Source organism: Pseudorasbora parva, chromosome 15 (genome assembly GCF_024679245.1).
Source record: "Pseudorasbora parva isolate DD20220531a chromosome 15, ASM2467924v1, whole genome shotgun sequence".
Classification (NCBI taxonomy): Eukaryota; Metazoa; Chordata; class Actinopteri; order Cypriniformes; family Gobionidae; genus Pseudorasbora; species Pseudorasbora parva.
Window position 1 is genome coordinate 16,931,662 of NC_090186.1, and position 72,089 is coordinate 17,003,750.

The following is a 72,089-nucleotide window of genomic DNA, read 5'->3' on the forward strand; positions in this document are numbered from 1 at the left end:
TTGTTTATTAATGATGTCATCAGGGACTAGTCAACGTTGACTCAACCTTCACCACATAAATGTCGACTTAAAAAAAATTGGAAGTCGTTCAACCCCTAGGACATGATTAAAATTCAGCTGGTATCCGCCTACATTGATAAATGTGATTTCAACAGGATGACAATATTAGAGAGAAGTCGGATTATGCTTCATGTCACCCTTGAATGAGCATTTGTCCCACATGGGCCAAAAAAATCAGGACACGCCACTAGTCATAAAGTACTCAACTCACTGCTGTCGTGTGGATTTCCTGCAGTAAAGGATAATTGAATAATAACATTAAAAAGTTTTTGAACACTTTTTAGTTGCATGTTGGTGTAGAGATGTTCTCGAGATGCTCCTCACAAAGTGTGTGAAACTGTTTCTTGTGAGAAAACAGAAAGGATGTTGAGAGGTGTGAAGATGTAGAAATGTGTGCTGTACAAAATGCAATCTTGAGAGGAAAATTCCCAGGTTTATAAAACAGATTAAATGCACTTCAATTAAGTGTTTAATGTGTACTGGAATGTAAAAATATGTGTAAAGATAATGATCATATTTTTATTTAAGAAGCTCATAATTAATTTAAATCATCCATTTGCATACATTTATGGTTTTGGTTAAAGGTCCCGTTCATCGCGTGTTTTCAAAGCTTTGATTATGTTTACAGTGTGCAATATAACATGAGTTCATGTTTCACATGTAAAAAAAACACAGTATTTTTCACACAATTTACTTATCTGTACAGCGCCGGTTAGTACAGTTTCCTCTGTCCTAAAAACGGCCTGATGATTTCCTTGTTCTATGAAGCCCCTCCTTCAGAAACATGTAAAGAGTTCTGATTGGGCCAATGGTTTCCGCGTGGGAGAGCAACAAGACCATGCCCCCTATTTTGCGTGTTCTTGTGGGCGGAGGATATAACGTTTGAACCTCAGCCCTGATAAGATGCACATTAATGGAGCCACACACACACACACAGATTCAAGCAAGATGTTCCCAAAGGAGATTACTTCTACATTTACCTCCATTTACAGCTTCTTCACTATTATTGACTCAGATGTCAAGGTCGGTAAATGTTGAGAAGAGTTGCTTCCCATAGCTCAATAATGTAAGTGGCGGTCTGCAATCAAATTGAAATTTATCTTGCAGTAACAGCACTAAAGGGCTGTGCGAACAATTTAGCCAATCAAATATTTACGTTTTTTTTTTTTTTTTTTTTTTTTTACTGTTATTGAGCATTTAGATCAATGTCTGGAGTTGTTTAGCTAATTTTCATTCAAGGCATACTATAAGAGGCATCTCTTCTAGGTTGCACAATATTTGCTAATGTAGTAGAGAATTATCTTACACCTACAAAGACATTTGAAGGGGAATGCCAGGTCTTTTAAATAGCATGAGTGTTCCTCCATTTGTTGATGTTTTTTTAGTGTGAATTCTTATGTTTCATGTTGACCTTTGAGTGAGGAAACTATATATTTGATAACACTGCCTCAGGATATTTCAGTAGCGAACCATGACCCTTGGACCTTGGCCCCCTCACCCCCTTTTTTCTAGAGGGAAAAGGGTAAATTAAGCCTAAAATCAGCCTTAAAATCAGCTTAAAGTGCTCTCTTTTATAACACAGCATGTTACCTTTGACAAAAAAATGCCACAAGCAAACATTAGAGTGAGCGTGACAGATATAAAAACACATTTTTTGTTTTAAATGTTTAATTTTTAAATGCAATTCATCTTTACAAATAAATGCATCACACAATCAGTGTTATGGATTATTTCAAATGGCCACAAAACCACAAAATTAAACCAAATTTATTTAAGCAGAGGCATCATGACAGCATCTATAACGGGATACCGCAACAATTCGAAGTTGTTCGTTTGCCCGGTCCATTACACCATGGACAGTTTGTCTAACCTGGACAATATCAAGCAGGCTTCACTCAGCATCTGATACCGGAGAAACAATTCAAAATATATCCAGCAAACAGTAAGTAGTGATTTTATCCACTTATTGCTTGTCTAAACAATTTCTAATTAAACTGAAAGTTTCTAAGTGAAGCAACATTAATGATAATATCCCTTGTCATATTGTCATCAAATCTACAAAATACAACCTTAGATATACATTTGGCAATCCCTTTTGTTGGATAGAATTATAATTTAACCTATATTTAATCAACAAACCATTACTCTGGAGTTAACTGTTAGTTTAGTTGCATACAGATCGCTCACTCACTTCTAACATCAACTTCTCCACCACTTAAGTTGAAATGGTAGTCATTTGACAAGGAATCGTCAATTTGTTAAAAAAAAAAAAAACACTACTGTACAAACTAAATATTTAGCCGCTAACATTACCCAGTTCACTGTTTAGAGTTTGTGAGTCAAAGTGAAGAAGCTATCATTGTAAAACCAAACGTTGAAGCATTACAGTGATTAAAATGTTTTTAAAATGCTAAAAACAAAGTTGTGACTGCTGATGATATGAGTTAACGTGTAAAGTTTATATGCTAGTTCACATGTAGGCTGAAGTTATAGCTAGTACTGACGTTAGGTTTTGCAGGTCTTACTGAAAATAAAGACTAAACTTACTACTCAAAAGCGTCCATTTCCAATCTCAAAACAATTGGTTGTTCCTCAAAACCTTTATCTTAATCAGAAACAGGATCAAACATAAGGTTGGATGCATAATTTCCCCTTGATGAACAGTATAAATGTGTTTCTGTCACTGAAATGAGCCGTGAAACGACCAATCAGAGCCGTATTCTACATTAATATTCATGACCCTTTCAAATAAGGCAAAACAGAGCATTACATCCTAGGAACAATTTATGGGTTGTAAAGGGACCTATAAAACCATATCTGGACAATTTTAACCCACATACCATAAGTCACATACCCTATATGTAGATATCAGAGAACAATTTAAAATATTGTTTCAACTCATTCTAGGGCACCTTTAAATAAATGTAACAGACCCTATTAAACTTATGATTGTCAGACACAGACAAGGACACAGATGGTTAGTGCTCAGTGAGATTTATTAAGCAGAGGTAACGGACACAGGATGAACTTAAAGGGGGGGTGAAACACTCAGTTTCAGTCAGTGTCATGTCAATCTTGAGTACCTATAGAGTAGCATTGCATCCTGCATATCTCCGAAAAGTCTTTATTTTTTTAATAATTATATAAGAAAGATACGCTGTTCCGAGTCTTTCCGAAAAAAGCCGAGCGGGTGGGGGCGTGTCGTGTGAGCGGAGCTAAATTATGACGTGTGCTCGCTGCTGCTATTTTGAGTCGAGTGCGTCGTAAAGCTGTCATCCCTAGCAGCGGGAAAAAAACTTTATTCAAAAAAAAAAAATGGCTTTTAATCAGATACAGCCATACATCTATGATCCGGAATCAGACCCAGAGGCTGCAGTTGAACAGGAGCAGCAGCAAAAACGACTAGAGCAGGACGTCTGTATGTGGTACAAGTTATACACTAACTATATAATATGCTTAGCGGCTTGTGTTATTTACATATTTACACTTGAATTATATCGTCGTATTTTTGTCTTTGAAGGTGTACATGTGGGAAGTGCAGTTGTGCACGTGTGTTTACGCGTGGTTTGTGTAGACAGTAAGCGGACTAAAAAAAACACAGATATTTGAAGCAGTCTCACTCACCCTTCTAACGTTGGGACTGCTCCATCCTTCAGCATTAGGCGATTGGGAAAATCCGGCGTCGAGCTGGGCCTTGTTTATGAAACAGTCGGCACCGAAATGCAGCGAACAGATATAAACATTCGCGCAACTCAGTTGCTGATCCGGAAAAGCAAATTACATCCACTGTTGCCTTAACGCAGGGTTTTTGGCGAATCTGTGCAGGACTGTCTTGGTCTGGCAACCAAAAACGCACTTTTTTGGTGACATTGTTATGTGCACATCACCTGTCCAGCATCCTACAAGCCAGCGCTCGATGGGGGTAGCCTGTTACTTTCGCTCTCTCCCTCTCTCTCCCTTTCTCTCTCTCACGCGCTTCCGGTAGAATTGTCCGTAAGGCCCATACAAGGAAATTCCGCCCCCATTAACGTCAAAAGGGACGCATGATCTCAAAAAACTTGCCGAAACTTATGACTAACCGGAAGTAGTATTTTTGACAAAGAAATACTCCCATCAAACGTCCACCTTAACTTTTGAAACTTTGTCTATGTTTAGTATGGGATTCCAAGTCTTTAACAGTGTAAAAAGATCAGTATGCATGAAACAGCATTTCACCCCCCCTTTAAAGGTGCACTATGCAGCTTTTGTCCACTGGAGGGCGCCTATGCAAAACAAATGCGTAGTTTGATGACGCAAAGTGTAAGCGCAGCATCTTGGGAGATGTGGTCTTCTTATCACAGCCGGTGAAAAATAGGACTCGGGCAGAAATCACGTTCATGCATGCGGTTATTAACGTTACTGTAGTCTAAAGCAGAGCAGGACCGAGTGTTATGGACCTGAGCAAAGCTGCTGGAGCGATTGTTAAACAAATACCCGCCTTGCGAATACCGGGACTTTTATTATGACGGGACGGGACTCATTTGCCGGGCGCCTGCACAGATCCCCTCTTCCGGTTATGATTTTGAGGTAATGGAGCTCTGTTTATCATATTAGATACATTTAAGTGTGTTTAAAACGATGTTATGACGTTACTCCGTGGGTTCAGTTGTTCACACTGCTAAGAGTAAAGCGCTCATGCCAAATAAAAGCCGAAACCGAGGGGAACGCAGATATGACGCAATTGACAGGCGACTCTCTCAAATGCAATGCTGCAACGTCCCTGTCCTTAGTTAAAATAGCAATTTTCTCACAATTTACAAATAGTTGGAAACATCTGGGATATTGTAGGTACTCAACTGAACAAAATATATAACACTGGCCTAGTGGTTTTGGATATTTTACTGCAAAAATACTACATAGTTCACCTTTAAAGGTGAATCTTGACACGTAGAATGACAACAGACTTTCCTTGGTTAAGATAAATGACGAAGACGGTGACCCAGAAGGTAGTGGCTGTTTGGTTGTGACAATGATTTAGGAAAACTTTAACTATTATGCAGAATTACAGCAAATTTGCATGGTTACTAGTATATTTACAGACTGACCAGTTATTTTGTTTTCTAAACTAAAGCTTAAAATATAAAACAGTTTCAGCAGTGGCCAGAATAAAATCAGTCATGTAACATATTTGATTTTAAGTGATTTACCTAAACAGCAAACAATTCCAGCAGTAAAACTTTAGCTTCATGATTTAATGCTGCATCTCTTATAATTGCTGTGCTTGACATTATCAGCTTTGGCTTTCTGCTCAAAATTAATCTCTGGTGTAGGTCTTCCTTTTTCAATCTCCAGCTTTTCTTTAAAAGATAATCTTGAAAGCGGCATAAATAATCAATTATCAGCAATGTCCTTCTTATTATTGTTGCTTGCGGTTCCCATAGAGAATAGCGCTAGCTAATTTATCAGCGTTTTTGTTTCCCGATTGTTTCTCGCATTGGGCAGAATGCGTCATAATCTTAGCAATAACAGGTCCCACCCATTATAAGGAACGATGTGATTGGTCAATTTTCCTGTCACTTGAAATTCACTTGGTGCTTCTCAATATCCCTCCTCGTTTCCTCACTCCTCCGTCGTCCTTCCTAGGACCCGGAAACTGATGGAGCTCAGCCATCTTGAAGGACATCTCAGTTCACTCATAGACATAATATATATAGACGCCTCATGACGTTAATAACTGGTAATATTTATTAAAATATGGACAAATGTGATATTTTGTGGAGGTTGAAGCTTACAATATAAATAGTTATCTCTAATGTTCAAGAATCCCGAGTCATCATTATTTGACAAAACTTTAAAGTGATGTTAAAGGGAGCGAGGATATCATTTCACTTGACTCAATTCCTCCGTCCTCGCATCTCAAACCCATTGTGCAACTGGTTTGAGATGCGGTTTCTCTAGTTTGGTGGGTGTGTCACATATGTCAGCCCAATCAGCAGCAACATGTACAGGTCCTTCTCGAAAAATTAGCATATTGTGATTTGCATAAGTTCATTATTTTCCATAATGTAATGATAAAAATTAAACTTTCATATATTTTAGATTCATTGCACACCAACTGAAATATTTCAGGTCTTTTATTGTTTTAATACTGATGATTTTGGCATACAGCTCATGAAAACCCAAAATTCCTATCTCAAAATATTAGCATATTTCATCCGACCAATAAAAGAAAAGTGTTTTTAACACAAAAAAGTCAACCTTCAAATAATTATGTTCAGTTATGCACTCAATACTTGGTCGGGAATCCTTTTGCAGAAATGACTGCTTCAATGTGGCGTGGCATGGAGGCGGTCAGCCTGTGGCACTGCTGAGGTGTTATGGAGGCCCAGGATGCTTCGATAGCGGCCTTAAGCTCACCCAGAGTGTTGGGTCTTGCGTCTCTCAACTTTCTCTTCACAATATCCCACATATTTTCTATGGGGTTCAGATCAGGAGAGTTGGCAGGCAAATTGAGCACAGTAATACCATGGTCAGTAAACCATTTACCAGTGGTTTTGGCACTGTGAGCAGGTGCCAGGTCGTGCTGAAAAACCAAATCCTCCTCTCTATAAAGCTTTTCAGCAGATGGAAGCATGAAGTGCTCCAAAATCTCCTGATAGCTAGCTGCATTGACCCTGCCCTTGATAAAACACAGTGGACCAACACCAGCAGCTGACATGGCACCCCAGACCATCACTGACTGTGGGTACTTGACACTGGACTTCAGGCATTTTGGCATTTCCTTCTCCCCAGTCTTACTCCAGACTCTGGCACCTTGATTTCTGAATGACATGCAAAATTAGCTTTCATCCGAAAAAAGTACTTTGGATCACTGAGCAACAGTCCAGTGCTGCTTCTCTGTAGCCCAAAAGTGTCTTGACCTGGGGAATGCGGCACCTGTAGCCCATTTCCTGCACACGCCTGTGCACGGTGGCTCCTGATGTTTCTATTCCAGACTCAGTCCACTGCTTCCGCAGGTCCCCCAAGATCTGGAATCGGTCCTTCTCCACAATATTCCTCAGGGTCAGGTCACCTCTTCTCGTTGTGCAGCGTTTTTTGCCACGCTTTTTCCTTCCCACAGACTTCCCACTGAGGTGCATTGATACAGCACTCTGGGAACAGCCTATTCGTTCAGAAATATCTTTCTGTGTCTAACCCTCTGGCCTGAGGGTGTCAATGATGGCCTTCTGGACAGCAGTCAGGTTGGCAGTCTTACCCATGATTGCGGTTTTGAGTAATGAACCAGGCTGGGAGTTTTTAAAAGCCTCAGGAATCTTTTGCAGGTGTTTAGAGTTAATTAGTTGATTCAGATGATTAGGTTAATTGCTCGTTTAGAGAACCATTTTATGATATGCTAATTTTTTGAGACAGGAATTTTGGGTTTTCATGAGCTGTATGCCAAAATCATCAGTATTAAAACAAAAAAAGATCTGAAATATTTCAGTTGGAGTGCAATAAATCTAAAATATATGAAAGTTTAATTTTTATCATTACATTATGGAAAATAATGAACTTTATCACAATATGCTAATTTTTTGAGAAGGACCTGTATATAAACCACACAGTGTTAAAGAGATGCTCAATGGGTCCAAGTAAAAAGTTGTTTATAAAGGTGTCCCTTGCAGCTCGGTTTATGCAACAATTGAAGATATTAGAAGACATGATTGTCATTAGAATTTTATAGTTTTAGGCCATGTTTTCACCAAAGAGTTGTTTCACGTACCTGTCTGGCGTTTTTAATTGTTTTCAATGGGAGCACAGCGCTTTTAATGCCTGGAGCGCAACGAGATGCTGAGCAAGTATTTCACGCTCAGGCGCTGAATGCTCTGCATTTTTTACTGGTCGCCGAGAGTTGAAGACTGTTCAACTTTGAGTTAAACGAAGCGCTCATCACTGTCACTTTCACCCAGCCGTCCAATCACAGTGGAGGAGGGGTGGGTCAAATACAACACAGGCCAACCGCCACATTCTGTCAACAGATGACAACAAGCAATAATAACGGAACAAAATTATCTAAACATGAGCCAGAGCAAATACTTTACATTGTATCTGCAATTTTATATAGAACCAATACAAAAACAAATTATTTGTGAAATTAGTAACATTTAGGATTTTCTGTATCATAACAAGAGTCTCAACTGAAGAAAAAAAAACGCTGTCTGCCAAAACGCTCTCAAGCACTCACGGCGAGGCGTTTTCAGCAGAGCGCCTAGGTTTTTCAGCTGGCTAAAAACGCTTTGGTGGACACACAGCCTTATAGTTTAAATATCATTTAGTAATTGCAGTGTCTTCTGGCCCATATCCTTTCCTTAGGAAGGTGTGCTAGACACTGGCTAATGAAACATAAAAATATTATACATATTTATATATTTTGCGATTGTATTGTAGAGTGACACTTTCATAAACGTTTATATACTCCTCTGATTATATAATGGTAAATATTACAATATCAAACAGTGATCAGTAAATAATGATAAGCCTAATTCTCACAATAAAAATAAGGTCATACAGATCATAGCACAATCTCAGAGGTAAAAAGTGGATAATCCTTCACCTAATGTTTGTTTTTTCATCCTGAAATGTGAGGCAAATGTTGGAACACAGTAATTAGGAACCAGTTTCCACAAATCCCTTCACTCGATTGTGATGTTCTCTTTTATTCTGGACGGCAAGAGCAGTGACTGTAACATTGAGCGTGTTTTGTAGAATTAAACACGCATTTATTTCGATTTCATCAGGATCCGAAAATTCTTGGAAAAAGAACACAAAGAATGGCCTAGCTGCCATAGTTGCAACTCCAGCGTCATCAGAACAGGGTGTTCAAGAAAGGGCTTGTCCCTTTGTAATATCACATCTGGACCACCAATCAGAGCTCAAAACGTTTGACAGATAAATTATATTAATACGAGTGAACGGATGTCTAACACAACAAAATCAGAATCAGCTGATTTTAAGGGTTTATTTCCCAAAAAAGATTTTGATGTTTATTGTAAAATTAGAAAACTGTTGACTTTTTATTAAAAAAGTTTTTACTTTTTAAACCATTCAAACGATTGTAAATATAATTCTTACAATAGAGCCTTTTTGTCAAAACAAAGTAGAAACAGACAACAGAAAACTATTTTTGTTCATCTGTGTTTATTTCCAAAAGGCACTCACTACATTGAATGTAATGGTTGCACGCAAGATACTGCAGATACTGCGAACAGCAATTTACTATGTGCAGCCCGAAGTAGAGCTCAAACATGGACATTTCAAAGTCTCAAGAAGCTTGTTTGTGGTACAATCAATACCATAGCATGATAACATATTAGCACAATAGCATGCTTTAGGGATCCATGTCTCTAAGTTGTATTGAATGCTTTAAAATATTTAAAATTTTCATAGCTTTTTTTCTGATCACAAATATTCAGTCCTTTGCTGCATTCGCTCTAGACTATTGCAAACATGAAAAGAGTAATTAACATTAGCTTAACAACAAGCATTTTGCTGCAGCTGTAGATGTTTGTATGTGTGCATTTACGTGTTGGTGGGAATGAGGTACTGATATGTGTCTCTGCCGCAGGGAGTTTACAGTCAGCAAGACAACTATCACATCAGACAAAGCGGCATTTGGTTTAAACGCAAACACACACAGAAATGTCCGACGCTCCCAGGTGATTAGCACAAAATTATTTAGTGCTGCATCAAAAGTCTAGTCCAGAAATATTCTGGAAAAGAAGATACGATAATTGTAAACCAAAGACTTGTAAAAAGTGCAAAATTTTAAAAGACATGTACAGTTAGTATTTTCAACAAAGGGTTTCTGGCAAAAATAAATAAATCAAATAAATGGTACTAAAAATAAAATTGTCCTGTCAATCCGAAATGGAACTGCATCCCAAACTTTTATAAAGCTAAAACACAAGCATCCACATAATGTCTAGTAGAATTCATTTCAAACTAGTTATTTAAAATGCTGGTCATTCACAAGTCTAAAAAACGTGCAATGTTGTGGAACCGACACTGTCAGACATCTAATAAAGTGCCAAGACAACGGCTTGAAGGGATAAGTCACCCAAAAAATAGAACATTTCATCAACATCCAATGTTGTTTTGGATCTTACTGACTTTCTTGTGTGGACAAAAACATTTGAAACATTGAAAATATCTTTCATAAAATCAAGGCATAACCATGTCTTGAACATTGAGGGTGGGGTCTAATTATAGTTCCTGATCTTATATTATTATAGCTTACATATTTGTGAAATAATCCATTTAAACTCCTTGCAAATAATATTTTATTTAAAAATATGCCCACATTTACTCTTGTTTGTATGTCTAATATGTAAAAAAATAAAAAAATAAACCTTGTCTCATTACATTCAGATCTTCCTTTGAATGCCTATAGTGGTTACGACCTGGGTAAAATATTATTTTAAATAAAATCTATTGAATAAATGAACAGTTAATTCGTTTGTGATTAAACTCTACTAGACACTCTGCGTTTTACACAATGTTTTCATATCTACCTTATGGCTTCTCTTACATCCTTGTCCTAAACTTTCAAAATATTAAAACAGTACTGTGTAGAAACAGCCTTAGATATTTCATGAGAGCGCAGGAAATTGTATGTCAGACATACCGTACAATTGAACTACAGTAGGACTACAAGCCCTGAGATTTCATAGATTAACTTCATAAATCTGGATCACATATTGATGCACTTGTTTTACAGGACAGTATAGCTCCGTGCACATACAACATGTCAACAAATTAGCATGGGTGTTTAATCTTCGAAGAGATTTATATCATTTGATTCAAGTCTCAACATTAGTTTCTCCATTTAGAATGGGTGTGAAACCTTGAAAAACATTGTTTGTGAAGCTGTTTTTTTTTTTTTTTTTTAAGCATGCTTCTTGATATATGACATTGAAGTACAGTCTGGCAGAAATAACATTAAAAGTGCAGCACTTTTAGATACACTTCAAAGAAACTGCCATTGTAGCCTGCTACAGATCATTTTAATTTTTGTCCAGGACTTTTGGAGAGATTCTTTCCAACTTATACAAGCATTACTCAGCAGTCTGGAGAAGAGAAGTTTCTTCCAGTGCTACAGTCGCCATATTTCCATTATCAAGTTATCAGGACACAGTGAACAGTTAAATGAACAGCAGAAATTGAGATTCTCACATCTCAGCTCAGGGTAAGGGCTAAACAAGGCACTTTTGGCATGTGTTATTTTATTTACGTGGTCCCTTCTAGGGCTCCATCTGCAAATGGAACTCTTTGTCTTCAAGTTTTGTCTCGTTTTCTTCCTCTTTGGTCTGTGGCGGTAGAGGGATGAATCCGTTTTGTTTATTGGGGCTCTCCACAAAGAGAGGTAAGTTGGTCAGACTGGTGTTGACCTCTTTCTCAAGCTCCTCGTCCTCTGCCTCTTTCTTCTCCTCATCCATTGTGGGAGTATTACAACTGAAGGAATCTAAGGCTTTCCGACCGTCGTCTGGGATGTTCTTCCTCAACTCTTTGTTCTTGCTCCTCTTGGCTAGTTTTGTGACTGAACCAAGGCGGTTGAAAAGGTTATCTTCAGAGTATGCCTGGCTTGGGTCGCTCCGCCGATGCTCGTTCTGCTCAATTCGTAGACGTAGGTTGTTGAGTTTTGTGTCAATGCTCTCCTGGGAGGAGGTTTTGTAATTGGTGGCATCCAGGCTATTGAAGGCAGCTCGACGTTCAGGGGACAGCATGTCTAGGGAATGGGCCCGCTGGTCAAAACCCAGCTGCCTACGCTCCATGCTGCGAATGGTGGCGGCCCTCTGCAGTTTGTCGTGGACTTCCACACTGAGTCGACGTCTGGTCTCACGGAGCTCTGCTCGAACGTTGGCCTTCCACTCAGCGGCATGAGCTTTAAATTCCCCCACCTTGAACAAGATAACAATGGTAAAAGGGTTACTTCAGCGATTAGCATATGGCTTTCTATCAGTAGAAAGGCTGGAGTATATTCGAATGATCATGCTCCCCCACCTCATGTCCACCTGAGACGAGAGATTTATAAATGTTATTTCTGGAAAAATTACTCCGATGACGCAAATATCGTCAATTTGCATCATCTGAGCAATTTTTGGCCAGAGGCTAAAGACTACAGCCAGCAGAGGGAGATATTTCCGCATGTTTTCAACTCGCACATGGGGGATGGGATCGCACTCACAGCTTAGCTCACAGCTGCAGGCATTCATGTAAACGGATCGGCCGGCACAGCAAAGTACGTGTTTTAACTTCTCAAATGAATTCCTATTAACAGTTAAGCTTCCAAAGGCATGAACTGAAAATGCGCCAGACTGAACACGCGCTGTGAATGTATATGCCGCGAGAGCGGACGCGCTTACCTCAGCTCTCACCACGAGAGCTCATTCAGCTCAGTCATCATGATGAATGTAATCTGACTCCTGCAGCGTTTGTGCTGTGACACTCCCTCAGCGGCTAAATCACATTATATTGAACAGACACATTCAGTTTTTAATTGGAGTGTCTGTTCTCTAACTGAACTGACTCTAACAGAAGTAATCCAGTCACAGTGATTCAGTAGCAGTGGCTTTGGGAGTGGCCTCATAGGGCAGCAAAGCATTCTGGGAATTATTGTCTTTCATCCCCATGAGACAAACATACATTTTTTATCTAGTCTAGGAAGCACAAAATTCAAAAATAATTTCACATTTCTACTACATTAATAATCCAGTTTAAATACAGATTCATCTTCCCAGTGCTGAAGTACCCTTTAAATAAACCTGTGAGCCTTTAGTTGTCCATGCAAAAAACTTTTGCATGGACAACGAGTCAATGACATATTTTATTGGCATTTAACACATGCCAAATTCTTAGAAATGTACTCTTTGATATCCATGTTGGTTTCATATAGTTTTGAAAAAAATCTGAGAATTCAAGAAACAAACTCATGTGGTGTAACCATTAAAATGAACAGTAATATCTCCCTTACACCTTGAACACGTGAGTGTACACATCCTAATTATTTTCAAAAATTATTATTTTTTAAAATACATAGTGATGGAAAAATATTTATATATTATTGATTCATAAATATTGTTTTTGATGGGTTACACCACATGACATTTTGCCAGCCTGCATTATGGTTTAAACACGATTATTGAGATACTTGTTGTCCTTGACCTCTGTAGGTCCTCTCCAGGGCTTGACATTAACATATCATAGGGAATATAAGGGAACATCGATACATCACTTCACAGGAAGAGGAGAGCGAAAATCGCTCATTGCGCGTTGCGCAATTTATGAATTTATATTCATAAATATTTATATAATTATACAAACTAGAGTATTGTTTGTATAATTATACACTGCGATTGTTGCCGAACACATAGCTCGCAGGCAGCGGGACTTTTATTATGACGGGACACAGTCACCGGCGCTATTTGAACTTTTACAGTCATGAGTAAAGGTAAGACAGTTCTGTTTATCATATTAAATACATTTAAGTGTTTTTAAAATGACGTTATGACGTGACTCTGTGCGTTCGCTCAGCGGCTGCTGTGACACTTGTTGCACACTGCTAAGAGTAAAGCGTTTCTGCCAAATAAAACCATAAACCGAGGGTAATGCAGATATAACGCAATTTATTTATCTTACATCAAAATATGCACAACCTCGTCGTTGTCTTTCTTTGATGACCTTACAGGGCGTTCCAAATAAGCGTTATTGTCAGCGAAGTCCACTTCAGCTGATTTAAAGTCCTCAGGGAGAAGAGAGTAGTGAACACTGCTTAGGGACCCTGTCAAATGGAACGCAGCTACAGTCACTCCCCCTAGCCACTTTGGAGGGTTGAATTTTATTTGAGTCTTCTCAAATAATTCTTCATCGAAATTCTCAATATAAACAATCACACACGATTCTGTTGAGCTTAGGAATGCTACTTCAGAGTAGTCATTGCTGAAATTGCAGGAGTTTCGTTCAGTGCCCTCTCTTGATGAGTAAGAAAGAGATTAATTTCACAGTGTAGACAGGTTCACTGGTTACCGTATATCGGAAGCTTTTTGTTTTTGAGGGTACTTAGATTTCACACTTAGATTAAAATCAGTGATAATATTCTTTGATAATTTAAAAAAACCTTTGTGCGTTTTTTGTATCGCCTCTATATTCGCTGTTTGAATAACTGTGGAAATGAAAGCATTATAATTAGTAACTTACAATTATTATTTTTTTTAAATATTAAAATTGTGATCTGGAGTTGGTTCACACTTTGCCTATAGGGAAAAAAACTAAAAGAAAATACAAAAAGTGGAAGTCAGTTCATAAATGGCTGGTATATGATCCAGTCAAGAAAATGATCTGTGCCAAGTTCACTGCTGCACTGTTCACTGCTCTCCTAATATTGTGTATATAGTTTATATTGTAAATTTACTGCAAAGCTAGTACTAACTGAACACATTCAAATATTACTGTCACTTGATGATGGATCTGGTCAAGAAGCTGTCAGCGATCAAAATATTGATTTGAAAGAAAATGAATTTTGAGAATATGTGAAGATCGCAAATATGAGCCAGATGCTGAATGCACTGGGAAATGAGCTCTGACGAGGACAGTGATGATGGGATAAAATATCTGCTCAAACTGAACCTTTCCAAGCTCTAAAAGTTTACAGAATATGCTTTATTTTATTCTTCGGTAGTTTTACATATTATCGCGACAGGTACAGATCCATCCATATTAGATATAGATTCGGGTCGCTAAAGACCCAAATATGTAATAATGATTGGTGAAACAGTCATGCATTTAAGGGTTAAAAAGTTGTTATTATTATTACAACAACAAAAAAATTATATCATGGATTCTTTTTTTTATTAATTTTGAAGTGTCACAACATTAACCATTACATCGTACATGGAAGTAGGAAAGGTTAGCTGGAATAATGTAAATGCAATGCTACTGTAAGTCTCACCTCCATTTTTGTCTTTTTAGAAAGCACCCTCAGCCAGTCTCCAATCATGCTTAGAACTGCAGCAAAGTAAGCCAGTCCAACTAGGATCCAGAACCACACCAGCGGTCTGTACCATTTACGGTACTCTATTCTTCTATTTCCTCCTGGAAGAGATGCATAAATGACACTTTAATTTCAGAGGTGCCAGCATTTGATTGTCTTTTAAACCTACAAAGATGCTTTTTGAGACATCCTCCTGCCAAATTCATGTAAGCTATTTCCTTGACAACAGCAATCAGGCAAGCTCAGTTTTTTTTCTTGAGAATGCATGGTGTCTGGGAGTGCAGACACTTCAAAAAGATAATAAAATGCTTTTACAGTGTCTGTGTTTTATTCAGGTAGTAAATGATACAAAGTCTATAATGGAATAAAGTTCTTTTCTCCTTCCCTCCATCGTCCTATTTCAACGTTGTACACTGAGAGAGGTTCAAAGACGGCTGTTGTCACAGTCTTGCAGCCAAAGATTTATATTTCAAGTTTATTTTATTTAGTATACTTGAGTAATGTTCCATGTATATTTGTAAGTATACTTTATGTAGTAAGTATACTAATATTAATGTACTAGTAGTAAACTAGAAAGTGTAAAAAAAGTGTACTATTTCAATACTGTTGGAGACTAAATTGGCCCATTTTTTTGTGCACTATACGTGTAACAGTAGTTAACTTTAAGGGCAACAGTAGTTTACATTCTCATTTGTACTCCATCTGTACTACAAGTTAATTTATTATAATACTAATAGTTTACTATTTTAATACTTGTACAGTTATTAGTTTATGAAAGTATTTGAAGTGTAACTACTAGTTTAGTAGTTTTATACTGCAAGTATACTTATGAGTTTTGTTTTAGTGAATTACATTATATTTATACACTGATCAGGCATAACATTATGACTGCTTACAGGTTAAGTGAATAACACTGATTATCTCTCCATCACGGCACCTATTAGTGAGTGGGCTATATTAGGCAGCAAGTGAACATTTTTCCCTTAAAAGTTGATGTGTTAGAAGCAGGAATAATGGGTACTTGTGGGGTGTTCTCTGTCTGCAGTGGTCAGGATCTATCAAAAGTGGTCCAAAGATTGGAACTGTGGTGAACCGTCAACAGGGTCATGGGCGGCCATGGCTCATTGATGCATGTGGGGAGTGAAGGCTGGCCCGTGTGGTGGGGTCCTACCATACTGACCCCTGTCCACCGAAAGCACCAACAGTGGCCATGTGAGCATCAGAACTGGATCATGGAACAATGGAAGAAGTTGGCCTGGTCTGATGAATCACTTTTCCTTTAACATCATGTGGATGGCCGAGTGTGTATGCATCGCTTACCTAGGGAACACATGGCACCAGGATGCCCTATGGGAAGAAGGCAAGCCAGGTTGAGGCAATGTGATGATGTGGGCAATGTTCTGCTGGGAAACCTTTAGTCCTGCCATCCATGTGGATGTTACTTTGATACATACTATCTACCTAAGCATTGGTGCAGACCATGTGCACCCACAAAGCACCACAAAGGAATGGTCTGAGGAGCACAATGAGTTTGAGGTGTTGACTTGGCCTTCAAATTCCCCAGATCTCAATCCAATCGAGCGTATGTGGGATGGGCTGAACAAACAAGTCCGATCCATCTTGCAACTTACAGGACTTGAAGGTTATGCTGCTAACATATTAGTAACAGATAGCACAGCACACCTTCAGGGGTCTAGTAGAGGTTATGCCTCAACAGGTCAGGGCAGTTTTGGCAGCAAAAGGGGGACCAATATAATATTAGGATTTTGATGCCTGATCAGTGTAGTTTACTAATCTTTTTTTTTTCTTTTCTTTTTTGCACATTAAGTATACTACTATGTTCCTATTTATTTATTTTTAGTGTTTTTATAACTGAAATATACCTTTAACTTTATCATTCATAGATCGAGTCCATCAACACCCCCAAAGCTATACAGTTGTTTCTTCTTCCTGAGTCTATCAAGGGTTTCTGCTTCTCCTTCACCTGTGTTTTGATATGGATATTCTGTACTCTTTCATTAGACGTGTAATAGCGCCCCCTACCATATAACAGTAAAAACATGGATAGACGGAAATGTCAGTCAGTGGAGGGAAAGGGCAAAGAAGATTTTAAGTAAATTCCTATGTACACTGCAAGTTGACTAGCCTAAATGTTTTCATAAGGGAGGTAGTACACTACTTTACACATCTCCGACCCAGACTTTTAAAATTATGCTAAAAAAATCAAATAAAAAAAGAAAGTTAAATAACCATGAACCATTTTGAATATGCATTGTGTGATTTTAAAAGTTTTACTTGGTTACCAAAGAGAATATGTAAAGGGAATGTGATTAAATCTGAGGCTGGATGTGTCCTTTCCATCACAGAATGTAAAATGCATCATTTGAGATGTGCTGCAAATAAAACTGTGATAAAATGTGTCGACTTTCAGAAACAAAAATGACAAAAAATCTACATATCTATTTGTGGACAAATAAACTAGTGCGAGAAGTGTCACATTCGCTTGTACCTGCAACATAATCTCCTATCCCAACAGTTGTCAGGGTGATGACCACGAAATAGATCGCCTCCAGTCCGGTCCATCCTTCAATGTGCTTGAAGATGATGGCTGGTATGGTGACGAAGAGGATGCAGCCAGCCAGGATGAAGAGCAACGTAGAGGCCACTCGGATCTTGGTCTGGCTTATTTGATTGTGTTTGCGCTGGGAAGGGTGAAACAGACAAAAAGCAATATCAACATAAAAGATGAAGCAACCTAGTACAAGAGCCATTCTTAGTCACGCAAACAGCACGACTTCATTGCCAGCAGCGACCACATGTGGCATGAGAAGACATTTCGTGACTTCGTGAAGGGTGCATGTGTTCATTAGCTCTCTGAAGGGCCTAATGATGATCTGAAGGAGACTGATTAGCCGTAATGAGGTGTGATCTCAAGCCGTACTGCAGATGCCACTGCCACAGCATGCTGGAGCCTGCTGGCATCAGGAGCCACAGTTCTCTGTTTATTTACAAGACCTGTATCTCTGCTGTGAGAATCTGACTAACCTACCACAAACAAGTTCTGCCATATTCCTGACTAATGCCTCCCAGGAAGGGATGAAAAGGAGTGACCTTGCATACTCTTAAAATTATAAACATATCACTTGACATGCTGTGTCAGGGGGAAATGTATATAAGAACTTTTAACATAAAAAAATATATTGCAAGTTTAATTTCCTTGGAATCATCACAATAGTGTTTTGCAGGTGTATGCATAAAAAGAACCGTTCAAAAGTTTGGTGTTGCTATTAAAAACGATGTCTTGTATTACAAAGGCTGCATAATAAAAATACAGTAAATATAATACAATTCAAAATAGCTGTTTTAGCATATAATTTATTAAAAGATGAAAAGCTGAATTTTCAGCATCGTTACTCTTCAGTGTCACACGATCCTTCAGAAATCATTATAATATGCTGATATGTTGCGCAAGAAACATTTCTTATTTTCAATGCTGAAAACAGTGCTACACAATATATATGTGTATAAAGTTGCAATTATTCAACCCCCTTGACCTGCAAGAGATTCTGCTGCCAAGAACAACATTTTATAAAAAAAACAATTCAGCAAAAGCATCAGCAAACTATTATAGAACGTTTATTAATAAACATTTGAGTGATTCTGAGACCGTGAAGTTGATGAAAATCGAATTGGCTCTAAACACTCGTGTTCAAAATCTTTTAACCCCAAAAAGTCAAATTCTGTGCAGAATCGTTTATAACCTCCAATAAATGCTGCCAGTAAGTGCTTAGAAGCTTCTTTCACATCTCTACTGGAATCTTGGCCCATTCCTCACTTGAAAAAGCTTCAGGATCACTGATAATCTTTGGGTTTCACGTTACCACAGCTATCTTTAAATTCCATCAGACATTTTCAATGCGATTTAAATCTGAAGTCTGTAAAGGCCACTCAAGGACATTCTACGACTGATCCCTGAACCAAGCTTAAATGGTTAGTTCACCCAAACATTTTCATCATCCCATGATTTACTCACCCTCAAGCCATCCTAGGTGTATATGAAATTCTCCTTTCAGACAAATAAAATCTGAGTTATATTAAAAATGTTCTGGCTCTTCCAAGCATTATAATGGCAGTGATGGCAGTTGGCAGTTTTTGAGAAAGTTCATAAAAGTGCATCTATATCCATCATTACATGCTCCACACAGCTCTGGAGGGTTAATAAAGGCCTTCTGAAGCGAATCGATGAGTTTGTGTAAGAAATCCATATTTAAAACTTCATAAAGTAAATGATCTGGCTTCCGGCAAATTGCCTTCCGTATTCAACTTACAGAAAAAGTGTGGCGCCTCTAGCAGTTCAAAATCATTACGCTTATATCTGACAAGTGTAACTGGTGTGTGTCGTCAGATGTTGGGTAAGCATTTTGAACTGCAAGAGGCCAGGCTATACACTTTTTTCGTAAATATTTTTTTTTTATATAACTTTGATTTATTAGTCGGAAACAATGTCATATACACCTAGGATGAGTGGAGGGTGAGTGAATTATGGGCAAAACATCTTTATTTTTGGGTGAACTATCCCTAAGTATATTTGGATATATACTTTGGGGTGGCTGTCCTTCAGGAAAGTCCACTGATCATCAAGCTTCAGTCTCTGCACTAAAGGCATCACCATTTTTGCCAAAATGGCTTGATACTTCAAAAAATGCATGTTGTCCTTCAGTCAAGATTTTCACTTCCTGCAAGAGCAAAGCACCCCCATAACAAGACTGAACCACTTTCTCAACCCGATCACGTGTAAATGTGTATAAATAGTACGAGCAATGTGCAATGTCGTGTGTACAATAATGTCAAAACACAAAACACAATAATGTCACTATTTATTAAGGGTGACCCCGAATAGTCGAAGATTCAATGCATCGATATGCGGAGCCTGATTCGACCATCGATCTAACGGTCGAATCTTCGCGGGTGTTATAAAAAAAGGATCATACCATTTTGGCAATATGGGGGTGCTCAATATTTTAAAGACGTGTCGTGGCGCTGAGCTGAGCATCGGTGTGCGACCCCTTTAAGGGCGCTGAGCTTCGCACCGCGCCTTTAAAATTAGAACACGTTCAATGAGTGTACACACACCGGCGGCAGCATTCAGCGCCTGTCCGCGGCCACTCAGGAAGTTGTTTAAAATCCTGCTGCACCACAGAGCACTTTCGTGCAGCTCATCTGACTGTCAGTCAATTCAAAATTGAGCTTGCGTGTATATAATGTGTGCGTCAGGTGGCGGTGTGAGATCCTGAGGCGCGGGGCTGAGCTTCGCGTACGTCTTCACCCCCTTTAGGCACAATCGGCTTAAGAACGTACATGTAAATGCACTCAAAGTGTTCTTTTCCTTTCTAGGCAGGTATTTTTTTTTAGGTTTATTTATCAAAATGTTCTTTTATATATTTGTGTGATGTTCTGTATTTCGATCGCAGCTTTAACATGTTATGAGAAAACGGTTTATGAATGTTTATCCACCACATTACCTTTTAGGCTATTTAAACCTAAATAAGAAAGCCATTGTCAGTTCGTCTGTCAGTTGGCAGGCAGTTTTGGTCGCTTTATTAAAAGTTGTTGCTGTGTGCAGTGTGTAAAGGAAAATAAAAATATTTTTACCCTTCTGCTGACAGTGTCCTGCTCGTGCCCCTCCCAACTCACACACACAGATGATTCGACTATCAGTCGACCATAGAGAGATTCGACAATTCTGATTTGAATGTCTAAATCCTTAGTCGAGGACAGCCCTACTATTTATACGCATTTTCATGAGATCGGCCTGGCTTTCTTGTTAGACCATAGAAATGGTGTTCTTCTGCTCATATGCTTTGCCTTTTTTGCACCAGATATACCGCTGATCCATAGGCCCAAAAAGTTCAAGTGTGGTCACATAACTCCATAAAACATTCTTCCAGAACTCCACAGCTCTATCCAAATTAATTTTAGTATATTCAAGTCAGCCTTTTATGTTTTATGTCAGTCGTTTTCAGTTGCCTTAATTTAGCACCGTTCCAACAATGCGCCTGAACACGCCTCGTTTTCAGACCAGCACACCTATGGGCGGACAGATGGGTGCGAGACTCCGAGTGCATTTTCTATTTAAACAATGTGGAGCTGGACGTAGTAATGATAACTGCGACGGTCTGAAACTAGAAAAAAAACACTTGCGCCTGGCACCGCATTGCACTGGGTGTGTGATAGGACCCAGTGGGTGTTACAGGTGTTTAATGCAAATTAAAGCTGAAATACACAACAATGAAAAGAAGCAAACTAAAATCTGAACAGATTTTTAAAAAAACTAGGCATCATACATTTGCCGACTTTGTAACAACTTTAATGTATTGTATTTTAGCCTTTACACAATATGGGTTACCACAGAGCCAATTGAACAGACTTCATTGTACATCTATCCATCACAGCCTTGTTCTCAATAACCTATAAAAATAAATAGTTCACTTACCCTAAACATTTTCTCCACTTTAGCAATGCTCTTCACAAAAATAGTCCCTAGTTGATCACCAACACCAGCCAGCAGAAAGCCAAAGAGTGGGATGCCAAATATTGCATAAAGGATGCAGAAGATCTTCCCACCCTCTGTGCTTGGAGCGATGTTTCCATAACCTTAAAAAGACAAGAGAGTAATGGTGTAAATGAAGACGTAGCTGAAGACAGTAGCATTAGTTTAAGTACATTCAATGTGACGTGAATAAATTGTCATATGAGGGTAGGGGTTCCAAGGGGGTAATCTAGCGCTCGGAAAGCGTTCCACCCCTAGGGCCTGCCATTGCTAACCAAGCCATCACCTGCTGTTAGCATCCCATTGACTCCCATTCATTTTTGAGTCACTTTGACAGTGAATAACTTTACATCTGAGACGTTTAAAGACTCCATTTGTCCTTTGTTTATTTCTAAAGAAACACGACAATGCATAAAAGGCTCCGTTACCTTGTATCTTACACTATCGCCCCGCAGAAGCTGTTTTTGTAAAAATAGGCTAACGATTGCGTCATAACCAACGCGACTCTGTCGCACAGTTGAGAAATTACCGTATAGACCTGAGGAGACGCTCGCAGGCAATCTTTTACTGTCTATGAGACAGTTGGGGGGACGTGGAGACATAAAGTCTGATAAAGTCAAGGGGGAAGAATGGGGAGAAGCCCATAGTAAGCCAAAAGCAACGGGAGAAAATATTTAAACAACGTGATTCAGCTTTCACTTTCCACAACTACTAGAAGACTTACAGCTGTCAGACAGGAGGCTCACGTCACATCTACGTCGCCAAGCTCAGTCTGAGCCTGCGCAGTTCGCTCAGCCATCAGGAAGTGAGTGCCCCTAGGTTGACTTCATTTTTTCGCCATTGACGTCAATGGGATCGCTCTGTCCATTTCTTTTACTGTCTATGAGGGGTTCACAGTAAGGGACTTTTTGGGATAGATATTTAGATAATTAGATATTCCTTTCAAGGCCTCATAAAGGAGTCATGAATGTATTCATAATATGGCAGATATAAACCAACACTCCAAATCAGTTAATTCCAGTGTGCTCATTTAAAAGTATATATGTTTACTGTGCATGTGCATTATAGGAAATTACCTCCTATGCTCCCCATGGATCAAAATGTCTTTACTGAGAGAGCATGTTTGAAGGTTTAGCAACTGAAGTGCAAAAACTAATCTTGTTCATGCCTTTGTCCATTGCCCACCGGATGGCTGAGCCAATGAGAAATGACATTGAGAGTCATGTCAGCATTTAAATACTCACCTGCATTGCACAACAGCTTCTTTAAGCAATCAATCACTGGCTCTGGCAGGTAACACAGAGAGCAGCTTATGGACTCCAAGTGTATTACATCAAACCTCCAATCGAATGCTCCGTAAAAGAGTGCAAGTGGTGAAATACTGCCTCCCATTGCATTCCTGGCTATGTATAATGTATTTTTAAAAATGCACATGCATTATGGTTATGTTTCATATATGTATTATTTACAGATTTCCCCCAAATGTATTTTATTTCATTGCGAATGTTTAGCTAAAATCAATGAAGTAGTTTAAGTTGGATTGACAGCTGAAGCAGGCAAAGTTTCACACATGGCATATAAATGGGGTTGACGAAGAAAAAAAAAAAGAAAAAAAAAAGAATTGATTGGTTGTTATACAGTCTGGCATATTGACTGAAAGTGAGACTAATGTACGACACAAGCAAATGCCTTGTATTTGGCTTGCGCTATGCATATTAATGTAGTTTGTAGAAGTCTTGGTCCTTAAGGTTGCAGTATGTATGTTCAGGCAGGGATGTTTAGGTGTTACCTATTGTTGTTATCACAGTTCCAGCGAAGAAGAAGGAACTCCCTAAGTCCCAGTGACTGGAGTTGTAAGAAGTGTCTCCGATAGGACTGACTCCAGCGTTCACTGCGTCTACAGAGTGCTGGGAAGAGATAAGACTGGGGTTTAGGTCATTGCATGAGCAGCACGTCTTGCAAATGATTAACAGTCCATTTCAGTGACAGATCATTTAATGTGGAAATGAAAAACAAAATTGGTATCAGGCCAGAATAAACAAATCATTTCAACATTTAAATGGACTGAAACTGTAAAATCCATACTTGTATTGAATGCATTTTTAAGGAATTATGATGTATTTACTTGCAAAGGGCAAAACAAATTAAAGCTTTTAACCTATCCTTTTGTGCAATTTATAAACCAATATCTCAAAAATAATTTAAAGTTATATATCTAATAATGATTCAATTCACATTTATTTGTATAGCGCTTTCCACAATAAATATTGTTTCAAAGCAGCTTTAAAATGCATGTCTGCGTACAAATTTATGTGATCTTTTATGAGTGTCCAAGTTATGTATTTCAGAAATGTATATTCAAATCACACAGTTAGCTGACAATGTACTAGCGCAATGAATGCATGTTGTTAACAAAATTATTACAATATATAGAAAAGGTTGCATAGGTGCATGTTGATTCAGTGTTTGCTTCATTTGATGATGATAAGGATGATAATATAGCAACCCAGGCTCATTGGAAGTGGCAGCATTTCTGCACACATTGCTTCTCGCACATTTTGCGATACTTTCAAAGTGAAATGTCCAAACTGTAAAATCAAGTGGTTTGAGTAGAGCCAACTCAAATTAAAACAAATAAATAATTGTATGAGTATTTAGAACATTATTTTTCTTTTGAGTTCGCAAAACTGGCACATTTCATCTAAATTGTTTCATGAACTTGGTTATTTTATTTTATACTAACTTAGATTTATATTTCCCAATCCGAGCATGCTTTGCCATGACACTCAAAAGGGAGAGTAAAATGCTTAAATAAAGTGTTATATAATGTCTTTTTTATTATGTGTCTTTGAGCTCTTATATTGTGACTGGTGATTCATAAGACACTGACCCGCTCCAACTCCATCTCCAAAGGTGGGCTATCAAGAAAATGTTCTACAGTACATCCAAAAGAGAGCTGTTTATGTTATCCAAATGTCAAAAAGCATCGGTTTCTTGCAAAATCTTGCACCTTAAAAGTATTTTGAGGGTGTAATATTGTGCAAGAAATTGCATGAAATTAAAGTTCACCCAAAAAGGAAAATTGTGTTATTAATTACTCACCCTCATGTCATTCCAAACCCACAAGACCTTCGTTCATCTTTGGAACACAAATTAAGATATATTTAATGAAATCCAAGAGCTCTCTGAGAAAATAGTCCATGTGACTCCAGTGGTTCAATCTAAGTTTTATGAAATGTCTATACTTTTTGTGTGCAAAAAAATAATAATTCAATTTGTGTTTTGTAGACGAACGAAGGTCTTATGGGTTTGGAACGACATGAGGTATAAATAACAGAAGCTTCATTTTTTTTGTGATGATCTGACCCTGTAAACTGTGTGAAAGGGAATAAAAGTTGTTCAAACTATTGTTTTACTAGCATTCATTTCAGCCGGAAAATTGCAGTAAATTGTATTTATAGGTATAGATTTTTCCAGTAAGCAAAAATGTATCAACCATAACTTATTTTAAAACATCCACCCATATATTTTGGTGCATATGGTGTCTAGCGATGCCTGGAAGTATTCCAGATAGAAAAAAACAATGACCAAATCCTCTTTTGTAACGCAATCCGTAGTTTTCGACATAGTTTGTCATGGTCAAGGCAACCCGCTGATGAGATGATTTAAATGAGCTGTCTAGCATTAATGAGCCTTAGATGATCAGATGTATCATTAACAGAGAGGAACTGAGAGGGCAGATCACAAACAGGTCACTCGGCCCAACAGGAAACCTGGAGAGCAGATGGAAGTATACTAAGATCAACAGGAAGCGGCTCAGGTGTGAGAAACGAGCATGTGGGCAGCTGAAGGGCAGGTACACAAGGGCAGATTCACAGTCTTTCAGTCTAGACTGAGTGCGTAAGACGAACACAACATTGTACAAGCAGAACCTCATGCAAGAGCAAAGAATGCAAACATATCAAATTTGCGAGGAAATGATTTTGATCCAGAACAAAATAAGTTTACGCACTTTATGATGAACAGCAGAAATCAAAATTAGATTGAGTTAAATTGCATTTTTGGGTGAAATTTAAAAATTTTTGATCTTTATTTTACCATTTAATCACCTTGAGATTTTTTTCTCAGTCCAAGAATGGAAAGTCCCTTGGATGGATGTTCTCCGAAGAGCTCAATTTTCTCTTATAAAGGGATGTTCTCGATCGTTTACCACAAAGAAAACTGACTTTTTTTTACTTTAAGACTGCTAGAAAGCACAAATTTGCATCCATCTGTCTGTGCAACACCAACGCTTTTTCAATTTCATCACTGAACTGATCTGAATATTACTTTACTCCATCTGCTTGCTTGCCAGGGTGACTTTTATATATATAGGGCACACCGGGGATGGTTGTATCAGACCTTTCTGTCTGTATATTGGGGTTATTTTAAGCCAGTGCATTCAAAAAATGGATTAAAACTGTTTACAAGTGTCAGCTATTAAATAACATAGCTGTTATCTTTGCAGCAGAAACAGAAAATGTGTGGTTTTGATTCAAACAAGAGGAGTGAAATGCAACATTATGAAATAAGGATTATGACCAAAACAAAAAAGTTTGAAAAGTATTTATTTATTTATTTATTTATTTTTTATTTTATTTTTAAACAGACTTTTTAACATAGTATGTGTAACAAAATTTATAAAATGAGCAAATGCTCAATTTACATCCCTTAATTATCTTCCAAGACCTAGGCAACGGTTGGTCATTCCTGCTCCTGCAGGCCACTATCCTGCAGAATTCAGCTACAACCCCAACCATACACCTGAACCAGCTTATCAAGGTCTACTAGGCATACTAGAAGTTTCCAGGCATGTCTGTTGAGAAAAAAAAAAAAGAAAAAAAACATATATACAAAAAATAATAATAACATTAATTGGGGTATGCTGTTACATGCTTTTTTATGCTGCAACTACTCAGTCTTGTAGTCTTGTAGCCATGAACTAGTACAGCTAACAGCCAAAACAAATACACTAACAATTTGCATGAAAAACTTGTGCATTATTGCATGGTGTGCATTATTTTCTGAATAATTCAATGGCCCAGAGTCAATTATTCAGCTTATGTTAAGGTAACCACACCTCAAAACATTGTTCAGATGATTTATTTCAAGACATTAGTCAGGTTTTGTCTTTAAAACGCTCTTGTTTGCAGGACTAATTTCTTACGCATCTAAATCCAAGCCTCCTTTGCTAATTCCAAAGCGTCATTTTAGAATATTATAACAGAAAATTATAACAGAGACGTGAGCCATTGATAGCAGACTAAAGGCCTTTACATACTCCGCAAGAACAGGGAAAAAACTATCTAATATTGTTCTCGCAGCCCTGCTTTGTGAGTTCTCACAGCTTGTTCTCGACCCAACATCTGAGCAGAACTATTTTCTTGTGGAGAACTATTGTGTGATTGGTCAGAAATGTAAAGTAGGTGGAGTTAATGGTGAGAAATGGATCATGTTTGGCAGCTACTTTTTCGGGTCCTGCTTTCACCTTGAGAAAACGAACACATTCATTTGTTCTTGCTGAGTATGTACCAAGTTTTATGCAGTAATTAATTCAGTGAGTTATGAGAGAGAGAGAGAGAGAGAGAGAGAGAGAGAGAGAGAGAGAGAGAGAGAGAGAGAGAGAGAGAGAGAGAGAGAGAGAGAGAGAGAGAGTATTTAAATTACCTCAGGCTCAGTCCTTCTCTCTCAACAGTGTTCGGCAGCACCACCTACTAATACAGAACTGTAAAAACAGCACCTTTATTACTTAGCTACTACTGCCAAATGTCATGTAGCTTTTAAGTTGCTAAACTATTTTACTGATAAAATCATCAGAGAAGTGCTTTGTCAACACATTGCAGTACGAGTGTGTGTCCGTATGTGTGTATGTTTGAGAGAGCAGAGAGAGTGGGAGAAAAAGACTATGTGCCTTTCGTACATAATTAAATGTCATTTTGTGGGGGGAAAAAATTGAAAATAATTTCTCATTTTACCCTATTGTTTACTATATATCTTAATATATAGCTTAATCAGTGGCACAGTGGGTTTTGGTTATTTTTTTGTTGTCTGCGGTAAAGACAAATAACTGAAAACTTTTGGTGAAGTGATGTGGAACTCTGATGCATTCCAGACCTGCCTTAAACTACATTTAGTGAATGAAAAATAAGTACACCCCTTAGAATGTTTGTCAGCAATCATATTCAAGCATTCAAACAGCCCCATAGTATAAACATAATTTAACTTTAAAGAGTTTAACTACCAAGCAGGAATTGCCTAGCCTAAATCGAGATGCACCCTATAGCGGCAGCAAATCTAATCTGCCGCGAGTGTCGTCTAGTATCTCTCAATACACTTCTGAGCTGTAAAAGCCAAACTCTTGTCGGGCCAATCACATCGTGTAGAGTCGGTGGGCAGGGCTTAATATAATGATGGAAGATTTGCGCTTGCGTGCTTCTAGTAAACACAGACACTGGCGAACGGTGGTCTTTCGAATCAGCTCTGACTGCGAATCTGGAAGACTTCACTGTAACCAATATCTGTAGTTTTCACAGCATTATTACTGTAAAATGAGAAAATTCTTACTGTAGAACCTGTATACAGCATGTTGCTGTAGATCTGCAAAGCATCATGGTCTTTTTTCAATGGCGGGTAAATTCTACAGTATTTTTTTTCTCTCCTGTGAATCACAATACAGCATTTTCTAGAATATTTTTTTTTTCAGCCAAGAAAAGCTACGAGATTCCCCACTTTCATCCGAATTTTTACTTCAGAAAGGTAACATAATGTATTTCCAAAGTTTACTCTTGTAAAGTCAACTGTTTGTTCAACTTTAAGAGTGCACTGAGAGAGAAAAGAGTAATGAGCGGCACACTTTCTAGTAAACTCTAGTGTGCATTTTATAATTTTATTTCCACAAATATTTCTGCATGATTTCGATATATTTTCTAGTCTGGCAACATTTGATAACGTCATTAATTTATAGAAGGATAGTATTGTTAAATAAAAATTAAATTGTGGATGTGATCTCTTTTGGTGCTGATCCGTCACATAATGTGATCGCTTTTTTTCCTGTTACCACATGCGCGTGAGGCAGTGAGCCAAAGCCTGCCGACTCTCGACGGTCTCGAGCTGAAAGCAAACGCAGCTGAGGTATGTACGTTAGGCCTAACTTAACATATTTTTCATAGTGATTAATCATGATTTTTCTGAATGGAAACCCCCAGAAACTAGATTGGTAAAATGCTATTCAAACTTGTGGGAGCATACATGGGCTATAGGCTGTATTAAGATGTGTCTTATCCGGCAACATTACATTTTTAACGTCTTTAATTTGATTAAAGACTAACGTTAGCATTGGGAAATGACATTAATTTAAAATGGTGTAATTTTTTGTATTTATTGGCGCGGTAGCCGTTTAATAATCTCTCGTTTCTTTTCTCTTCATGCTTGCTGTTGCCGCCTGAGGAATCAGACATTAAAGCGGGCCGAGAAAACGCAGCCAGCTAGAGGTAACGTTATCTGTTAAGCTACGTTACTTAACATATTCTTAATAATTTCATGATTTTTCTGAACTTCATTGCCTTCAAGCTGCAGAAACTATAAGTTAGATTGTTAATAGAGTGCCATTTCCGACTTTTGGGAGCATATATTGTATTAATATTTGTCTTATCTGGCGAAATTACATTTATAACGTCTTTTATTTTATTAAATAGTAGCTACGTTAGCTTTAAATAAAAATTATCTGAAATTGTAATTTTTTACAGTATTGCCACACACTTTCTCTTATGAATATTGAACTTGTGATTTCTAAAACTGTGTTTTCGTTTTATTTTGTGTTACAAGAAACTTCCACCTAAGCAAACGCTGAGGCTCAGATTTCCTGCCAAACACTCCCAGACTCATCATGCTCGGTAAGATCCAAGCACTCAACATACACAATAGATGCCAATATTAAGGGTTACTTCACATATAAAGCATCTTGCACTTACATTCCAAAAATCTCTAGTTGTTACTGATCCAATAGAAAAAAAAATAGGTATTTTTTCTTGGATAGGGTAATGCATAGCCTAATGTTTTTATTTTCAGATTCTTCGTCAGAATTAACCCAGAGCACAGCGAGTGCAATTCAAAGGTCCAGATTAGCAGACAAACTGGGAAGGTGGTCATCAGGGACTTCATCGAGTATGACTGGCAGAACAACTAATTCCAGGTGAGACTTTTAATTGTTACCTTGAATACCTTTAAATGGTGATTGAAAGTCAGGGGTGGCCAGCAACTTGTCTATTAAAGGGATAGTTCATTTTAAAATTTATTCTCAAGTTGTTTCAAACCTGTATGAATTTCTTTCTTCTGCTGAACACAAAAGAGGATATTTTGAAGAATGTTGGTAACCAAACAGTTAACTGGAGCCAGTGACTTCCATAATAGTAAAAAAAAATACTATGGAAGTCACTGGCTCCAGTTAACTGTTTGGTTACCGACATTCTTCAAAATATCCTCTTTTGTGTTCAGCAGGAGAAAGAAATTCATACAGATTTGAAACAACTTGAGGTTGAGTATGTGATAATAGCATTTTCATTTTAAAGTGAACTATCCCTTTAGGCCTGTCAAGCATCTTTTTCAAATCAGGCAGTTTTACAGCGTCAACACAAGGTGATTCAACAACACTGACATGAAAAACAGGAGGAACATTGTGTGACAACACCAGCCAGTTAGAATACTTTTCCATTCAGAACTCACAAACATAAATTTCACTGTTGTATCACTAACTGCAAACATGGTATTGTGGCAGAAATGTGGGATATTCATGTACAATTTTATAATATTCATGTAGACAGTTATTAAATATTAAAGTAATGGCAAATGACAGAAACCAATTCTGTCTAATAAGAGTCGAGTTGCAACTCCATAATATTTACATTTTATCTTTTAAAAATAGGTTGTTATTTTTACAGATGTTACAGTTTGTGTTAACGAAAATACATTTACATTTTACATATTTTGTAAAGCTATAAAAAAATATCAGCCCCGGGGGATGCTACTCCACAAACCACCAACAAAGCATATAAAAAATACTAATATTTATTTAAAACTTTATGTGTATGTCATCAACCCATCTGTCTTACTTTTAAACTTTTACATTAATAATGCATTTCTTCTTCTACAGGGCAGAAGACTCAGGCCCAGGAAGTCCAGGTCAAGTTTTAAAAGAATAATAGTTATGGAAAAAAAACATTATTGGAGAAAAACAATATTCAGGTTTGAAATCCTTCTGTTTTTAAAGGGATAGTTCACCCAAAAATTTCAATTGTGTCATCATTTACTCACCCTCAACCTGTATAAATTTCTTTCTTTTGCTGAACACAAAGAAAGATATTTTGAAGAATGTCGGTAACCAGACAGTTGATGGGTCCCATTGACTTCCTTAGTATTTTTTTTCTACTAAGGAAGTCAATGGGACCCATCAACTGTCTGGTTATCGACATTCTTCAAAATATCTTTCTTTGTGTTCAGCAAAAGAAAGAAATTTATACAGGTTGAGGGTGAGTAAATGATGACACAATTAAACATTTTGGGTGAACTATCCCTTTAAATCATTTAATTTTTATAGATTTGTAATTTTACCCAAACATTTGAATACATATTGATTGTTTTGTTTGCTCAAAAAAGTGCTGAAATGAAATAAATTGTTCACAGAGAAATGTTAACTTATTGAAAAAAATTTATATGTTCAGAAAATATATAGATTTGAAATCCTGCTGTTTTTAAATAATTACATTTTTATACATTTGTAATTTTATCCAAACATTTTAATAAATATTGATTTTGTTTGTTCAGAAAAGTGTTTTTTTGTATGTTCAGAAAAGTGATGAAATAAAAAATGTACAGATAAATTGTAACATTGAACAAATTATGCTATACTATTTTTTTTATGAATTTTTGAAATTAAAAGTGAGAAAATAAATGGCATTTGTGACAGTGTCTTTATTTTACAGTACACAAAATTAATGCAGTAATCCTGATTACAGTATAATTATAAAATACAGTACTGTGATTATTACTGTACATTTTTTTACAGTAATTAAAAAGTTACTGCGATTATATTTACAGTAAGAATACTGTGAAATGAAATACAGCAACTTACAAGCAAATTGCTGCCAGCAAGTTGCTGTATTTTTCACAGTTATCTTTTTACAGTGTTGGAGTTGAGCTTTTCTCTGAGAAAAGAACAAAGAACGGCGCTGAAGTCATTCTTAAGAAGGGGAGATGTGTTCTGAGTCTTGCCGACCAGATACGGCGAAAGTTTACTCTTTCAACTAGCTCCGCTTCACCTTTATTGCTCTGGTTGGTGTAGCGCTATCCTATCGCGTGCAGAGGGAGTTTGAAAGACAACCGTTTATCCCGCCCCTCGGATTGAGCCCTGTCAATGGTGAGTTTCCAGACCAAACATCTTGATGTGGGTCTGGCTTGTCAGGCTAGGAATTGCCATTACAAAAATAAAGGAAGCAAGAAGTAAAAAAAGTGACTTTATTGCATGAAGCTGTGTTTTTCCGCTCTAAAATGTGATGTATGCCACAGGGCTCTACTTTCTCACATATAGAATAAGGACTAAACAGAGCATGTGTAAAGTGAATCAGGTGACTTGTAACTTGTTCCTGGTTGGATAAATCGGAAAGGTTACAATTTACCCGTGTTACAGCCATCCCCGGTCTCCCCTATACCACTTTTAAGGGGATGAGAAAATGATTTCCAGAAACATAAATGCATCTTTACAGCAGACAGCAGGTGCCCAGATGGCAGCGTCTGGAAGCTTTCAATCTCACCATGAGTCATCGTGACAGGAGTAAGTCTGACCTAAGAGTCATGAGCGATCTTTTTTCTTTTTTCTTTTTTTGCTGTAAGATTCTGCCTTAGACCCAGCCAAATTATGCAGGCAACTACATCTCTACTAATCACCGTGGCACTGTGCCCTGTTTCCAAATTGTTGTTTGCATGGTTTTTGAAGAGTCAGATATTGTTTGCTAATGCAGACTTGTCATGCACTGTAGCACCATTTCATTTCCACAACAACAAAATCACTCTCTCCCAAGCCTTATTGTAATTGGTCACCGTCATAAAGTGGCACAAAACCCACATCTTTTCATTTAATTGGAAACTCAAAATCTAATTTCAAAATGGTTTTTACTGGATTAATTTTTAGTTTGTAATCTTTTGGATGATACCTAATGATAATTACTAAAATATGTGACTGGAAAAAAAAGGCAATAAAAAAGCGTGCCAAGCGTCCGTTAGCGGGAGGTGACAGTTACTGTGTCCATTATCAACAGAGTTTATAAGGGTCCCAAATGTAAAATGGAGTTACAAAAAAAAGTAGCAAGATTTTTTTCCCTGGTTTTTGTGGTAAAATATGATGTGGACACCCCATCAGGAGATTCACTATGGATATTATTTGTCCCAAATATATTTTACACCAGAAAAACATTAATCCAGTTCTCACAACTGTAAACAAAAACTAAAGTTTTAATCTCAATTATTTATTTATTATGGGTGTAGCTAGTCTCTTAATGAATCCCCCCCCCCCCTTAATGAATACACCCTCAACCTGACGAGCCAGTTTAAATACATGTGTGTATCGCTACAATTGGTTAAATAGGTAGTCAACTGTATTGGTCATTACTGCAAATAGGTAATTCTGGCCACTGTCAGCTCAAAGAGGTGCTTTGGCATTTCTTCAAATTCTTCATCTCCAGTTAAATCAATGTCAGACTGCAGTACATATGCACGGCTCACAGCCGGAGCAGAGAGAAAGCAACAGCTTACATTAAGCTATTCCACACGCCACTAGCCTGAATCATCGACGATTTGCAGAATTTATAATCAGCAGAACCACACAAGTTACGTCTCTTGCTGCAGATCCGTTTTCCATTTTCTTTGTCTTCCAGCTCAAGCAACATTCCACAGCAGAAGCTGACAGGAAGTTGCTGCCGTATCCACCTCTCTCAATCTCTTCTGGAGTCAGTGAGGCTGAGCTATTTTGAAATGGTGCTTTGTTACAAAGCTTTCAAACGCTGCTGGTTCTAGATTAAATTAGGGTTTCAGGTTATTGATTCAATTATGGTTTTTAACCTCCCCGCCTAAGTCATTCCATGGAGCATTGCGATGGGGAGGCTTTATGTTTTCCCCTGCCCATACTCCTGATGGAGCCCCATTAGCGCAAAAAGAAGCAAGATTCCCCGACGGATGCTTTTAAGACTTGATTGTTCTTTATCTGCAGAGCTGGATGATTATCATCACTCATCTATCAAAGAAGCTTCTGGTGCTTTAATTTGGCTTCACATCTCAAGGACATCTTGAGAGACACATCCTTAATATTTTAGGCTGGCAAAATCACAGTAACAAACCCCAGAACTACACAACAACATTGACTACTCAACACAATCAGAATTCCTGATCAATTTAGAATGATTATGGTCTTTCAGTCGGTATTGTGACCGGTAGAGTGAATAATGAAAGTGGCAGAATAGTTGGACATTGAGCACATTTACATGCACACCAGTAAGCAGATTAATCCTGAACATAAGCTTATTGAAATAAGCAATTTTCCCCGTTTACATAAAAAACAGTAAACTGATAACGCAAGTAAACCGCGTTTACATGACTTTATTAATAAATCGGGTTATTTACTTGTAGTGATGTTAAAAATAATAATGTCCGTATTGACTCAGAGTATTCCAAATTCTAGGCTTACTTACATCAGTTGTGATTTAAATAGTGTGCACCGTGTCAGCGGGAGATTTACGCCTCATATTATCCCTCATGCAGTTCCAGATGCAGCGTTTTGACTGAACCTCTTCTACTTCTGCTGAATGTGATGAGAAAACATCTTTACAATTCTCTGGGTCTTAAAAGAGATATTATAGTTTGTGATATTTGTCCTTATTTCATGCAAAACGCGAGCTCGCTCTGTCTGGAGCGTTTAAATCTGCTCTAAGTTTGCATTTTTGTCACCTACCGCACATGCACACTTCAATAAGCCGACAGAAAGCAGCTTATTGCGTTTAAAGGTCCCATTCTTCGTGTGTTTTCGACGCTTTGATTATGTTTACAGTGTGCAATATAACATGAGTTCATGTTTCGCGTGTAAAAAAACACAGTATTTTTCACACAATTTACTTATCTGTACAGCGCCGGTTAGTACAGTTTCCTCTGTCCTAAAAACGGCCTGATGATTTCCTTGTTCTATGAAGTCCCTCCTTCAGAAACACGTAACGAGTTCTGATCGGGCCAGCGCTTCCCGTGTTGTGATTGGACAGCAGCTTAGCGCACTTTGCCCGGAAAGGTCCCGCCTCTTACCATAACGGGGCGATGCAAGCGCTGAATGCGCGCTCTTCTCCACGTGGGAGAGCAACAAGATCACGCCCCCTATTTTGCGTGCTCTTGTGGGCGGAGAGTCAACAAATGGTTCTAGTGACATAATTCCTGTAGGAAGTGCAGGGGTGTAGTCCAAACCGCCCATTCGCTGTAGGCTTTGAAAGGGAACTTCTGTTAAATAAAATATCTCGCTTGGCATTGAACTTTGAGCTTTATAATTTTACAGGCATTATTTATGCTCTAACAACAACATTACACACTAACTAAAGTTTGAAAGATGGAATCGCGAAGAATGGGACCTTTAAATGTAGCACCAAATCGGGGTAAGTGGCAAAAAAATGCCTGTCCCAACCGGTTTATACTTAAGCCGTTTATGACCTTACTCCAATAAAAGAAAACGGGTTACTGCGATTACATGACCATGTTCATTGTCGGCTTATTGGGCATAATCGGCTTAAGAACGTGCATGTAAACGCACCCACTGACACAGCACTGCAAGCTACTTGAGTCGCATGGGCATGTTTCATGTTCAGGAAGCTTATCTTATAGGACTTGTTAATGGATTCCAGAAAATCAGATAATGTATTTGAGATTTTTGTGTTTGGGAATGTAGAATCCAACTTGATGAGTTAGTTTTTGAATATGTTTACCAGGTAGACTACAAGAAAAATATAAAATCTTAAGTCAGATTTTTCAGCTGACCAGTTGGTGAATAGATTTTTGAAATGGAAACCGGTAACATTTGGTCAAAAGACTTAACACTTTCAAACTGGAATTTCTCTTTTAATTTTTCTGTGACTATACTTTTAATACAGTTATAGTTCAGGGAAGAAGGAGGCGGGAACCGGCGAACATTTAAAAAACTTTAATAAATAAATAAACAAAATGAAAATAACAAGGGCAGCCCCTCACGGACGGCTGCCAGGCATGCACTCCCATGATACAATATAAAAGTCCAGGCCTGGTCCTCTCTCGTCCTTCACTGGTGTTGCTCGTCCTTATATGCCTCTGAGCTCCCTTATGACAGGTCTCGAGACCGGTGTGCCTTGATGGTGACGCTTTTTCTCAATCATGCACCGGCCTCACGTTACTTTTGAAAATGTGTATTATGTATCCATAATTAGGCTAATTGTTTAACATTTTAGGCTCATTTTGTGCTCAAAGTACTTTTTATTTATTTATTTTTATTTAGTGCCTTGGAATTGCTGCGTTGTGATGGAAGAACTTTCGTGAACATTTAAAAGTGTGAGAAAAACAATCCTGCACCCTGTTCAGGCCTGTTATTTTGTACATATAAACAGTATTGCTTTGATTTAATATGTATGTGGGTACCTCAACACACCAACGTTTCCGTAAAAAAAAAAAAAAGTTTTACAACCAGGTTAGGTTCTTCATGGGCTAAAGTAGAGGCGCGTGACGGTTTAATCTGTGTAGTTTGCAGCCCCGTCTGTTGGTGAAAATAATCACTACAGGATTGCTCTGTTAACCAGCAGGCTATGTTGGTTGGGCTTTTTCAAATTCTGCGGGGTGGTTTTGAATGTCGTAAAATAGGGACATGACACTGAAAACCGTCTGGTCACCATCCGGTCACTGGAAAACCTGTATACCCTTTTTCAAAACTTAAACAACCTGCATACATTCAATTCACTGCAGTTTCCAGCTGAAATGATCACTGATGGCAGTAAAACATGAACAACGCCTGTTCCCTTTCAATTATGGCAGATTGTCAGTTAATAAAGCCTTATTCATCAGGCAGTTATTTGCACCTTATTTGCAAGTTATGACCTCAAAACACTTTTACACTTTCAAATGATTAATCAAATATATTTTGATATTACCCTCACATAAACAGCTCCATATGTATGGATTTTCTGATGTAGCAAACTTGCTCGATATCTTACTTGGTACACATCCCATATTTGGGATGCAAAGTGCTTGGGTGTGAGAGCTGTGATGATGAAAGAAACCAAAGACTTTTAGAAGCAGGGGAAATGAAATGCTTGTTTCAGCAAATGTATTTCTATCACACGTTTGCGTTTGTGAACACTATCAGTTAGTTTTAGACTAGGGTTTAGTGAAGGTGGTACGTTATTTTCAAACGCGATGGAGCAACCTTTTAACGGCCACGAAACACACAACAACCAAAATAATAACATATTGTCAGATTCACATCTATCTGATTCAGATTAAAATCAAAAAGTAAATCAATTTAATGTTGATTTCAATAGATGCTGGGGTTAGCATATTGCTAAGCTAATGAGGTTTGACTTTTAACAATAGTTTTCAACATTAAATGAATTAAGTATATAATCAACATTTACATTATCTCTGTTCATCAGCCATCTTGGATGGATTTTCACTGAATTCAGCGTTATGGGACTTATGCATTTTGGGACCGAATATATTGTCAGGAAGAAAGTAAAGAACAGCTTTGTGAAAGTGCCTATAGTCGTGTTTCCATTAACCTTCAAATTGTGCAAATTGAAACTGTGAATTGAAAATACGCCCAATGGAAATGCATCAATTTCACAAAAACTCCCATATAATCGGAAAAAAAAATTAATAATAATAACAATTTTTACGCTTGCATGAGGTGGTTTTTCAGGAAATTTGATTAAGGAAATTTTTGGAAATGGAATTTTCGCATTCACAGGTCACCTGGTGTATGTAAAAGTAGATCATTCTTTACAGATGACACGGCATGTTTGGACAGAAGACCAGACAGAGTTCTTAATTAAACTTATAAAAGACAATTTACTTTGAATTACAGGAATACTGGATTCTAAACATCAAAGAAATGCCACAAATTATCATTAAGACCTTGAAGCAGACAAGAGGGAGAGACCCACAAACACCTCATGCATGGCCGCTTCCAAGTATAAGGTGCTTTCCTTGCCATTAATCCTTGGATAACATGCCTATGTCTTTTTCGATTAAAAATAATGGCTAGTGCAGTGGCTGGGTTATACATAAACCTACAATGTCAAGAATGACAAGTGTTTTGGGAAAAAAATGTTTTATACATAACATTGGTTAATGTAAACGCCGTCATTTCACAATAGTTTTTATTAACATTTAGAAAATATTGCAAAAGTTTCACGCAAATCTGCAATGGAAGAAAAGTGGTTTATTATGCCTTACAATGCTGTCTTTAGGGGCTTTCACACACCAAGACCATTTGGTTCTGGTTGTATTTGCACCACCAGTAGGGACTCTGAAGTGGCGTATGCTACTGTTATTGTTGTGACTTCAATTTTGACAGCGCGGCTGACCTTTATTTTGACAGCGCTGAGAAGGCCAGATTCTGAGCACAAAGCTCTCACATTCTCCATCTTCATTAGTTTACGATCTGTTTACCAGTCCTGTACAGGCCTGCAGCAGCCCTCTCAGAAACGGAAGCTTTCGCGCCTCGATCGCCCCCCGGTGACCGGTCCCAGTATAGTTGCCCCTCTGTGTTTTCTAATGGACACGAGGCAAACTAAACAATAAAATTACACTTTAAATATTTTTCCTCCAAAGTTAGTTTGTCATTGAAGGCACTTACCATCACGATGATTTCATTTCAAGTGTTCGTTTTTAAAATAAGTTTAGTTTTAGTTAGTTATTTGATGCTATAAAAACAGGGGGGTTGTGATGTCATGATTGACAGCTGAGATCGACGTCTTCTCTGAGTGAAGTTGTCACTGGGGCACTAACGGACTTTTGTCGGGATTTTTGGGAGCAGATTGGAGCTTTAGCTTTAATTTCTACATTTTTTTTCATAAAAAAACCAACTTTATTTCATACCAACATAATTAATTGTTCTGCATTTGTGAGAGTGTGGGCGGGCTTTTGATATCGCGACTGTACTTCCTGCTCTACTTCATGCTCTCTACATTGCAACTCGGTCCCGAAATCTCTACTGCACAGACTCGGTCCCAAGATGTCAGCGCCATGCAGGCCGCCTGAAAGCTTCAATTCGACCAAGCGGAAACGGATGATGTCGCGTCGTCCATTTTTTTTTTACGGTATATGGTCCTGTCTAATATGTTATTAGATGGAACTGTTACAAAGAAAGTAGACGGTATATGAAAAAGTATTAGCGTTTCATATACCGTCTTTGCAAGTCCAATGTCAGTGTTTAATTGAAGTCCAATATCGCTGGCTGAGCAGAAATACATATTTTGATTGGTCCCCTCAGTTTTCTCTTTAGTGTAAACGTTGAGAGGTTTTTACATCTATCACCGTTTTCCATGTTTGTAGTTAGTTAGTGGAGTATATATATATATATATATATATATATATATATATATATATATATATATATATATATATATATATGTGTTAATTAATGCATGTGTTAATTCAGTCATTGGTGGTTCGAATTGTGCTGCGTTAGCCCCTACTCTAAAGTTGGAGTTAATTTACTTCCCCCACAAAGAGTTCCTAGAACTAAAATCGTTCCTAGTTCCTGCAGTGCGAACATGCCAACATCCAGGTACCTTCACCAATAGTTCTAGGAACTATGAAAAGGCTCCTCTGGTGCAAAAGCCCCTTATGTAGGCAGCTCACTTGATATTGGAACAGAACCAGAGTCAATATCTGGCAGGTCTCTGCACTTGGGCGCCACTTTCTCTGTTTTATGAGGAGCTGTGAGCACTGGTCCCTAAAAACCCCAGGACAAGCAAAAGTGCGCTGCACTGCAAGACAAATAAACTGCTTCTGTCAAGTATGAGAAGAACCTGAACCTTGTAAACCAGGCTATAAACAGTTTACATGTCCCCACCTTAACTATAATAAAATCTGAAATGGGCATGTGTCTTTCGAGACTGTAAGAAAGGTATAAAACAAAATCATGCATGTACAGACAAGCATGACTTTTGTGCTAAATTGCAATGTCTTCCAACCTACATTTTATGCGTTTGCAATTACTTATGAAGGCATACTAAAACTTACCAGTTTTCAATATGTTCTGTCCCTGTCTTGCCTCCCTGTGTTCCCTAGTTATTTTTCTCGGTGGTAATTAATTCCATACAACTGTTTCTGTTCAGTTGACAGAAACCTTTTCATTTTCTCCTTAAAACTGCAGTGAAAACAAAACGCATTTTGAAATCGTCGCAAACTACCTTAAAACCATTCTCGTCAACGTGCAGGCAGGCTTCGGCATATCATCTATGCTGCAAAGCAGGTGAGTCTCGAGATAAGCTAGGTTATCCCGGTATTTCTGTTGATATGAAAAATCAGGTACATTTAGCAATATAGCGGGTGAATTACAATATGTATACGATGTATATTATACTATATGCCCTTCTCCACCGACTTTTTAAGTTGTTTAAAGTGTTTCTAAGAATACTGATTTTTAGAAGGCAGACTGAGATGGCGAACGGGAATATGGTTTGTGTAACATTAGCAACACATTATTAGTGTAGTCAAGCCAAAGGCCAATCATATTAATAACTGTCATATGTCCGACATTGTAGAGAGCGATACATAAAGCGCATTACTATTCTGATACAACGACTTGTAGACGACCATGTATAAGTAAGTGGAGGGGGGACTCATTAGCATATTAATGGATCCACCTGTAGTGAATGAGGCAAGCGTGTAGAGTTACATCCAAGCTATTTTAAGGGATGAATAAACTGGATTATTGGATTATTGTCATTATCTGCTGAGTCGTGCGCTTCACTGCAGCAATGCATGACAATTTCACCCAAAATGTAAATTCTTTTCATTCCTTCGCAGTCATGTCGTTCTTAAACTGTATGGCTTTGTTTCTTCTGTGGAACACAGAAGAAGCCAGTCAGAGAAATCTCTCTCTTTTTTGTGTTCATATTATTTAAAGTTAAGAGCTTTCAATGTTGTTTGGTTTACAGTATTCTTCAAAATGTATAAGTGTGTGTGCTTTCCACAGAAGAAAGAAATGCATGCAGACTGGGCTGCTGAAAAAGGGATAACAACTGGACCTGGACCCATGGCTTGCGGAGGCCAGGTGGGGTGATCATGATTCACTGGACTACACAACCAGAACGTGGTTTCAACCCAAGGGGACCCCTAGAGCACGATCGTGGGGAGTCTGTGGCAAACATTTTGCATTGGGCCCAACATGAGGGTGAGTAAACAAAATGATTAATTTTTTGGGTGAAGTGGATTTGGGCTAATCCTCAAAACCTTGAACCCTTAATGTGAGAGGGGCAAAAGTCAGTCATAAATCTACAGTGCAATAGTTTGCAGGAATGAAGAAAAAAATGTCACAACATTAGACATCGCATCATAGACCTGACAAAAAATATATTACTCAGGTTGCACAGATTGAAAGGTTGCAGGCTTTGCAATGCTTCCCCCATAAATCTCTGCTCTTTTATTGCTTAGCACATTTCTGAAAAGTCATGTTAAAGTAGGCTTGGTAAGTGAGAACCATTAAAGGCCAGATTGGACTTTGCACATTGCTTCAACACTGCAAAGCAGATTGATTACTGCCATCATGGGCACTATTCATCAAACACTTCATATCTACACCAAACGGCTTGGTGTCATACGTCTGCTGTGACAGTCTGCTCTGATATCTTTACATTTATTTTCATCGGTTGCTCCATTTAGCACTGTCCAACCACTGCGCCCTGGTCTATTCCATGAGTGAAGCTCACATGTCAGACAGATCGATGAAGCTATATTGTTACACTAGATCTGAGATCCCACTAGGGACACTGGCCGAGCTCTGCTACAGACAAGCAACTGCTTTACCTTGATGAGCTCTTCCAGCTCATCCGGGGTCACGCAGGGGTGTTTCTTCAGGAAGGCGGCTTTCTTCAAAGTGATGGTGTCTTTTTGGTTGCTCTCGAAGGGTTGCTCCAGGGCTCTGAACACCAGACCGCCAGCGACCAGGTACGCTACCACCACCACAAACACGGCTAGGACAGTCTTCCACTTCATGACTGTGAGGAGGGCTGAGCCGTCCGCCACCGCTTCCATACTGGCCACCATACTAGCCGGGCGGGAGACTGAAAGGCGAGGTAATGAGCAGCCCATGGGGTTCTGCATGGTGGCCACACTGGCCTGCACCAAACTGGACTGCAACATCCCTGACTGGACCTTCTTTGGCGGCACCAGGTTGGTCTGCACTGCAACTGTTAGATAGAACGACAATATACTGTTATGTAATTTACAACCCTGGATCTCAACTGGTTTTGTTTCAGGACTTTTACGGTCACTGCGATTTTGCCAAGTAAGAGATGTTTTGTTGATCCTGGAACAACATTTCTGTCTGAAAATACAGTCCTAATCATATCCATACCCCTAAACCTAACCCTACCCATAATTTATTCCTAAAATCAAAGGGAAGTCAATAAAGGGAAGTGAATAACACGCATGTAAAAGCACTGGTTGTAAGCCTAAACTTAACATAAACTGTAAACCTGTCCCTTAAATCTGATTGGTTGATCGCCATATTGTTCCAGGCTCATTGACTCAGGAGCATGCTGTACTTGGTGAAATCACGTTCGCCCAGATGTTACATTGAACTAAAATGTTTGTAAAACCTTATATTAGGTGAAAAATTATGTATTGGCCATACATTATTTTACCTTCCGTAGTTTCGCTCATAGTTTTCAAAGATGAGCGCATGGCATTCATTATAAGCGCAAGGCATTCAGCCTCTTCATGATGGAATCTAACTGATGAATCACCGACAGTATTGTAAAGTTTGGACCATGACATCAAACAGAAAAGAAATGCATTTTCTCCATTTTTAAAAGCTAATAAACCTATGCTATTTGCTATCCTAAAAGCACTGTTATGATGATTTGCTTTTTATTTTCCCTGCTGTCTACCACCCTATCAAGAAAGACCTGCAATCTGTTTCTGTGTTGCAATCCACTGATTTACATTGTCATATATTCACTGGAAAAACTAGCCTATTCAATTTAAAATTTAAATATAATTTCCTTTTTGGGTTGTGTAGGGTTTACTTTCCTCCCGTGTTCATTATATGTTGTTTTTCGACAAGACGATTTTAAATAAATGTGAGCCTGGACCACAAAACTAGCCATAAGCCACATGAGTAGCCTATATTTGTGGCAATAGCCAACAATTCATTGGATGGGTCAAAATTCTCATTTTTTTCTCTTATGCCAAAAATCATTAGGCTATTAAGTAAAGATCATGTTCCATGAAGATATTTTAGACAGAAGAAAATGGTTTGAAAATGCAAACCCGGCAATTGTTTGCCCAACCTGCTGGGTCATTTAATTTCACTCAACTATTGCTTAACAATCAGTGTATTGATTGCTTAAAACGAACACAAAGTATAATGTAAATTTATAATTATTATTGTTTAATAAATAAAGATTATTAATGAGTTTAATGAATAATAATTAATTAAATAAAAAAACATTAATTAAATTGCTTATTAATAAAGGTTCCCCTTTTGATTATTATGGTTGTGTGTAGTATGTGTCTGATTTGTAATTTCCAACCTATTTTGGGTTCATTTTAAGCCAGCCATATAGACATTTTTAAATAATAGTTGGGTTAAATAAAACTGCCCAGTACATTGGGCAAACTTTTTAACCCCGCTGTGTTTTTGTCAATTTCACCCAATTTGGTTTGTTTTTTACCCAGAATGTGTTTGTGTAAATGTAAATATATATATATATATATATATATATATATATATATATATATATATATATATATATATATATATATATATATATATATATATATATATAAAATGTTTTATTAGTAGTAATATGCATGGCAAGGGACTTAACTTGGACAACTGAAAAAGCTGAATTTGTTTGCACCCTCAGATCCCCAGCTTTCAGATGATGTAAAAATCTCAATTTAAAAAAAAAAAAAAAAAAGTTCCCTTATGACTGGTTTTGTGGTCCAGGGTCACAAATGTAAACATAGCGATTGAGAAAGAGTGGTGTTCCACATGTAACAGACCCAAATTAAGCCTCTGATTAGTGCTGCATACCCCCCCCCCCCCCCCCCCCCACACACACACACACACACACACATGCCTGCACACACAGACTTGCGTTGGCTTTCTAAAAACCCAGTAGAAAGCAGCAGTGCCAGGGTGGAGCAACTGCATAAACACAACAGGTAAAAACATAAGAACACTGCTAACAATATGCATATTCTAAAAAATAAAAATAATTTACAACAAAATAATCGGTATGTAGTAATAATCTGCCTACTGTAAAAAATCGATTTAATCAATAAATCAAAGAATGCATTAAAAACACGAAGCACATAATTATGAACAATAAGCCTCAAATCATTCCCCCTCAACTTTCTTTTAGTCAGGCAATGCCTTCCCTGCAATATGATGTGGTGTTGCACAGCTGTTTGTGTGGACACTAGCCCTGCAGCATGAGCGCAATCATTTACTGTGACAATTCGATCGGTTGTTTACAAGCTATTTTGAACACTACGTTCAGATTTTTTCAGAAATACCTTTATCGGATTTTTCAGATATTGTAAGAATGAGCACTTTTAATAAGTCGTATTATTACAATAATATAATTTTATATATTTAACAATATATGACTTCAGTTGTATATAAAGTCGCATTATATGAAGGATTTCAAAAGATGAGGAAAAATTTAATCAAATGTATAACAATAATAATATATATATTTTTTTAAACTAATACAAATTTTCCAGAAAGGTCATAAAGTATTTGTTTATCACTTTGTATGACATTATCTGCAACGTGGTTAAGTATATAAACGCCAATAGCGTGATTTTTTCGTGATTATGTTTTTTTTTTTTTTTTTTTCTCTCGGTGTAGTAAGATTAGGTAATGCGCGTGTCTCCCGCGTTTCATTATGCATAGCTCGTATCTCTGCATAGTACTCGCAGACACGTAATGATGAGCCCCTGTTTAAGATTTCAGGTAAATATAGGCTATTATATAGACGTGAGTTGTTCCTCTCCCACCCTGCTAAAACTATTGTAGCAAATATCAACCATACAATTCTCTCGCCATGTCGTGATTTACCTTTTGGGGAAGACCTCTCAAGCAAGCGATGTTGTGATTGAAACGCGTGGATGTGAATCTTAATGAAGGTGTCCACTGATAAACTGAGGCGGGCAGAATGAGATCCATTATTAGAGCCGTTGAACCTTTGGTAATGCACCACTAACTGATCAGTCAACTATACCTCACCATGTACTCCATCATCATTTTGCGCATCTTTGTTAAAGTGCTTTTGATTGAATCAGTTGGGTATTTAAATCGCGCGTGACAGCTGGCTGCCAGAGCGCGTTTAGCTATGCTTCGTTATGTTCATTATAACTATGCCAATGCAATGCGTTTTGGAAAATAAAAATATACCTACCTGGTGGAGGGTTCCAGTTCCCAGGTTTCCTTGGGTTTTCCGTTGGAAATTTCATTTTGGATAGCAGTTTAATTCATGAAATGATCTCTTTTGTTGGAGAAAGGCGGTAATTAAGGAGATACGGCGTAACTGTTGAATCATGCAGCGAATTTCCTTAAAGACATTGTTTTTAAACGAGACAGCGAGGTAAAGGGGCGCAAGCATGAGATCATCTTCATCTTCAGGCGTGTAGAGGGATGCGCTGCTTGACTGGGATGAATCTGCCTCTGTCTCTTCATGGCACTTAAGAGTTCCAGATCACTCCGCCTTTTGCCAATTGCACCATTTTCCGCGCGTCAGAGGCCATTTGTGCGTGTGAGGTGAACGGTGAAGGTGCGGCAGAAGTCCACGCGCAGTTGGGGGCATCCTGTGAATGCTTCGCGAATGGGCTACATCTAGAAGGCTTTTCTCAGTAGCCGCAGTATGTGGCAAGCTGCTTTAACATTCATTCCACAAGACTGTCTTGTTTCTTTTTTATGTTATTAGTTTTTTATGTAATCCTACTGTGACCATTTCAAAAAAAAAAAAAAAAAAAAAAAAATGGATTCTAGTAATTTGCACTCCATTTCAGTCTCTCAAGTGATTGGTCATTCCAGTGAAAGCACAGCCATAGCTCAAACTATAGCATGCAATAGCAATGCAAATGGGATCAGTTTTGAAGGACTGCATGAAGTGATGAACTTTTGAATGTGATGAGATGTATCTTAAATGTTAATAATTTTGGATAAAAGTGTCTGCCAGATTTGAAATTAAATACAGTCAATTCCAGTCTTGGCAAAATATATCTACTGCTGCTACTGTTTATTATTTCTGCCTCTGTAGTGCAAGTGTGGGACTTTGCTGGGGGTGGGGGGGGGGGATTCCTTTTCCTTTTGTTATATAACTTTTTTTCTTGGAAACATGACAAATTTGACAAAAGCTTGAGCTGACAGAGTAGCTTGAGACAGGACACACAGATGTACATTTAATACACAAACAATATCCATAAAAATTTGAACAACCTTGTTTTTAAAGGGTGAAATTGAAATATTATTACTGAGTTAGAACTCTATTCTTAAATTAACGAGTATTCAGATCACCACAGGTAAAACAAAGCATGGCACCTCACTACATAAGTAAAAACATTGTTTCAGTATCTAGAATGGCTTTATGATATTTAATCAAACACATTTAATATAAATACAAAACTGCAGGTTTATGACAAAAATAGTCTGTAATCTGGCCTTTATTACTTTAAAAATTAAGGTAATAAAATAAGACATTAACCTACATTTCTGACAAAATATCACAGTTACAGTTAGTGTTACCACGGTAAATCCATGATAAACATTGGTGAATTGTTGGTTGAAAAGTATTTTAACTGGATTGGCTCAGTGTGTCTCCTGATGTTAGTGTTGTTGATTAAGTCACCACTGTTTCAACTGGCTTTAAACTAAATTAAATCTCAGAGAGATTTGCAGTTTGTACCGGGGACCTCTACTCTGAACTGGAAAGCTTCTCACTGGTTTTGTATCGGTGGCGTCATCGAGACACTCAGCAAGTAAACAATCTAGTACCGCCACCTTGTGGTGACAATTTGTAAATTATTCGTAGCGGGCCACATATAATATATTTTATATTAAGTCCATAAGCTTAATATAATGTCACGTGATTTCAGCAGTTTGGCAGTTTAACGCGCGATCCGAATCATGAATCAATCCGCTGATTCATGACCGTTTTAATCATTATTTGAGGTTTGAAAACAAACGTGGAAGAGAAGACAACGCTGAATAAAGTCGTAGTTTTTGTTATCTTTGGACCAAAAAGTATTTTTGATGCTTCAAGAGATTCTAATTTATCATCTGATACAGACATATGGACTACTTTGATGATGTTTTATTAAATTAAAAATTTTAAATTAATTTTAAATTAAATATTTTAAACACTAATAAAAAACTGATAACTGAAAAACGGGGAACAAGGTAAACTAGAATGTACAATTCCTGAAGAAACTGTCCGTGGTGCTTGCCGTGGCAAAACTCCCTGTTGCTAAGGTGTGTTGAGGTGGTTGCTAAGGTATTCTGGTTGGTTTCTAGGGTGTTCTAGGTGGTTGCTAGGGCATTGCTAGGTGGTTTCTAGGGTTTTTATATGGTTGCTAGGGTGTTGCTAGGTGGTTGCTAGGGTATTCTGGGTGGTTGCTAGGCGGTTCTAGTGGCATTACTCATGTTTCAACCTGTAAAGATATCGCTAGAGAGGATGTAATTGCTCCACAACAAATTTGCATTGCCTGTGCTTTTAAGCCATGTTTTATTTGCAGGGCTGTATACCCATATTACATAATCAATCACTGCACTACTTTATATATTATTTTCATTGACTGACGTCTTGCTCCCCATTAGTCTCCTGATAACCACTTAACACATCCCTTTTTTACATTTTTCAATCGATTTCTGATGATGTATTCTAAAGTTTAATTTTGAATCCATCCACATACCCAGGGGTGTATTCCAGAAAGCAAGGTTAACTTACAATCACAAATACCTTGAACTCTCGGTTTATTAACCCAAACCTTGCTTACTCGAGGTATGCTGGTTCCAAAAACACGTCCAGGAGTTAATTCAGACAATCAGAGTGTCATTGTGAGATGACAATAAAATAAATAATAAATATATTTGAACTGCATTACCATTTAAACTTATTATTTATTTTTATTTTAATTCTTTAAAAATAATATATAATATTGTATATTATATACCTGAAACAAATTTGGTTATATTAATAGCTATATTAAATATATAAAACACATCTAAATACATCTTAAGCAAACTAACCCTGGAATTTATTCTGCTCTGGAGCAGGTTATGTTCAGAGAGTGAGTTGCCGTGGTTACTTACATACCCTGGAAGTTACCTCTGTTTTTGGAACCAAAAGCTGAGATTATCCGCTAACTTACTCTTAAACATACCCGGTTATGTCACATGCTTTCTTGAATACATCAGTGCAGTTGGTATATAATTGATGGGTTAAGAATTAATATTTCCTGGTTTAGCGTTAGCGTGGCACTATGACCCCATGCTTCCAGGCAGCTGGCAAATCTGTTTCCCATACCGTAGTCTTAGAGAGACCAGTCTTAATTTTATATTTAATGATACATCTGATAAATGTTTAATCATTTCATTACTGTATATCATCACAGACATCTGTTTGACCCCCCTTCATCTCATACAAAGTAAATTCTGAATCTATTGTTTCTTCTGATATCTTTTTTTTTCAATAACTGTGCAAAAACTTGTCCCTCAAGCTCTGTCCATCGCATCTTCTGAAATATTTACATTACTATGCACCTTATCAACTATGTCCACTAACATCACTGCTGTATCACTGTCCATTGCTGCAATTGTCTTTATTTACTAAAACTGGAATATTAATATTTCTCTGAATTACTCCCATCTTTCTAATCATACCCCACACTTCATATGTTTTTTTTAAGTCTTTTTAAGTTTTTTTAAGTTTTTTATCTTAAGTGCTTTATTTCTTTTTTTAAGTCTTTTTAAGTCTTTTTTAAGTTTTTTATCTTAAGTGCTTTATTTCTTTTTTGAAACTACTTTACTACAGTACATCTTTTGTTGCACCACATAACTGTCTTTCTTCTGTTTGTATTTTTCTATTTACCAATTACTTCCTCTGCAGTAGCCTACTTCCGAGCACTTCACTTATTTAATTACTTTTCCTCTATGTCTTCAGTAATATCATTCATTTCAGAATTTGACATAATTCTTTAAAAAGCTCCCAGTGGGCTGTCTTAAATATCCACCTTGGATTTCTCTCTACCTCTGCATGTGTTATAGCCGCAATTTTACACCATGGGAAAATGATCACTTCATATGTACTTTGTTTCATTCCATTCCATTTCATTCACATTTTTCAGCTAAATGACACTAGCATAATATAATATGGTGATTGACATCTACAAGTAACCTGCGTTCCATTATTGAGGCACACTAACCCTCCCCAAATCATTTTCTTACACAATCAAGCCAAATTAGAATCAGTTTGTTTTCCCCCTATAATGAACTATTCATTTTTAAATCATATCAGTTTATGACTTTTATTCCCTCCGATATTTCCCAATACATTCTTACATAACCTCATGGACTTTGATTCCCTTCCCATATTTCCACCACCAATGCCTTTTTCCATACTTCTTGCTCCAATCACTTTTAACTGTTTATACCCAAAACTTAGTTTGATAATAGTAGTTAGCCTGCTATTCCGTTGTTTTCTATGTCTTATCATACATCCTTGTAATATAACATTTGAATTGTGGTTTGAGCCATGTTTCTTGGACATATTTTATTAGGAATATTTTCTCAATATATTGGAGATATATTCCTTAAAAATATTCCTTGTAAATTCTTGCCCATTAGTAATTAAACTACACATTTCATTGCAGTATGATAAGTACCTAGCCTGACAAGCCAGACCCACATCAAGATGTTTGGTCTGGAAACTCACCATTGACAACTTAAAGGGTTACTTCAGCGATTAGCATATGGCTTTGTATCAGTAGAAACCCTGGAGCATATTCAAATGATTGTGCTTTCCCCCCTCATATCCCCCTGAGACAAGAGATTTATGCATTTTATTTCTGGAAAAAATCCTCCTATGATGCAAATTGACGATATTTGCATCATAGGAGGAACATTTGGCCAAAGGCTAAAGACTACAGCCAGCAGAGGGAGCCATTTCCGCATATTTTGAATCTGCGCCTGGGGGATGGGAGATTACACTCAGCTCGCAGGGAGAGCTCAGCTACAGGCACTCATTTAAACGGAGCTATGGTGAGCAATGTAAGTCTTCTAACTTCTTAAATTAATTTCTATGAAAGTTAAGCTTGCAAAGGCATGAACTGAAACGCGTGCCAGACTGAACTCGCGTTGTGAATGTATGCTGTGAGTGTAGTCGTGATTGCCTCAGCTCTCATCACGAGACCTCATCAGCTCATTTTTTCACTCGTGCAGTTAGTGCTCAGTGCTGTGATACTCGCGCGGTGACTCACTCATTATATTGAACAGACACGTTCAGTTTTTAATTGTAGTGTCTTCTCTAACTCAGTCACTGTAATGAAGTTGGTGGCTTTGGGAATGGCCTCATAGGGCAGCGAAACATTCTGGGAATTGTAGTCTTTCATCCCCATTAGACAAAAATACATTTTTTGTCTTTTCTCAGTCTAGAAGGCACCAAATTAAAAAATAATTTCACATTTCTACTACATTGAGGACCCAGTTTAAATACAGATTCATCTTCCCAGCGCTGAAGTACTCCTTTAATCCGAGGGGCGGGATAAACGGTTGTCTTTCAAACTCCCTCTGCATGCGATAGGATAGCGCTACAACCAACCAGAGCAACGAAGTTGAAACAGAGCTCGTTGACAGATTAAACAAAAGTGAAACTTGTATATTATATTTATTCATTTCAATTTTGATCATTCTAACGCCGCATTTACACGGGGCGTAGGCGTTAACGCTTCCCATTTACTTTGAATGGGTGACATCATCCGTTGCCGAACTGAATTGTGGGTTCCGTCGCGGCGCTTCACTCGAAGCGGCAGAAGTTGAAGAATTCTCAACTTTTCAAGCGCAAGCGCAGGCATCCAATCAGATCGCCGTATGCAAATATCCTCAGCAGACGCTAGCCAATTGTGTTCATTACTGCTCCGTGAACCATCCAGACCATAGACCGTTAAAAATCCAGACGCAGCTCCTGGACCACTACATGATATTCTTCCCGCTGTCGGCGCTTTTTCAGGATTTAATGTACTTAACAGCTTCGTGCACCTGTGCAGTGCGCTGACAACAACTACACGGGCAATCGCACTCGCACATACAACCAAAAAAGGCGCTTTTTTGTGTTGTGTTTTGGTCCAAGCGGCAAGTTAATGTGATTGGCTGTTGTCACTATGACGATCGCGTCAGCACCCAGCTTCAGCCAAGCCCTCCGTCAAGCGTTAACGCCTACGCCCCGTGTGAATGCGGCGTTACTGACAATTAAGAAAAATCCTAAATTCAGTATCTCAGAAAATTTGAATATCGTGAAAATGTTTAATACTGAAGACACCTGGTGCCAAACTCTAATCAGCTAATTAACTCAAAACTCATGGAAAGGCCTTTAAATGGTCTCTCAGTCTAGTTACAAATGTGTTTTTTACCCTGGTGTGCCTTAAGCAGTGTTTTACCCTACTAGTCTGTATTTGATAGCTGAAGCACAGATCTCCGCATTATTAAATATGTATTGACTAATTTAAATACTATACAATAGTCACTATTGAATTTAGTTTTTTAATAAATAACTTTTAATAAATAGTTACTAGCAAAATTGACAATTAGACTAGTTACAGTATTTTTGTGCTACAAAGCAATATAATTCTACCGCGTCTAGTTTGGCACGTGAACATTTTGAATCCATTCGCGAGTCTGCAGCGAATTGGACACGCGTAGAATAGAGCATTTGAAGCTAAATAGACACACGTTCAAGGAGCGGAAATGAGAAATCTGTCATAATACACTCTGCCTCTTTTTATTTTCATAAAAAATAATATTAAGCATTAACAGCCACACAATTGTGGTTCAGCAAATGCATTATTGTTACCTGAATTACCTGGATCTTCACTGCATGTATATTTTTATCCTTAAAAAATATAAAGTTATAAAACTTCACTTTGCCCTGAGTCAAAATGATTTGGTAGGCAACAATAGATTCATTAGACCACATATCGCACATTAGATGTACACAAGACAAATTATATCTCATGTTTAACCACTACAGAGACATCCGAGCCAGTGGCAAACGCCAGAAGGACTGGCCGAGGAAAGGCTGCTCTCGCCGGGGTTAACGAGCGCTGTGTCCGATGATCGCCTAGATCTCACAACTCCAGAAACGCAAGATTTTTTTTTAATAGGCGCTGTCTTTTTATATATAAACCACACATTTTAGCTTTACACAACTACATTATCAACTGAAATGCATTAAAACATTTAGTGACAAAATAACTCATCACGTCACTTTAACACGTAACAGCAGCAAGCAACCTTAATGTGGTTAACGTGGCGCAAATTGATGCCAAAGTTCAAATTTTTCAACTTGGGTGTAGACCCGAATTTGATTCAAACGCGTAAATGCACAAAAAGCACCACTCCTGCGTATCACACAAGACGCTCAATTCGCTTTAAATTCCTCTTTTAATGAGGCAGAATCACGTCCATCATGTTGTGCGAAACATTGCCTTTCCATTGACTTAACATGGAAATCATTCACTCAAGACGCTCTATCCGCGTTAGGTGTGAACGTACCTTAGGGATTTATTTACTAGTAAATTATACTAGTAAATACTAGTTGTAGTAAAACAAAAATGGTTTGTTTAAAAGAATAAATGTTAAAACAGCTTGCCATAGCAGTATGTAGTCACCACACATAAGACTCCAGCTATAGCCTGACTCCCCTCTTACCTCACCCAATTATACTGCACTGTTGCGCCAAGTGGTGGTGTGTAGTCGGAGAATAATCATGCTGTGTGCCATATGAAGTTCAGCCAAGAACAGTGTCATTTTTACAGCCTGGTAGATAGTGAGTCAAGCTTCTTTCCATGCAGGTAGAAACGCCACTGCTTCCATGACAACATAAGATTACCCTGAAAATTTAACAGCAAAATATTAGACACCAGGAGGGGAAAGCTTCTGCGGTAAACCACTGACTCCATCTGTTCATTCAGCATTATAGCACTGAACACATATGAAGTCATCATCTTACATAATAAATTCTCAGTGATCAATATATGGTCAATATCTCCTTTATACAGTGTAACTATTAAACTATGTCATATTTGAAATATTACAATATTCTGAAATATGACAAAAATTAATAACTATTTTAATATATTTTATCATGAGAAAAAAGGAATATAGTGTCCTAGAAATAAAATGCCTTCATGTGCTATATATATATTTTATAAAAATTGTTATTTTTGTATTGCTTTTAAAGAAATACAAATATACAAACAGTCAGGGGGTATAATACACAAATACAGTAAGATATAAATACAATAATACAACAGTAGTGTAGTGACAAACTTAAAATTGTTATAAAAATATGAAAATATTTACAAGTAGAAACACATTTTACAGCTTTCTACATTTTTTCGAATATAATATTGTATTAAGGTATGGTTGCATTTCTAATTTTAGAATAAAAAATAAAGGCTTATTACCCCCAAATTTACATTTATGGATACTGAATTTAGCTAACAGTAGCAGCAGATTAATTAAGTAATATTCCTTATGATAAGAATTGTTATAGGAAAAAAAAGATTAAAATATTTTTAAAGCATAGTTGAAAGCTGAACATGACGTGAGCCTTAATAAAAGGACAGAAATCTGACCAAAAACAAACAGAATAAGACAACTCCAAAACAAATATTAAAATGATTCAACATGTACATCACAAAATGTACAAAATATATCAATATCACAATTAAACCTGTTTACAAGATAATAATTACAAGGATAATATGTTTTTATTTTTGTGGAAACCGTGATGTGACCAGTGTCACATTTTCATTGAGTCTTGGTTTTGGATTCGATAGAACTCTTAGTTTGATTCTTTGTTTGTCCCTATGTTACCGCTCATCATAGTCATGGTTATTGTTTAATTAATTAGAGCACACATGTTTATATTTGACATATTACCCTCAGTCTGTTATTTGTGGTGTTGTTTATGTTTCTACACACAAGGTCATGTTGTCTATGCTAGTTTGGATTATTGCATCATGTTGGATTATACTTCTTTGTTTTGTTTAAAACGTTTTACTTCCTAAACTCTTCATCGTCTTCTTCATGGACCAGAATCATTGACAGAACACCAGACCTTGGACACAATTTTGAAAGATAATGGAGAAACTTTGCTCAGTTTACCAAAAGGACCACAGGATCAAGTGTGTGTACCAGTGGGAGATTCTAGTATAACCTTTGAGCGTTATCTGGTTTGTGCCGCACACAATTCTGCAGTCCAGCCTGAAGCCCCCCTACAGCTCCCAAGTCAACGGCTTCAGCAGTTGAACACTCTGGTTTATATGCATTCACTGATACCCCTAGCCTGACATGGTCATACTCAATTCTAGTCAGAATATGAGTCTGAGACTGCTCTATTGGGCTGTGATTATGGGGCGTGTTCAGTGTTGGGTGTAATTAGTTACTGTAATTTAATTACTTTCCCTTTTCCCTACTTTTCCACTTTTTCCTTCCCTAAAGTAAGGGATTACTCTTACTTTTTATGTAATTTAATTACAGTTACTTCACATGCAATTGAACTAAATACAGTGTTGAACAATTATACATAATACAATAGTGGAATTAACATCAAAACTTTAAAATGCATGTTTTTATCTATCCTTCCCACGTGTAAAACTTTGCTCAGTTAATAAAAATTATTTATGTAGTTTTATATTTTGTATTTGAATGAATTAAAGGAGCCATTTCATGTCTATCTTTAAATCGCTTAACTAGTCAATGTTGATATAGGATTTAGAAAGTAATTATTAATAAGTAATTAAATACTTTTTAGAGAGAGTAATTTGTACAGTAATCAAATTACAGTATTGAAGATGTAATTAGTAACTAGTAATTAATTACTTTTTTAGAGATCTAAAACCAATCAGAGCAACGAAGCGACGCATAACGTAGTTAAATGTCAACAGAACTCAACTTTACTGTGTTACCAAGTCTGCGTTTTTTCCCGCAGGTTGTTTTCCATGTCCGCGGGTTGAAGCAACCTCAATTATGTGATATATTTTATACCCAGGAATGTCAATTTTAGCAGGCAACCTTGCCAAAATATCACATTTTACCATCCAAATGCCATTTAGGAAGCTATTGTTTTGGGCTAGTATTTGGCGAGTTTTGTTGTAAAAACTTGGCAACCCTGTCTGCACACACAGTGGAATAAACAATCTTTGCAAGTGTTGTAAAAAAAGGAATTTAAGGATACACAGTTACTTACCGACATGATCATCATATCAGAGAGAAATAATGAAGGTGAATGCATACAAACAAGCTCTCTGTTAAGGATTTGAACAAATTCAATCCAAGGCAAGCACCTTTAATGACATGAATGATTACATTACTGTTTATCATCTGTCTATCATCGTCTAAAGCCCTGAGAATTTCATTGGTCCGAACAGTTTCTGTTCGGGCATAATTACTCCTCTATATATCAAGTTCAGACTGAAATGCCCGAGCTCAAATGTCGTGGGAGGGGCTAAGTTCAGCTAGCATCCTATGTTACTCCTGTAACAAGGAGTCAGATTTGAATTGAATTTGAATTTGAACTCACCGTACACTGTAAAAACGAACAAGCTCATTCAACTTAAAATTATTTGTAACCTGGCTGCCTTGAAATTTTGTGTTAAGCTAGCTAGGAAACTTAAGTTGTTTACACATATATTGGAGTTCCTTAAACTTAAAATTAATCATTGGGATAACAAAGATAAAGCTGACAAAATAACAAGTCTGATCAACTTAAATTTAAAAGTTTAATGACAATGTTTTTCAGTTACTCCAACAAGACTTAAATTAAATTAAGAATTAAAAGTTCAATAATCTTAAATCCCAGTTGAAGCAACTTAAAATTAGTTATACTAACAAACTTTTTCTGCTATCTTGAGTTGTTTAAACTAAGTATCTTGTTTAGTCAATTTATAATTAATAGTTGTGCCAACAATGTAAAAATTGGCTTAACTATGCATATTGTTGAACCAACTTATTTTTTAAAGTCAGCCAGGTTACTTTTTCAAGAATAGTTAGTTGTAGTTGGAATGTTAAGTTCATGCAACAGACTGAACTGTGTCATTTGCCCAAACAACTGAAGTGTCTGTTTTCTAATACTACTACATAAAAATGATTCATTGACATAGAAGACTTTGCAGAATAATAGCAGAATGCTATTTTACTTTTATTTTCATTTCAAAATCGACAAAATAGTAAAACAATGTTATTTCATATTTACATTTCTGTTGTTGTGAAATATAAAAGCCTATAGTGTTGTAGTTAAATTGCCCATTTTTTAAAACTGCTGAAAATTGCCATTTCATAACGTTACATGAACATTTACCTAAAAAAAGTATGCAAATGAGCTTCAGTGTACACAAGAACTGTAAATATAGAAATAAAAAAATCTTCCTTAATGTAGAACAGCTTATTACCTTAAAGGGATCGTTTACCCAAAAATGTAAATGTTTTTTTTTTCAGCTTACCCCTAGCCCATCCAAGACGTAGGGGTGTCAGTTTTTTTTTTCAGTAGAACACAAATTAAGATTTTTAACTCCAACCGTATAATGCATGCCAATGGTGTCAGTAGAGTATAAGAGCTATGAGAGTAAAAAAAACAAAGCACACAGACATACGAATCCATATTAAACCCTGCGACTTGTGATGACACAATGATGTCTAAAGACACGAAATGATCTGTTTCTGTAAGAAACTGAACTGTATTTGTTATTATTTTACCCCTGACCAGATGAATTTAATCAGGTCTCCAGACCGTCATTAATTGCAGTGAATAAGGTCAAAATACTGCCGTGATCCTATATATATATATATATATATATATATATATATATATATATATATATATATATATATATATATATATATATATATATATATATATATATATACATATATAGTTATATGGTTTTGTGTCTTGAGATGTGTCGTCACGAGTTGCCGGGTTTAATATGGATTCATATGTCTATATGTTTTACTCTCATAGCTGTCATAATCTAAACAGGCCCTAGTGACATGGATACTGCAATGGTTGGAGTTAAAAATCTTAATTTGTGTTCTACTGAAGAAACAAACACACCTACATCTTGGATGGACTGAGGGTAAGCAGATAAATATTTTTTGGGTGAACTATGCCTTAAAAGACAGTAGTTAAATTGAAATGTTTTGATAACAGTAAGCAGCTGGAAATTGACATTACATTGCATAACATGTACATGAACGTTTATCTAAAAAATATGCAATAGGCAAACTTGTTATAGTAGACAACATAATTGTAAATATAGAAATATAAAATTCAGAAGATTTTAGACATATAGAAATAAAGAACAGCTTACTGCCTTGAGTGCTGTAGTTAAATTGCAGATTAACAAAACTGTGTCATTCCACTAAGATTTTTAGAACATTTTGCATTGCTTTTTTTCTGTAACTTGCCCTACATCAAGATGTTTGGTCTGGAAACTCACCATTGACGGCTCAATCTGAGGGGCGGGATAAACGGTTGTCTTTCAAACTCCCTCTGCATGCGATAGGATAGCGCTACAACCAACCAGAGCAACGAAGATTAATCAGAGCTCGTTGACTGAATAAACTATCGCCGTATCTGGTCGGTAAATCTCAGAACACATCTTCCCTTCTTAAGAATGACTTCAGTGCCGTTCTTTGTTCTTTTCTCAGAGAAAAGCTTAACTCCAAGTCTTCCAGAGTCGCGGTCAAAGCTGATTCGAAAGACCGCCGTTCACCAGTTTCTGTGTTTACTAGAAGCACGCAAGCTACTCCAATACGCAGTATCCAAATGTACGCGGAACTCGGTCGTCATTATGTTAAGCCCCGCCAACCGACTCTATACACGATGTGATTGGCCCGACCAGAGTTTGGCTTTTACAGCTCAGAAGTGTATTGAGAGTTGCTAGACGAAACTCGCGGCAGATTCGATTTGCTGCCGCTAGGGTGCGTCTAGATTTCTAGGCTACCTACACTGTGCTTTGAAGCAGCTTGTTGCGGAGACCATGAATCTTTGCAGAACAGGTCCCACTGCCGACACCAATGAAAACTTTCTGGACCATCTCAAATGTGTACCTTAGTCCCTTGGGATTGTCTATATTAAAGCAGTACAAAAGACCAACGAGTGTAGAAAAGGCATCTGACACATCTTCTAGATCATGTATGACGATGCTCCCATCCAGCACAACTGCAATGTCGACTATCTCCTTTGCCAGTAGTGCTTGGCTGCTTCCGCCTTCCTCAGTCGAGAAGATGAGAAGACCAACATCAACTTCTTTTGTAGCCTGTTGTTCGGAACCTGTAGTCTAAAGAACACAATGAAGTATTTAGTAATTAAATGATGACATGTGGGTGAGTAAATTATCAGCAAAAGTTTATTTATTCTTTTATTTAATCTTTTTCAACTAATCCTTTAATGTTATGACGTGACAAGAATACTTTGAGGGCAAAAAAAAATTCTATATAACGAGGAACGAATTCATAGAACGAGTTATACATTCGTGGGCACTATAAGTTAAATAGATTTGTGTCCACATGTCATGTGTAAAACACTGTGACATGCAGACAAAAATATATTTATTGCGGTCACCAACAACCCTGTGTAATATTTATCTAGTTTACACTCAATTTAACAAGCATTTTCATAAAATAAGAAAATTAGAAGTTTGTTCTCATTTGTTCAACATTCAACTCTTGATCCAAAATGGAAGTTTCTGGCGAATGCTGTGGAGGGCTCGTAGGTATTTATGCAGGGGCCGCTCATACAACTAAGAAATCTATGTTGCCTGAATTACTCTGATTAAATGGAGTAGTTGGGCACTGTTAAACTTTATATCTTAAGTATACTTAACATTTTATTTGAACTGACTTGTGAAAATTAGTTGAGGTAGCAAAAGCCTCAAATCCTTTTTTTGGAGTGTAAGGTTAAGGTTTTATTGAAGCATGACTGATTTCTCCATCAAGGTCAATTTAAACATTAACATAAACTACCAACCATTTTTCGTAATCCTAAAATTTACTCTAATGTGGTGCCTTGCAAAGCATGCTGGGAACTATAGATCCACTGCCCCGTTACTTAAGTCAACAAAAATGATTAATGTAGTTTTAATTAAGTAAACTAAACTTTTAAACAAATTAGGTGGATTGAATAAGAAAATAAATTTGTGACATATTATATATGTATGTATATTTCACATAATGGCCCTGTCCATAGCACACTTCATGTGCACTTTCGTTCTTGTGGACTTACAATGGCCATTGTATGCGTGTGTCCGTGAAGTCCACAAGACCGCAGGGTGTCCCATTCGTCATTTAGGCTTAAAGAAGGGTGCTTGTGAGTGCCCTCTTTGCGGCTGCTATGCGCCCTCAATGTGCACTTCAGCTGAGCGCTCAATTTTGCGAACATTTGGGACCAGGCCAATGTGTATAATAACCTAAGCAGCCAAAAACAAACCTTTTCTTCTTCTTTGTCACACTGCCCTCTATAGGTCTGGTGCAGGTCTTGCGGGTGTGGAACAACATGAGGGTGAGTCATTAATGACATAATTTAAATTTCCGGGTGAACTAACCCTTTAAGTTAAAACAGCATTCCATTGTTTTATATTACATAAACTTTAGTGAATTAGATTACAATAACAATAAAATATAAATACCTCCTTAAAGGGATCCCATGGTGTTGAGACTTGTATGGCTTAATATAACATAAATGATGTCTCTTACTGAATTATGTGGTAGAAAACCCATGAAAGATCTACGTTATTTAAAAAATCGATTTTATATTTGGACCATGGGCGGCGCCATTTTGTTTGCGTTCTAGGTTGATGACGTAGAGTGGTTGAACTCCTCAATCAGCTGGCGTTACCCGTAGCTATTTTTACCACAACGCAACTCGAAAATTGTTTCAGAGTTAAACAAAACAAATGAATTGCTTTGTAATTGTACTTAAAACACACTCAAACATACATGTGCACACAAACTCACCTACACAAGTCACAAACAGATCGGCGGGCGCGCACACACACACACCTCTGACAGACTGCTCTGTCTCAATCGCATGCATCATCACCAAAACATCCTGCCTCTCTTCCTCACGTTACTTTATCCCATCGTCCTACCTAGATATTTCCCTCTGCTGGTCACATTAGGCATTAGTTAATCTACTATCAACAGTCTATCTAGGGAACAGGATGTGTTGAACAGGATATCAACACGGGAATACATTGAGGGTTATGTATGCGCGCACGCAGTGCGTGCGTGTGTGTGTGTGTTCGCGCCGATCTGTTGGGGTGTGTGTGTGTGTTCGCGCCGATCTGTTGGGGTGTGTGTGTGTGTGTGTTCGCGCCGATCTGTTGGGGTGTGTGTGAGTCTGTGTGAGAGAGAGAGTTTGTGTGCACATGTATGTTTGAGTGCGTGAAGTCGGACAGCTGTTTGTAAATCGGCTTTACACTCGTTATTGCGGTGAACGTGAGACTGAATGACTGCACTCGAACATGTCCACTATGGTGTCGGACAACACTACAAATGTCCGTCCCTTCAAATAATGCCCTATTTAAGGGTATAGGGTCGATTTCAGATTCAGCCCCTGTCGTGGAGACTGAGCAGCCCAACATCTCGATTGAGACAGAGCCTGTCGTGTGCGCGCCCGCCGATCTGTGACTTGTGTAGGTGAGTTTGTGTGCACATGTATGTTTGAGTGTGTTTTAAGTATAATTACAAAGGAATTCATTGGTTTTGTTTAACTCTGAAACAATTTTCGAGTTGCGTTGTGGTAAAAATAGCTACGGGTAATGCCAGCTGATTGAGGAGTTCAACCACTCTACGTCATCAACCTAGAACGCAAACAAAATGGCGCCGCCCATGGTCCAAATATAAAATCGATTTTTTAAATAACGTAGATCTTTCATGGGTTTTCTACCACATAATTCAGTAAGAGACATCATTTATGTTATATTAAGCCATACAAGTCTCAACACCAGGGGATCCCTTTAAAGCAACAAGGGCACATGTTCACTTTTTACAATGCACTTGATGTTGTTCCTTCTTATATTATAAAAGCTTCGTCAGACTCTGGTTTAGAAGGCATCTCTTTGCCTTCAAGAAGGGTGGATACATCTACTGGATTTTCTCCATCAACACCATGGGTCACGTTAGCTGTCCTCCTTCATACTATTTACAAAAATAAATTAATGAATAAAATAAAATTAAAAAATATGACAGTTATTTTAAGAAACTAATAGATATGAAATTGCTTCAATTTTAAGTTAATTCATTATCCAAGCAAAAGGTAGTTTTTGCAGAATTTAAGTTTAGGCATTGGGTAGGATTAAGAGAGATAGAATAAGGCCATGAAGAATAAGGCGTTAATATGTGCTTTATAAGTTCTAATAAACAGCCAGTATCCTAGTAATATGCATGCTAATAAGTAACTAGTTAATAGTTAATAACTGAATCCTAATTCGTTACATTTTTTAGCACTTTTCTGGGTCCTCAAAGCTAGGGATGGGGAGAAACCCTAGCCTAGAAATCTAGACACACCCTAGCGGCAGCAAATTTAATTTGCCCGCAAGTGTGGTCTAGCAACTCTCAATTCCTATCTGAGCTGTATTCCTCAGAATCTGGACGGCCCAATCACCAGCAAAATATGTATTGTACCATACAATGGAATGTATTGGCAGAGATCACTGAGAAACCCACTCCGGGCATCACGCTGAAAAAACTGTGCGCTACTAGGTGGGCATCGCGCAATGATGCCGTGTCTGCAATCAGATACAGATATGTTGACGTGTTGAAGGCCCTGACCAAAATTTCACTCACCAGCAAAAAGACAGATGAGCGCACCAAGTCCATGGCTTTGATAAAGCAGATGGAAAGGTTTGACTTTGTTTTTATTATAGTTCTTCAAAGTGAAGTCTTGGAGCAGATCAGTGTCATTTCAAAAATGTTGCAGGCGAAGGATGCTGATCTTCTTAAAACTACAGAATTACTTGACACTGCCATCGCGGAGTTGAAAAGGTTCAGGGAAAATTTCGAGGAGGCAAAAGCAACCGCACAATTCATGGCTGAGAAGTGGGGAGTGAAACAAACCTTTCAAAAGGAAAGAATTAGAAGGGCAAAGTGCCATTTCGATGAGCTCTGTCAGGATGAGCGTTTGGCTGATGCTGAAAGTTACTTTAAGGTAAATGTTTTTAACGCTTGCCTAGATATCATAATTTCCCAGCTGAGTCTGCGATTTTCGGCTTTGCGATCAGTTGCCGCTTTGTTCAGAGTGATCCAGCCACACATACTTGCAACGGAGGAGAAGAACGCAATATATGAAGGGGCACAGAGGTTAGTAGAGAGATACAACAAAGACTTGTCTCCAGCCCTTCCACAACAATTGATCGCATTCCGTGCGGCCTTTAAAAGACTAATCTCTGGGATGAAAACAGTTCAAGATCTGGCCACTTTTTTGATGGTTGAGAACAACTCTATCACATCTAGCTTCAGTGACTTATGCACTGTTTTAGTTCTCTTTCTTACAATCCCAGTTACTGTTGCTTCGGCGGAGCGCTCATTTTCAAAACTGAAACTAATAAAAAATTATTTGCGGAGCACCATGTCGCAAAACAGACTCTCGGGACTGGCGATTCTTTCCATCGAGAATGCACGAAGCCGTGAATTAAACACCAATGACATTGTGGGTGAATTTGCCGAAAGAAAGGCCCGGAGAATGCAACTAAAATGAGTGAGTTTTTATGGTTTTACATTTTGGGCCGCCGTGCCAAGATCAGTAGGCTATAGTTCATTTATTATTGACATTGGCTGAGCTTTTTTTATTATTATTTGTTTTATTCTGTTCTGGTTGTGAAAAATGGTTGGGTAGAGTGTGTTTTTACGGTGAGATTTTTTTCCCACTCATTTATGTCGTAATAACGAAATATGTTTTATTTGTATTTATTAATTATACAGTATTTTCTTGATAGACTGAACATCTATTCATTTATTTTCGGTGTACTTTGGGGGCGGGGTTAGGGGGGCCCGTTCAATTTATTTTGCATATGGGCCCGGGAGTGACTTGCTACGCCACTGACAGGGGCCAATGGGCAAATTTGGCCAGGATGCCAGGGTTATACCCCTACTCTTTTTCCAAAGAACATCCTTGAATTTTGAATAGTCAGGACCTCAGTTTAACGTCTCATCAGAAGGACGGTGCTTGTTACAGTTTAGTGTCCCCATCACTATTGGGGTGTTAGGACCCACACCACAGGGTGAGCACCCTCTGCTGGCCTCACTACCAGCACTAACACCTCTACCAGCAAACTGAGAATGAATGAGTAAAAGTCCCATTAAGGGAGGAAATACCCACAACATGCTTTAAAAAGACTAGTCGTAAAGTACACCCACTTGATATCACCGTAATGATATCGCTATGTAATGTCCAAATCAAATCTAAAATTACTTCTGTAAGGTTTTAGTTTTTTTATTGAATAATCAACTTGGTAGAATGAAAGGTAAATCTCTGTCTTTGTGACCATCAAGATACTTGCAGTGTTTACCGAGATAGTTGACTGATGATCTGGAAAAAGATTTAATTAATAATAATACAGCTGCACATCATAAACATGGTATATGTTGAATAAATATGGAATAAAATTGTTTTACTGCATTCTTAGTTTTTGTTTGTTTGTTGTTGTTTTGTTTTAGTTCTTTCTCTTTTTTTGGGGGGGGGGGGGGTATATAAGTTGATGAAATATATAATTATTTGAATAGAGCATTAATTACATTGGCAATATAAAAATACAAACTGAACTGTATTGGTTGATAGTGTTAGTACCGTTTATTTAACCTGATTTAAACCAACATTAAGTGTGTTACATAAAACAAAATATAAAATATATTTGCCTCCTCATTTCAGAACACCACTGCAATGAGTTGCTTCTGGGAGTCCGGCCAGTGCATTCTTTTGTTTCAGCACCTTAGACAGATACATTTGACTATATATATATATATATATATATATATATATATATATATATATATATATATATATATATATATATATATATATATATATATATATATATATATATATATATATATATATAATAATAATAGATTTTATATTTTTTAATAATAATAGATTTTATTTATAATGCACTTTTCATTCCGAAGAATCTCAAAGTGCAACAAAGGGGGGGGGGGGATAACAACAAAAAATGAATAACAATAAAATAATAAAAAATAATATATATATATATATATATATATATATATATATATATATATATATATATATATATATATATATATATATATATATATATATATATATATATATATATATATATATATATATATCGGTTAATGCCGTCGTAATCTACTCATTCACCTTTGGAAAGCCTAAAATCAGACATACATATCATTATATTATCTCTATCGCCACCTGCTGGACATTTTCTTACTTAGCCACAATATTAGGCGCCATCTTGTGGCTAACAGTATATCTCTGGTAAGCAAATTTAATGTATTAGAAACGCAGCAATAGTAAAAATCGGGATATATGCAACTTTTAAAAATACCCCTGGAAAAAGCTATGTATATATGTTTTTTGTTTGTTTTTTCGTTTTTTCCATGGGTATTTTTAAAAGTCAGATTTGTCATAAAAAAAGAAACATATTATCACGTAGCCTAGTAACACATATTTTCACACCCTATTGCCACACTTTTTTTCAAATATGATAAAATCTTAAGAAAACATTAAAATATTCCACAAGTAGCAACTCTTAGTGTAATAATAACTGCACATAATGGAATAAGTATTACATTACTATTGTAATATAATGTCCATAATGTAACAATTTTATAAAAAAAAAATAATAATAATAATAATATATTGGATTTAGATTTTTAAAAATGTACTGTAAGGGGATACATTTTTTTCATGTTTTAAAAGCTATTACAGTAATGAAAATATGTTTTTGGTGAATTTATAATGTAATATTTTTCTTATAATGTAAAAATTATTACCTTAATTAGCTCAAGATTTTATTGCATTTTAAGAAACTCTGTACACTATAAACATTTTATAATAATAATAATAATCATAATAATGTAATACACATTAAATTGTGCAGTTTTTACATGTACAGTTATTGCATTATAAGTTGCTACGCGAAACCTGTTTTTCTGACCAACAGAATTGTAATTATTGACATTTTACAGTTACAAGCTTTAAAATCAATGCTGATTTTTATATCAAATTACAATTTACAGTTCATATGCTCATTTATTTATGTATTTATTTGATATATAAATGAATACATAATAGCAATATTCTGATATTTATTTTAATCAGCATGGACTGCACTGATATGTATGGAAGTGACAGTAAAGTAATTTGCAAGGATTTCTATTCCAAATAAATGCTGTAATTTTTAAACTTTCTATTCATAAAAGAAACCTGGTGGGGTATTATATATATATATATATATATATATATATATATATATATATATATATATATATATATATATATATATATATATATATATATATATATATATATATATATATATATATATATATATATATATAATAATAATAATAATAATAATAGATTTTATTTATAATGCACTTTTCATTCCGAAGAATCTCAAAGTGCAACAAAGGGGGGGGGGGGGGATAACAACAAAAAATGAATAACAAGTAAAAATATAGAATACTACAAACAATCAACCAACACAGAAAACAGAACAGAAACAGAGCTGATGGTGAACAGAAACAGAGCTGATGGTGAACAGAAACAGAGCTGATGGATATATATATATATATATATATATATATATATATATATATATATATATATATATATATATATATATATATATATATATATATATATACATCTGAGGTCAACTAATGACGTCCGCGTGGTTTTTACATTAAAAAACATCAGAATGAATAAGTAATAGGCTATTTTCTACACTGGTTTTGAGGCTCTATTCTGCATGCTCGGGTTTGATGGGTGTGTGTGCTGAACTGGAGACTTGGAAGTAAACGCCCACTGATTGTATACGATTTGCATATAATAATGAGCGCCAGCTCCCCTGTTTCCTTTAGAGTTAAACAGTTGAGTTTTTTGAATCCATTAATTCAGCCGATCTCTGTATCTGGCGGTAGCACATTTAGCATAGTTTAGCATATATCATTGAATCATATTTGACCATCAGCATTAGTGCTCAAAAAAATAACCAGACTTTCAATATTTTTCATATTTAAAACTTGACACTTTTATAGTTACATTGTGTACTAAGACCAACAAAAAATGAGAAGTTGCAATTTTTTTACACCGTTATAGCTAGGAACTATTTGGGTGCAGCGGTGCAATGATATTACACAGCACCTGAAAATAGGAAAACTTCCTGCAACATACCAGCGTGACAGTCTGCTTGCATAGAGAGCATGCCTTGGAGATGTTTGTGAGAGATGATTCAGAAGATATTTACAGAAGATATATTTATGGTCAAGTCTGTTGTGTGATAAAAGTGTACCAGCAAGAATGAAAGGAAAGGTGTGAGACCAGTAGTGAGACCAGCGATGTTGTATGGTTTGGAGACAGTTGCACTGAGGAAAAGACACGAGGAAGAGCTAGAGGTAGCAGAGGTGAAGATGTTGAGGTTCTCTTTGGGAGTGACGAGGATGGATAGGATCAGGAATGAGTACATCAGAGGGACAGCACATGTGAGATGCTTTTGAGACAAAGTTAGAGAGGCCAGGTTGAGATGGTTTGGACATGTTCAGAGGAGGGAGAGTGAATATATCGGTAAAAGGATGCTGAGGTTAGAGCTGCCAGGCAGGAGGTCAAGAGGAAGACCAAAGAGGAGGTTTATGGATGTAGTGAAGGAGAACATAAAGATATTCGGTCTGAGAGAAGAGGATACAGAGGATAGGACTAGATGGAGGCAGATGATTCCTGAAGGGAACAGCCGAAAGAAGAATCAGAAAAATAGTTCCTATCTATAGCTGTATAAAAATCGAAACTTTTAATTTTCCATTGGTCTTAGTACACGATGTAACTACAGAATAGTCAAGTTGTAAATAGGAAAAGTATTATCTTTGAAAAAATAAAGTCTTTAATCATTTTTGAGAGCGATGATAACGGACTAATATGATTCATATAAGCCATGCTAAAAGTGCTACCGCCAGATACAGAGATTGGCTGAATGGATTCAAAAACGGTAAAACTCAACTATTTAACTCTAAGGGACTTGGAAAACGAGCCTATTTTCAAAAAAAGTGGAGTGTTCCTTTAAAATAGCCCATTGGCAGGCCAGGCTTACGTTTTGGTAGCCCGTCTGGATAATACATAGCCCCAGGACATTGGGCTTTGCGAGACCCCATACATATATATATATATATATATATATATATATATATATATATATATATATATATATATATATATATATATAAAACATTTTACTCACATTAGTGTGCTTCTTCATTCACCATGTAACGGATCCATGGCACAATGAAGGAACAAATGCACAGTGTCTTCCCCACGTGAGCTGGATATTCATTACAAATAAAGTTCATCCATGCATTCATAATATTGGAATCCTATTGAAGCTTATGCAGCTTGTTTATTGCTTAGAAGTTAGATCCAGTTTAGCTACAGGTAGGCCTGTGTCATGTCACATAATCAGGTGTTCTTCTTCTTCTTTGGTTAAGGCAGTGTTTCACCACACGCTTGTGACGTTCTGGCCAGACTGACACACCAATTCGTATGCCATTTTGGCGTGCTATCAAGACACATAATCGCGTTTTAGCATGTTTCTCAATGCCGTTCATTCTATCCCCCTGCCCCTACCCCTAAACCTACCCATCACACACACACGCACACACACACACTGCCCCTAAACCTAACCATCACAAGAAACATTCTGCATTTTTACATGTTCAAAAAAACATAATTTAGTATGTTTATAAATTAATTCAGACTTAAGTGTAACTTAAACTCTTCCCAAAACCTACCCATTTGTGTATTATCAAAAACAGGATATAACAGACAGATACGACTGCAGGCACAATTTATTCAGAAAGTACAAATATTCCAAGTGTTCCGAGGCCAAACGATTGATTTGTGTGAAGAAAATCCCCAAAAGATCAGAACGTTGAGTCCATCCGCCAAAGATTAATACATTTCAAATATTGCCACAGGAAGAAGCGTCAGGTCAGCTTTGACAGCATTGGGTGTCATGTGTTTCATGACCAATTGTGTCAATACGGCAGCTTTGATTGTAAAATGTCATTGGCTCTTGTGTGTCTCGTGACCGATCGTGTCATTCTAACCAGTTGTGTGTATCATTTGAATCAGAGTGTGTGTGTGTTCTGTTCACAAAGGGGCGTGACCATCATTGCAATGACTAAAACATTAAGATCAACTCTTTCTTCACATGAAGATATCGTATGACTTCAGAAGACTTGGAATGCAGCATGAATTAATACTTTTATACAGTTTTTCCAACGATTTCTACCCCGCAAATCTTATCCCTCTGGGGCTGCTGGGCAGGAGCAGCCCCAGCTGAGTGCGTCCTACTCGCACAGAGTGCAGCAACAAGAGAGCGTGGCTGCACGGGCCCCTCCACAGAGAGAAAACTGAGGGTCCGGGCAGCGCACTCAGCCGAGGTCTTCCCGAGGTAGGGCAGACCTAAGGTCTGTCATTATCTCCTGGAAGGCCTCAGCGAAGAAGTCCTGACGCCAGAAAGTCAGGGCTTCCGATGGCAGTCCCCTTCGAGAGAGTGCAGCTTGCCGAGGCGCCCGTTCTCTCTCGATGCCATCAGGGGGCCGTTCTGCCAACCCTGCCACCTATGGAGCTTCAGGGCGCAGCGGTTCCCAGCGAACTCATATCTCCATGTTCGCCCGGAAACGTAGCGGCGTGGGGATGTTCGCGCCCTCCCAGGAGGGCTCTCAGGGGGTCGGCTGGACAGCCTTCACCTTTAAAAGTCTGAGCCCATTCAACTAGGAGTATGGCGGCCTCTATGGCTCTAGTATCAGGAGTTTCGCTTCAGGAGCTGTGTGATGCTGCAGGGTGGTCCTCTCAGCAAACTTTTGTGAGGTTTTACAACCTAGATGTAGCCTCTACCTCAGGCTCCCGGGTGTTTGTGGGTAGATCATTTCACATATACAGACACTTGGAACTATGGCGATGTGGGCATTTCGTTCCCGTAGCGTTTCGACTCAGCTCGAGTTCCCTCAAAAAGGGAACGTCTCAGGTTACGTATGTAACCATGGTTCCCTGAGAGGGAACGAGACGCTGCGTCGCTATGCCATACTCCCGGCATGCCTGTGACCGACATGTTCGACTTTTTCAGAAGCTGTTGCTGTTTGGTCCGGGTGTGCTTTATAGCTTCCCAGTCAATGACGTCACCGGCCTATGACGTATCTCCACGCTATTGGACATATTTCTCGAGTGCTTCATGACGCAATCACGCAGAGGCGTTCCCGTAGCGTTTCGACGCAGCATCTCGTTCCCTCTCAGGGAACATGGTTACAAGCATAACCTGAGACGTTTTCTGAACTTTACATTTTGATCAAATAAATGCAGATTTAAAAAAAAAAAATGTTTTTGTTTTTTTAACACTAACACCAACCCCAAACTTTAGTGTATATTATTACACCAGGTTTTCGTTTGTTTGTTTGTTGGTTGGTTGGTTGGTTTTTAATAATAAGTCCATAACATATCTATACTTATGTGTGATTGACCAACAGAAATTGTAACTAATTAAAATTGGAAAAAAATACCCTTGAACTGAAAACAACCTACTTTATTTAAATTCTCTTATTGGATGTAGTGTGGTTTTATAATATTCACTTGTTTACCCAACAGCAATTACAAAATATGATCTGCTTTGGAGGACACAGATATATGATCAATCATCTCACTCACTAACACAGACACACACACACACACGCACGTGCGCCTGCACACACACACACACACACACACACACAAACGATTCCAATTTAAGAGTCTTGTGAACTAAGAGACCTAACCAATTATCTGAATTATGAGATTCATTTTTATGTATGTACTTCGCCATCATTCACGCTTGTCTGAATGTGGATGGTCAACATGTGCTGCCAACTGACCCAATTAGTGTTCATGCCACTGTCGTGTCCAGCCAAGCATACCCCCCCTCTCGACCCCACCACTACAGGGGTCAGACATGAAGGTCAAGCATCTGTCTGACTCCCACTACCCTTAGTCTGGTGACATCATCATTTAGAAACTCACAGTGCTGGTGGTGTATTTGGAAACGAATCATAACAATGGTATGGCATGAACACTGAGGCATGGTAGTTTTAAACAGAATTATACAGATATTGATTTTATGACACAATTTTGTTGTATCTGTGCGGGAGAAATGTTCAGCTCTTATATCACGTGACACTGAATTGAAAGGAAAGTAAAAATATCAATATCAATATCATTGAGGATTTATGAAGCATGTAAAACTAGGAAGCATCTTAAATCACATACTTACTTAGTAGGTACCTCTTTTGAATAAGCAATTACTTGAAAAAAAAAAAAAGTACATTCTATCTAGCTAAAATGGACTGTTCTCAGAACTTTGGCTAACGTTCTGGAAAGGTTCTCTCAAAGATATGAACAAACCTTCTTCCAGTAACGCTAACAGAATTATTGTTCAAAGTCATCCGGTCTTTGTTGTATAAACGTTGTTTGTACATTTTTAGGTGTTTAGTTGATGTTCTTCTAACATTTTTACAAGCTTTCAGAATATTCAGAGAACATTAAAAAGTAGCATTTCCATAATTTGTGAGCTTAGTGAATCAGCGTATCGATTCATGATTCGGATTGCGTCTCAAACCGCCAAACTGCCAAAATCACGTGACTTTGTTGATCTGATCCGCTGATTCGATACACTGATTCATAGCGCTTCGAAGCTTCAGGAAGCGGTGTCTTGAAATTGAAATCGGCCCATCACTATTTAAGTTGTGATTTTGTTGTTGTTGTTTTTTTACACAAAAACTATTCTCATCGCTTCATAAAGTTATTGTAGAGCCACTGTAGTGAGATGGACTTTGTAACGACGTCTTTAGTGCCTTTTATGGGTCTTGAGAGAGGAAATGACACTGGTGTCAATGGAGGCCTTTCTAAGCCATCGGATATCAACCAAAATATCTTTATTTGTGTTCATAAGATAAACAGAAAACTTACGGGTGTCGAGCGACATGAGGGTGAGTAATTAATCTCATTTTTGGGTGAACTAACCCTTTAAGTGTCCATTTTATGCACACTTAAAATTCATCTGGGATACTTTTCGTCCATGGGTATAAGAATGCTGTTAATTTCGAAATACTACTCTTTTCATTACTGTTTTTCACCTACTATTTATTAAAGAAGTATACAATTTCAATTGCAGCCGTAGCCTTTTTCCATTTTTGTTGCACAAGCTGATCTTATTGAAACTATAATGCCACCCAGTAGCGCAGGAGCGAGTTTTGTGATCCTGCACACCTGAGAACACTGCTGTAAAAATGTCATATGCTTGGAATAATAAGAATAAAATCATATTTAATTTAATAATAGGAAATTATGAATTATTTAATTATTAAAATATCCTGTTTAAAATATGTAATTTTAGGTCATAATGTGGAAATGTGTGGAATTAAGTTAATAGAATGCTACAAATTTAACCTATATAACATTAATTACTGCCTTAATAACGGATCTTTTCACATGCTTAAATGTTTTTCTTCTTTTTCTCTTTTGAGCGGTGATGCAAAATTATTCTTGTAAATATTTTCCAGCATTTCAGTAATAAAAGTATAGGCTAGACCTTTAAAATGCATCCATATTACAGTGAAACAAACAGTAGGCTACGGTGCTCTGCATG

At 37.4% G+C, this 72,089-nt stretch overlaps 1 protein-coding gene and 1 long non-coding RNA gene across 3 annotated transcripts; one reads left to right on the top strand and one right to left on the bottom strand.

Moving 5' to 3' along the window:
- Positions 1 to 9,197: 9,197 nt before the first annotated feature.
- Positions 9,198 to 45,817, bottom strand: kcnk10a (potassium channel, subfamily K, member 10a). The gene is made up of 7 exons (XM_067417235.1): positions 45,338 to 45,817; positions 41,730 to 42,112; positions 23,404 to 23,521; positions 21,558 to 21,718; positions 17,574 to 17,766; positions 15,023 to 15,165; positions 9,198 to 11,975 (listed from the first exon to the last, which is right to left on the bottom strand). Exons 1-7 carry the CDS (start codon positions 45,390 to 45,392, stop codon positions 11,319 to 11,321), a joined length of 1,710 nt encoding a protein of 569 aa, XP_067273336.1. The 5' UTR covers positions 45,393 to 45,817; the 3' UTR covers positions 9,198 to 11,318.
- Positions 28,513 to 30,961, top strand: LOC137041866 (uncharacterized). Of its 2 annotated transcripts, none has more exons than XR_010898164.1 (4): positions 28,513 to 28,784; positions 29,478 to 29,545; positions 29,721 to 29,844; positions 30,802 to 30,961. It is a non-coding gene; the product is annotated as an uncharacterized lncRNA (long non-coding RNA). The 2 variants fall into 2 exon arrangements; XR_010898163.1 differs by lacking the exon at positions 28,513 to 28,784 and adding an exon at positions 29,114 to 29,143.
- Positions 45,818 to 72,089: the final 26,272 nt, after the last annotated feature.

Bases quoted from the DNA above. Each gene is read 5' to 3' on its own strand.
- kcnk10a (XM_067417235.1), bottom strand. From the start codon at position 45,392: ATGAAATTTCCAACGGAAAACCCAAGGAAACCTGGGAACTGGAACCCT. The intron at 23,522-41,729 runs GTAAAGCAGTTG...ATCTCTTCCCAG, and splicing joins AGCTGGAAGAGCTCATCAAG to CACTCTGTAGACGCAGTGAA. The intron at 15,166-17,573 runs GTACAAGCGAAT...CATCTCTTCCAG, and splicing joins GATAGGAGATTATGTTGCAG to GAGGAAATAGAAGAATAGAG.